The following is a 67,968-nucleotide window of genomic DNA, read 5'->3' on the forward strand; positions in this document are numbered from 1 at the left end:
GTGGGGGAGAAGCTCGAAGTGGGCCCGGAAAATTGAATGTGCGTTTGGCCTGAGGCTCCTCCACCATTGAACCCACACCATGTAACCGGCGGGAGATGCCACGGTTCCCGATGATTTGATTGACGGCGGAGAGGAAGCACCAAAAGCAGCCAGCCGGCCCCCAACTCCTCAAACCACCATCACCACCACGTACACACCCCACCATCACGCTCCCGGCTGCTGCTGAACGCACGGGCAACGCCTCGAGATTCGAATTCCGGCCTTTGCCACGACCGACTGCTCCTTGCCTATCACCTACCACCGCTGGATTTCCCCAGTTGATGCGGGCGCCTTTCAGGCCTCGGGTCCCCTATAGCCAAGATGCAGGCCTCCTCGGGAATGCTCACCAAGGTGTGTTTTCTTATGATGCAAAACAGGCGTCTGTGTAGGGCGCTAGAGCAATGTTGCTGATCTGTTCTTCGCATTGTAGTTTGAGTCCAAGTCGTCGCGCGCAAAGGGAATCGCATTTCACCCTAAACGGTCCGCCCCCCCTCCGTGGAGCTCCCCTCACCAGCTGCTGCCACGACGATAACCATACCATAACTATACCCTTCGAGACGCTAACGGATTGCCGCCTTACTACAGACCATGGATTCTCGTCTCCCTACACTCGTCCACGATCCAGCTGTGGGACTACCGCATGGGCACCTTGATTGACCGATTCGAAGAACACGATGGCCCGGTCCGCGGTGTCGACTTCCACAAGACACAGGTGAGGCTTCATGTAGTGAAGAGGATGGCTAGGATGATGGTAGCCAGGATGATGATGGCGAGGCATTACTGACGCTGTGGCAGCCCCTCTTTGTCTCAGGTGGCGACGACTACAAGATCAAGGTCTGGTCATACCAGACACGCCGGTGTCTGTTCACATTAAACGGGCATCTCGATTATGTTCGCACTGTCTTCTTCCACCACGAGCTTCCCTGGATCGTTAGTGCGAGTGACGATCAGACGATTCGGATATGGAATTGGCAGAACCGTTCCCTCCTCTGCACCATGACGGGCCACAACCACTACGCTATGTGCGCCCAATTCCACCCCAAGGAGGATCTTGTCGTCTCGGCTTCGCTCGATCAGTCGGTTCGGGTATGGGATAGTAAGGATTTCCACCGCCGGATACCCCCTAGCTTTATACGGAACTGACCAGCTGGTGAATAGTTTCCGGTCTGCGCAAGAAGCACTCCGCGCCCACATCGATGTCCTTCGAGGACCAGGTCGCTCGCGCGAACGCAAACCAAACCGACATGTTTGGTAACACGGATGCAGTCGTCAAGTTTGTGTTGGAGGGCCATGATAGGGGCGTCAACTGGGTGGCTTTCCACCCTACCATGCCTCTGATTGTTTCGGCGGGAGACGACCGCTTGATCAAGCTGTGGCGCATGAGCGAGACGAAGGCCGTATGTATTCTCAGCTAGGTCTGATGTGGCGACTTGGGCTCATACTAACCGATCGCAGTGGGAGGTTGATACCTGCAGGGGCCACTTCCAGAATGCAGGTGGCTGTTTGTTCCACCCGCATCAGGATCTTATTTTGTCTGCTGGAGAGGACAAGACGATCCGCGTCTGGGACCTGAACAAGCGGACTGCTGTCCACACCTTCAAGCGTGAAAATGACCGCTTCTGGGTGATTGCCGCGCACCCGGAAATAAACCTCTTTGCCGCTGGCCACGACAAGTAGGTGAATTTGAGCCCATGCAACTGCTTCAATTGCTAACGAGAGTGACAGCGGTGTTATGGTCTTTAAGCTTGAGCGTGAGCGCCCAGCATCGGCCGTCTATCAAAACTCGCTCTTTTACATCACAAAGGACAAGTGTGTCAAGTCTTACGACTTCCAGAAGGGTGTTGAGTCGCCGACGCTGCTGTCCCTTAAAAAGCTTGGCAGCCCCTGGGTCCCACCCCGCACTGTCTCCTACAACCCGGCCGAGCGCTCCGTTCTCGTCACCTCTCCGGCAGAAGGCGGCACATATGAGCTCGTTAACCTTCCCCGTGATGGTTCCGGCGCCATCGAACCCACGGAATCCAAGCGTGGCCAGGGCAACTCGGCCATTTTCGTTGCCCGGAACCGTTTTGCCGTTTTGAACACATCTACGCAGACGGTCGACATCAAGGACTTGACTAATAACACGACGAGGTCATTTAAGCCTCCTGTTGGCACCAGCGATATTTACTTTGGTGGCACCGGAAACCTCCTCATCATCACCCCGACAGCCGTGCACCTTTACGATATCCAGCAGAAGAAGACTACTGCGGAGCTCGCCGTCAATGGTGTCAAATATGTGGTATGGTCCAACGATGGCCTTTATGCCGCCCTTCTGAGCAAGCACAACGTTACCATTGTCACCAAAACGCTGGAGCAGGTCAGCACCCTTCACGAGACGATCAGGATCAAGAGCGCCACCTGGGACGATGCCGGTGTTCTCCTCTACTCGACCCTGAACCACGTCAAGTATACTCTACTCAACGGTGACAACGGCATTGTCCGCACTCTTGACCAGACCGTGTACCTGGTCCGCGTCAAGGGCCGCAACGTTTACTGCTTGGATCGCGCTGCCAAGCCCCGTATTCTCCAGATCGACCCTACCGAGTACCGATTCAAGCTTTCTCTGGTCAAGAGGAACTACGAGGAGATGCTTAACATCATCCAGAACTCTAGTTTGGTTGGCCAGTCAATTATCTCGTACCTTCAGAAGAAGGGTTACCCAGAGATCGCCCTTCAGTTCGTGCAGGACCCCGCCACCCGGTTCGAGCTTGCTATCGAGTGCGGGAATCTCGAAGTGGCTGTCGATGTGGCCAAGCAACTGGACCGCCCTAAGCTTTGGACAAGACTGAGCGCGGAAGCACTTGCCCATGGCAACCACTCCATCGTCGAGATGTGTTACCAGAAGCTCAAGAACTTCGACAAGCTATCGTTCCTGTATCTCACAACTGGCGACAATGCCAAGCTCGCGAGGATGGCGAAGATTGCCGAGCACCGTGGGGATTTCACCTCTCGCTTCCAGAACGCCCTTTACCTGGGTGAAGTTGAGGACCGAATCCAGATGTTCAAGGAGATTGATTTGTGTACGTATCTTTATGCTGTTTTGGTGATGTGCGACGCCTAACTAATGCTATTTTAGACCCTCTGGCATTCGCGACGGCCAAAGCACACGGCTTGGAAGAGGAGTGCCAGTCCATTCTCGAGGCCACAGGGCTCACCGAAGATCAACTCAACCTTCCTACTTTCGGCCAGCCCCTGACACCCCCTAAACCGGTCGTTCCCACGCACGAAGCCAACTGGCCCACCAAGGCGACTTCGCAATCCGTCTTTGAGATGGCCCTCCTTGGGCAGGTTGAGGGCCTATCGTTGGAGGACGAGCCTGCTGCGGCCAAGGCTGATGGGGAAGAAGATGGCGCGGCACGCGAGGGCGCCCTTGCGGAAGATGAGGATGAGGATGGTACCGGCTGGGATATGGGAGACGACATTGTGCCTGAGGTTGAAGAAGGCTTTGTCAACGTCGAGAGTGCCGATGCCGGTGGTGCTGGAAGCAGCGAAGCGGATTTGTGGGCGCGCAACTCGCCATTGGCTGTTGACCATGTCGCTGGTGGTTCGTTTGAGACTGCCATGCAGCTGCTCAATCGCCAGGTTGGTGCCGTTAACTTTGCGCCCTTGAAGCCCCGGTTCTTGGAGATCTACCAGGCTTCCAAGACATATCTGCCCGCGTCGGCTGGGTTGCCACCGCTGGTCAACTACGTACGCCGCACGATCGAGGAGTCCGATCCTAGGAAAGTTCTCCCCATCATCCCAAGGGATCTTGAATACTTGGCTTCCAACGACCTCCAGCGTGGTTACGATGCCATGAAGGCAAACAAGCTGGAAGACGGTTTGCAGATCTTCAGGAGTATTCTACACTCCGTCTTGATCAATGCTGTTGGCAGCGACAGCGAGGTCAACGAGGCAAGGAAGCTGATCTCTTCCGCCAGCGAGTACACCGTTGCCATGTCCATTGAGCTGGCAAGGAGAGCGCTCGGTGCCCCTAATACGGTTAACGCCGACCCAGCGTTGCAGAAGCGCAGCCTGGAGCTATCGGCGTACTTCACGATCCCCAAGATCGAGGTGCCGCATCGCCAGCTTGCGTTGCTAAACGCCATGAAGTTGGCCTTGACCAGCAAGAACTACAACTCGGCACTCAGCTTTGCCAACAGGATACTGGCCAACGGAGGTGCGGCCAAGATCCTGGAGAATGTAAGCTTTTCCCCTCCCATCACCCTTGTCACGCCAATGAGAGAGACCTAGATTAACAAGCATCACCAGGCCCGCCGTACCAAGGCTCAATGCGAGCGCAACCCCAATGACGCCGTCGAGATTGAGTTTGACCAGTTCGCCGAGTTCGAAATCTGCGCGGCCAGTCACACGCCCATTTACAGCGGCACCGCACACGAGGAGTGTGCGTTTGACGGGTCTAAGTACCACTCCAAGTACAAGGGTACCGTCTGCGTTGTGTGTGGAGTCTGTGAGGTCGGCAAGCACGGCAGTGGGTTGAAGCTTTTTGCTTGATTTGATTTGTGGGTTGGGCTGAGTGTTGCTTCTGGGTGGGGTGGGGAGAGGTTGGAAGGTCAATATTTCGGAATCAAGACAAAAGAAAACGGCTCATGAACCATGATATTGATGGGGCGGGCTTCATTGAAGCGGAGCGGAAAAGTCCAGGGAGGGACAGGGGCAGGCTAGGGGGTTGATTCTTGCGAAACAACAATGGGGATGGTTTGCATGTGGGAGTACGAGTTTTTAGCTGTTGTAGAAATGCAGAAGAGACTTTTGTTCTGACCAGATTTTGTAGCTTGAACGGGACGGCCAGAACGTGAGTGTGATCATCCGTTGCCTGGGTTGTTCCTGGATGTGTATTCTATAGATACAACCGTGAAGGAGTCCTCTTCTCACCCTCGCTTCACTGTCTACCAACAACCGGCCTCCCATCTCACCATCGCGTCCCCGTTAACTCATCCACCCCAGCCCATCTAGACAATCGTCTCAAGCTGGCGGGCATACCCTAGGGTATTCTCAATAACCATCTGGCTCATCTCCTGCTCTTGCTCCTCCTCACCCGTCTCCTGCGCCGAGGGGAAAAAGATCTGGCCGTCCTTAACGGTCCAGCCGCGGCTACGGGCAAACTCCACGACAGCACCCTCCGAGTCGAGGAACAGTAGGCTCTTGGTCGACGCAAGCGGGAGCGAGGGGTAGGCGCGCTCGCTAGAGGAGGCGATTTCGGAGCGGATTTGGGAAGTAAGGATCTGGAGGGTGCGGGGAGTCGTTAGCGGGTTTGTTGTGTTGTGATTTTGCGAGGTCGTGTGATCTAGGGGGGACGGGAAGAAATGCCGGAAGATGGGGGAAACAAACCTCAGAAAATACACCAAACTCCTCCCCCGGAACTTCACCTTTCTTCATCGCCTTCCACACCCTATCATAGCTCCCCTCCATCAACCACCTCTCCAACCGAATCGGGTACCCCAAGTACCGATCCCCCTCCACATCCACATCACCCGACGACAACGCCTCCAGCTCACTGTGGAAATCCCCATACAAGCCCTGCGTCAGCAGCAACAACAGGTACAATCCCGTGATCTTGTTCCTCTCGCCAGCAGCCTCCTTCTTCCCACTCTGTGTCGCATCGAGGAGCTCGTAGAACGGCCGCAGCTGCGCGACGTAGCGGGTGAACGCTTCCGGGTCCTTGGCGCGGATCGAGGCCAACGCGCCTTGTTCGTAGACGTCGCGGGCGAGGGCCAGGTGTTGCGGTGTGGTGGTGGGCGCCGGGGTCAGGGCGTTGAGCTTGAGGAGCAGGAGCTTGGCGCGCGAGAGGAGGGCGGCTACTTCGGGGTAGGGTGCCGAAGGGGGGGCGGAGCGCAGGCGGGCGAGGATTTTGGAGAGGTCGCGGTCGGCCATGGTTGTGTATTTTTGTGTCTGATACTCTTTCGGGGTCGGAGGGGTTCGAGCGTTTGCTGGAGGGGTGTTGCTCAGATGGTGGTGGGTATGTGGGGGACAATTGGCGAGTTGCTCGAGTCGGTGGTGGCGGTGATGGGAAGAATGCGCCTTGCTACCGACTATCGGAGAGGTGCAGTAGTGTGGGAAAATAGATTTCCAAAGTCGGAAATTATCGCGATGGTGGGGTGTTGGTTTTGTTAGTCTTGATGAAGGAGGGAAGGGAGCTAAAGTTGGGACTCCAGGTGAGGCTGTCAGGTGTCGGGCCGGTAATGGAGCGTGCGGCAGGCTGAAAGGCTGACGTGCTGTTGGCCTTGGCGGGCATTGCTTGGCTTTAACGAGAAAGCGCCTACCAGCTGTCGGCAACTGACATTGTCTCCATTGACGGCCCAAAGTTCCCTAACTATTTCGTACTTCGTACAACATTTTACATGTGTTAGTAGATCCTTTAACAGCTGCAGTCATGATGACTGCTTTTGTTTCCCAGGGGTTGAGCTGTTGACGGAAGCGAAAAAACATTCCCACCTTGGCCGTTGGCAAAATTTGATTAGCTTGTTCGGTTTTGATGCACAGCCTGTCTTCTTATTATGGATGAGGTGAGCTCCAAGCCCGCGTCGTCAAGCCACTACCAGTTTGCCGACCTCAGCTATTACCGAATTGGGACCGGTCGACTGGGCTATCTTCTTAAGAGAGAGACGACTGCGAAAACAGTTTTGGTGTTTTGATTGCCCCTTGTATCTCGAAGCCAATAATAACGGACTGCTTATATTCCCAATCACGCCGAGTTACTATCTTAGTGTGACTTTCTGTCTCTGCAAGATGCCGCTTCCATGATCACATCACACGAACAGACTTGTACTGAAAGGTGGGCGGCAGCGTGGGGTGTACGACCTGGAACTCGATGATTTTTGGGAGATATTGAATATGTGTCAGTTCACGTGCCGTTTACTTATCGAGATCGTACTCTCGTTTGCTCCTTCCTCAGAAACGGGTTGAGATCTAGTGTAGTTTCCCTTTTTCTTGACGCAGCACAAAAATTTGGCCAATGCTCTGAAATTTTGTGCTTGCTCCTAAACCGTTTTCTTCTTCACTTGCTTTTTAGGTCGATTTCGTCAATCACGGACCCCCGAGTGTTGTCATCCATCAAGTTCGCGCAGCACACGGAGAATGATTTGCCCCGCCAATTTGCAAATCGCTTACCCGCTCGAGCTGCAGGTGTAGTTAAATCTTCCGGCCCGTCCGGAAGACTTTGACCAACATGAACAACTTCCCATACGGGCAGGGTCACATGCATACCCGGCGATATGCCTCGAACGCGAGCAAAACTTCTTTCCCAACTCCCGGCCCGGGTGCCCGAATGCGTCCGTCAGGTACGTGATATTGACAACTCCACGATCCCGATTATCCAACTTGGTGCTCAAGTGGGGGGGGCAATGCATTCTATTTCTGGATGCACCTCCACAGAAGCCACGAAGAACAACAGGGGAGCTTGGATGACAGGGGGCAGAGCGCAAGGGGCGGCGGCGCCAAGGAGGGAAATCGGGCAGTGCATGTCCCAGCGAAATCACCGGGACCAGTGCAGATCGCAAGTTCCCAAGTCAGATTTTCCGCTTCCTGTCTGCGCCATAAACCCGATAGCGAGTGTGCTCCGGAAAAGGGGTCGATGTTGGGGGGGAATGGAGGATCCAACACGTCCCCGAGCTAGTTGAAACAGGGGTCTTGATTCCAGTTTCGGCACAACATCAGGGTGCAGCAGTGCAGCTCCACGCTGACTGCGGTCTGCTACTGTAGCCTTGAGATTTATCGGCCAGGCTTCCCTCCCACGCCTCGGGAGAGGCCGGCGGAAAAGCAAGCCATAAAGGAGCGAATGCGCCTCCTGTTGCTCTGGACCGTCCGATGAACTTCCCCCCTTGATTCGGATCGACAACCGACTCCTCCAGGCGTTGAGGAGCAACAAACAGTTCTGGTCAAAAAAGAAACGGTCCAGTGGATGACACAGCGGACAATTGAAGCTTGGCGCGCTGCTCACCTGCCGGGTCCCCGCTATCGCTGCACCCCAGCACCCCTCCCGTCACTGGTCGAAGCGGGGGAGACCGTGAAGAGCCACAGCACAACTTTTATATTCTATTTTTCGGGGGTTCGGCCGCATTCGGGCGTTGCCTTGGCTAACTATTCTGCTGGTTCAATTTATGCAGGTCTAGGCCTGCAGCCGCGCGACAGTTATCTCGACATGGCGCAGTTTGGAGCAACGTTTGTTCCCGGAGGCTACGATGACTATTCCATGCCCGAAGTCGTTGCGCCCGCCCCGCAAAGGTGAGTGCAGCACAAACAAGCCCAGAATGCTTGGCCCCTTTTATCCCACAACTGCGCAAGGCCGCGCAACCCGATTTCTGATGGCCTGCTCCTGGTCAAGATCGGGAGACACTGTCGATCCATCTACGCGGCATCTCTTCCGAAGCGGAGCTATTGGATGAGGCTCGGCCCAGACGCGGTGAGGCTGCACAAGGGCTGGAGGCTGACGCTAGTCGGGTCCGCCCGTCCCCAGGGTAATGCCCGAGGTGCCCCAGAACATGCAAGAAGATATCCAGCGCATGGAACTCGAAGCTCACGACGCTGCACCAAACCAAGACGGCAAGACGACGACGGACAGTGAGGAGGCTAAGGAGTAAGTACTATACGCCCGCCCGCGCAAAAGGCCGAAACGAGGGGCTCGGCCAACGTGATTGGACTGGGCCCCGTTCCCGAGGTGGATCGGGCTTCGCTGACACCTGCTGCCCGCGCGGCCTTCTTTGAACAGCTTCAAACCTTTCCAGACCAGTACCGCCGATTCCGCCGACATGGACGCGCCGTCCTTCTCCCCGTTCCCCAAGGTCAAGGGCGAAAACATCCCGCCCAGCGACGAAGAGAAGGAACAGATTCTGTGGCAAGCCCGTAACCTCGTCCTCCACTCTAACAACGTGTCGATGCAAGTAACATGGGCCCGCGACACTCTCATCTGGGTCGAAATCGCCCAAGACGCCGTCACACGAGAATGGAAGCGAGACGGCAAGAACAAGGAGCGGCCCTCCACCCCCAAAACCGAGCACGAGCTGCGTGTCGACGCAGTCAACATCCTCGATTACCTTGCCCAGCAAGACCACCCCGAGGCCACCTTTATGAAAGGAAAATGGCTCGAGTTTGGCAAATTCGGGTTCCGTGAGAACAAGCGCGAGGCATATTCGATGTACAAAAAGGCCGCCGAGATAGGATATGGACGGGCCGAGTACCGGATGGGCATGCTGTACGAGAACTCCAACGACATCCCCAACGCACTCAAGCACTACACGTTGGGCGCCCAGCTCGGCGACTCAGCTTCTAACTACCGCCTCGGCATGATGCATCTCATGGGACAGCACGGATACCACAAGGACTACATGCGGGGACTGGAGATGGTCCAACAGGCCGCGGACACAGCGGATGAGGATGCGCCGCAAGGGGCCTACGTATACGGCATGCTCATTGCCCGAGAGCTGCCCGACATCACCATGCCTGATCATGTCCTCCCGTGTGACTATGCGGTCGCTCGGCAGTACATTGAGAAGGCGGCTTATCTCTCCTTTGCCAAGGCGCAATTGAAGATGGGCCAAGCATACGAGCTCAGCCAACTTGGGTGCGACTTCAACCCTGCCTACTCGCTTCACTACTACGGTCTTGCAGCACGGCAGGGCCAACCCGAGGCGTCACTTGGCGTGAGCCGTTGGTTCCTCTTCGGCTACGAGGACCTCTTCCCCAAGAACGAGCAGCTGGCCTACAAGTATGCCATGGACGCCGCCCAGTCGGGGTTGGCGACCGGCGAGTTTGCCATGGGGTACTACCACGAAATTGGTATCCACGTCCCCAAGGACATTCGAGAGGCGCGGAAGTGGTATGAGCTGGCGGCCGACCATGGCAACAAGGATGCACGGGACAGAATCGACTCCCTCAGCCAGTCTAGGACACTGACCAAAGCTGACCACGAGACAACCACTCTTACTCGCATCAAGTCGCAGCACGGCTCTCAGCGCGGGAAGCGTCCGGACCGGTTCGCCAAGCAAAACAACATCATGCCTACTCTCAGCGAGGGCGACCAGAACAACAAAGGGCGTAAGTTTTACAAGTTTCTCCAGACGCACAATCGAGCTTAATAGCTAATGATATAGCAGCCGGTATTCAATTCCCCGATCCGTCTCCCAGGCCGCCTGCTTTCACTTTGAATCTCGACAACAACGACCCTTCTATGCGACCCAAGTCGAGTGCCCCATATCCCGAAGACGACGTCAGGGGCCCGCAACTTCATCCCGGTCCTCGCGTTCCAGTCAATGCTGGACCCCACGCAGACCGTCCGGGGAGTGCCTTTGGCATTCGCCCACTCTCTTCTGGCGGTCCTGGGCCAGGCCGACCGGTGTCGAGTCAAGGTGTCATGGGCGGGTACGGCCCTGGAGGTCCTGGTCCCGGCGGCCAGTGGCAGCAACAACCGCCTCACCCGCAGCAAGGGCGTGGCGCTGGTATCATCCCTGCCGGTATGCCAGTCGGCGACCCAACCCGTACACGACTTCAAAAATCCAACCCCAACTATCCGCCCGACCACCGAGGACCGCCGCCAGGCCAGTATCCTGGGGGTGGAGGTTACGGTCCTGGGCCTGGCCCCCAGCAACCAGGGCGGGAGTATGGACGACCTGGAAGTTCCCACAACCGCCCGCCCAACGACAACTTCGGTCCCGGCCCCGGTGGACCGTACGACCGGCAAAGTGTTCTTCCACCCGGTGGGCCCGGCCGTATGCCTGCGGCAGCAGCAAGTCAGCCTAACCTCCGTCCACATGGCGGACCCGGAGGTCCCGGACCAGGTGGGCGACCGATCTCGCATGTTGAGCCCGGTCCAGCCGGCCGCGCTAGCGCACCCCCTGCGCAGCCGAACGCTCGCCCTGGTCCAGCAGGCGCGACGCCGAGCCCTGGCCCCGCGGCGGCTGCGCAACGGCCACCCCCCAAGACAAATACTGGGAATTTGAGTCATCCCGACGGCAAGACTATGGGTCAGGGGCCCGCTACCTTCGAGGAGATGGGGATTCCGCAGGGTAAGGCCGAGGGTGATTGTGTAAGTTCCATTTTCCTGGTTCTATTATCTCAGTGATCTTGAATATGATGCTAATAGGCGACAACAGGTGGTCATGTAATCGCCTCATCTGATATTTTCATTTGGGGCTGGATTTACCAAGCGGTATCAGGCGAGATTTGGAGGAGGACAGGGCCGGGCTTGCAAAGATGGTTACGGCGGGAACCGGAGCAGACTTGCGTTCATCTATTCTCTCTCTGGCTTAGATTTGGCTTGGCTTTTAACCTTTTCTCTGGAGATTTCCGTGCGAATTCATAACGCCTTTATTCGATTCACAGCAGCCTGGCCCGCCATGTGAGCGCAGTTTCTGTAATCATCCTCCAGGAATGAACGGGAGGAACGATGCAAGGTACATCAGATTCATCATCCGATGGACTAAGAGACAAACCCGAACGGTTTAGATTGTATTTGGGTCGTGTAAATTGGCACTTGCCGGGGACAGCATCTCCAATTCGGGTCAGTGTGGGTTGGCATACGAAAAGACATAGACAGGTTTTTCTGGTGGTGATTCATTCAGGAGGGAGGCTCGGATAGCCAGCAGTTTGTTTCTGTGGCTGGGGGGGGGGAAACAAAATTTGTACTAATAACTAGATACATGCAAGCACGTATTGCATTACACATACACACGCCGGTGGCCCGCGGTTTGTGGCCCGGTTGTATTAATGGGGATGTCCCGTCAAGGTCGAGGACTATTCTTTTAATTTGACGTTTTTCCGCAGGATGTTTTTTTTGGAGTCAACTCTATTCGTGGCCCGTCTACTATGTACCTTAAAAATGGACACCAACCTATGTCGTTATTAGATCTATCAAAACTTGGTTGGTGACCAATGAGGGCGTGCGTGGTTAGAACTGGAGATTGTTAAAAACACCCCTTGCCGTGGCCGGCCGGACCTCCGTTGGTTGGTAATTTTCGGCTGGTAATATTCGGCCGGTACGGCTCGTATCGGTTACATGGATGTTTATTACCACTTGTCAGGCCGGTAATTATTCTGAGAATGAGCGAAAGATAACTAAGTGACGTCAATTATGAAGAGACGTCTACTTTGGACTGTAGGCCGTGGATTTCCTCTCCCGGACTAGTTTCTACTTGCTTAATGCCGTGCTTTCCTTACTTAGTTTAGAAAGAACCGTCATGCTTGACCTCGTGCCAACCTGCTGGGCCTCCCTGATAGCTGATCTTGTCGTTCAACGGAAAGGCTTTCGCCATAGCTTAGCCTACCTCTAGTCTCCAACGTTGACTATGTAATTATCTGTTTTGGCATTTTATTATTATTCTACAGAGAGGGACGTGATTCAAACTTGGTGCAAAGGACTTTACACATCAAAAGGGCTTGTGAGTTGATGAGGATTTCAAACTTGACATGATAATCAGTGGGTAATAACTCCTACCAACTCCAACACTTTCTTTGGAGTCCTGGATACACAATATCTTAGTCAGGTTTGACCATTGAGTTGTCAAAGTGGGCAAACGTGGGAATCATGATGATTAGGGGACGGCATAATGGAGAGCAGATATTAAATTGCATCATTTTTCGAATGAACTCTTACGCTAAACAGGCAGGAAAGTGTCTATTATACACTTACCGCTACTAGCAAGCTGACGGTCAACAATAGCCCAGCACTGTCCGTTTATCTAACGAATCGTGATCATCACTTGTCAGTCATATCCACGGTTCCCTAACTTGCTTACTTCCTCACCGTCCACTCACCTTTTACCCCTTGATGAACTCTAAGTATGTAGGTCGAGTAATCCCTCACATTCCCTCTCCTAAAACATCCCCTGCTTACTTACTTAATTACCCCTACGTCCTCGACGAATCTCCTCCTAGTACTGACCAAGGTGGGAAAAGCAGGTCACATACTCAACCAACCCCCATTCCACCCCCACCATCCCCCTCGTGACCCCCCCTCTCTTTGTCCCCCTCCCTGTCCGTCACCCAGTCTTGGCGATCCCTCTGGGCTTGTCGTAGACGACCACCCCGAGACAAACTCCTCCCAGATCTGGCGGACCCGTTCGGCCATGATCATGCCCCAGGATGAGGCGGCTGCTGGGTGGATCGTGTTGTTGTTGTTGGAGGTGTGGGTGTGGTCGGTGTAGGTGTTGGGGTTGTTTGAGGGGTGGGTGTATTGCTGGTAGGGGTTGTTGTTGTAGTTAAAGCTTTGGTTGGGGTTGTGGTTGTTGTAGTTGAAGTTTTGGTCTTGGTAGAGGCTGTAGTAGTCCGATGGGCCAGACTTGGTGTGCCGATAGTGAGCAGAGTTATAAGTGGGCTGAATACTCGGATTATAGCTGTTATAAGCCCCGTAAGAACCATAACCATACCCTCCAAAAGGACACCCCCCATCCAACGCATCCCCCCTCACAAATCCCACATTGACTCTCCAATTCGGACACAACGGACAACACCTTGCCTTGCTACCCCCCCAGCCCACCCTCTCCCGCTGACAAAAGGCATTGGCACAGGAACCCCCGGCCCAGACGGGTGGACCGCTGTTGACGTTCCTGTCATTGGTGGTGGCGATGTTGTTGAAGCCTGCTTGTTTATAGCCGGACCAGAACCCGGTGGGGTTCGCAGTGATTGCGGAGTTGGTCAGTGAATTATATGGTGGCGATCCATCAGGAATCACACCAGCGTAGACTCCCGGCCCCGGGTTAGCCCCCGCCCATTGGGCGAGTCGGGCCTGGTGGAGCACGGAGTCGTCGAGTCGGTAGGCGCCGGTGTGGTAGCCGGTGTGGGAGGAGGTGTCGTAGTGGGTGATTTTCTCTGTTTCGTTATTGGTTGTTTGGGGGTCCTGGGGAGAAGGATAGGGATAGGGATCGGGGTAATAACCAGCCGTGTTGGACTGCGCTCGGGGCAGGTTACAATGCCAGCGGTAACCGTCTTGTTGGCTGAGGTCGGCAGTTTGTTCCTCTACCAGCCAAGCAAGAGCCTGAAACGGGTTGGTGGTGGCTGCTTTGTGGCGGGCCGCGGAGGAAGTGTGTGACGAAGAGAGTTTGGACGGCTTGGAGACACCACGGTGGGTGTTAGGTCCCGGGAATATGGTTGTCGTGGATTGGTTTCGGCTATGCGACCGCGTGGCTGGAGGCGTGCGTCTGTACGCCGGCGGTGGGGTTCGGTAGGCCGGTGGGGGGGGACTGTCAAGCAGGTCTTGGTTTTGGATGTGGCTCGGGCTTGGTGTAGACATGGCGCTGTGGTGGTCCGTCACCATCGGCTCGGTGTCAAACATCCACGCGTTATCCCGGGGACTGTCCAGCGAGACAGGCTGACTTGGAGGTGGAAAGTCCAGGTCAGAGTCATCAATCCCAAACTGCCGCACAGTATTCTGCCGTTGTGCCTCTAGTTGTGCCAGCCGTTTTTGAAACTGTTCGTGGAACCCTTCCATATCCGTGCTTGGGTCCAGTTCGTTGATAGAGAACTCGTCGTAGTCCGTTGATCCAGACCCCGACCCCGGGTCTGATGTTGACGAACGTCGCCTTGATCGCGGCCGGAGGATACTGCCCCAGTCTTTCTCGCCGCTACTCCAACCCTTTTCCTCGTCCCTTTTCCGTTTCTCGCCCACGATCCGATGTACCCGCTGCCGCTGCTGCCGCTGCTGTGGTTCATCACTATCCTCCAAATCCCAAAACGTCACCCTCTTCCCTGATTTCCCCCCTTCAACCTCCATCTCCACCTCCTCAACTCCTTCCTCCTCCTCAAGCCCACCTTGAGTCCCTCGCCCATATCCCACCCCCCCCATAAACCTAACCATCCCCCGATAATTTTCATTCAACCTCCTCACCCCAACCGGATTCCACTTCGGATCCAACAACCTCTTCCTAGCCCCCCTCAGCGCAGCAGGCGGGAGATACTGCCTTGCCTCCTGCAAGTGTCGAAAACACGGAAACGGCAGGATGCTTGGCTCCCGACGGATCGGCGGCGTGCGGTTGTGTCGAAAGCCGGTGAGTAAGTGTCGGAGTTGGTCGATTTTGGGGGCTTGGGCGATGGCGCAGGGGCGGAAGTTGGGGGTGTGCGTGCTTGGTAGGTGGGGGTTGGTGTTGTTGGGGTTGGTACCGGTGGTGGTGGTTGGGTCGAAAGGGTGGTCGGGACAGCCGCAGAGGAAGAATTGGTAGAAGTAGTGGCAGTCGCAGACGGCGCGTTGCCAGAAGGGGAGGGGTTGGAGGGGCGGTTTGGGCCAGGGATTTGGAGGGGGGTTGAAGGTGTTGAACATTGTGAGCCTGCTCTACTGTGTTGTGTCTTGTTTATTTTTCTCCTTCCTTCTTTTGCTTTTGCCTTTTTCTTTTTTTTTCACACTGATTTCTTACCTTGGTCTAGGAATGCGTCTCAGACGGCATAAAGTTGTGCAAAAGAGAGAGGCCCTCGGTCGCGAAGGGTGGTCCTGTCGTTTTTATTCAAGTCTTGACGCCCGCTTGTGTTGTGTTGCTTTGATTGACCCATGTGAACAGGGCCGGTTCCCGGGGAACAGCCATGCAGTAACAATCAAATTGTCTGTCACGCCCCATCTGGGGACAAAGACACGGCCCCCTCAAGTCCATTGTTCTGATTTTCCCATGGTCGTGTGATGACACAGTTGCGGTACAGACTCCCACAAAGAAACCAGAAAACAGCACGGGTGTAAAAGGGGTGTAAAACAAAAAGCTCACCACCAAGCCCTATCCTCATCTGAAGGAATAGTGGTTAGTGGCTACGAAAATCTTTCTGGTGAAAGATTTTTCTTCGCTGGCCCCGGGAGTCGAACCCGGGGCCATTTCGATTTACGACGGCACCGGCGATGCTCCTCCCAATGCCGCTGCGCCAAACACGCTGTTTGGCGAATTGGGAGGAGCTGGTGACTGTTTCGCCGTGGGATCAGATATATATAGTCTGGGAGGGAAGGTACTCATTTATGGTCAGCTAGGGGGGTGAGGGGGGCCGGGTTTGGGGCGGAAACGTGGAAAGGAAGGTGCGGTTGTGGGTTGTTGAGAGTGAGCTTGGAGTGGAGCATCTTCAGTCAGGGAATTGGTTGGGGACTTGTTCGTTGGTGCAGAGGAATTGATACATTTCCTAGGTGAGTTGCAAAGACGGTTCTTTGTTCAATTACCGACAGGCACATCCAGTTGACCCCATGAAGGGATGGCTTACAGGTACGGTTCGGGTTCGGGGTTAGGGTCGGGTTGGGGTTACAATGTCAAGGAACTCGCAAGTTTATCTTTGACAACAAACATTTTGATGAGGCCAAGATCCCTCTGTTTCATGCGACGAATCTGGGCACACCAAATTTCCTTTTTCGTACAGCGCCCACGTGACGTCGCTCACCCCGGCTCAGGGCCGGCTCAGGGCCGGCTCAGGGCAGCTCAGGATTGGCTCAGTCTTGCTCACCCCCCGAACCATTTCTGGAAGGCTGCGCCGTAGCATCCACAATCACTTCAACTCTATTCGTAATCAAGCGAGCCCAAAATTGGTCCCATACATAGAAATGGCTACACCGGTCCCCGTGTTTAGAAAGCGAATAGTTCCACCCTAGCTTTTACTTCGATATCTCGCACCTACCTACAGTTAGCCGTATATACTCTTTTGTTATTCTATACCTTGAACTTTTTACTACCTGTCACGACCCAGGTCATAACCAGCATGAAGGAGCACGGACCAACCGTGCAACCATGTCTCCACGCTAGTCAAGCTCCTTCCCCACCCTCCAACATGGATCTCCCCTCCAGTACACTTGCTGCCCTGCTGTGTTTGGAACTGACAATCCTTCTAGGAGTTCAAGATGTCACGGTCCGACTCGACAACGTTTCTCGTTCCTCACCCTCCATCTGTGGACAAAAGTGTGACACACGCGGCAGAGTCAGGACAGTCCTGTGCGGCATGCTTCCCCTTGACAGTCGGCGACGGAGATTGCGTCGACCGTGATACATTGCTCAGTTCGCAAAATGGCGGATGCACGATTTGTTCTTTCTTCATCACAGCGATTACGACAGCTGTCGGGTCGACGGCGCTGTGGAAACATGCGTCAACGTGGATAGATAAGGGCATCTTGGGCCTCACTATCGCCAAAACCGAGCCCTACGACAGCAGCTGTGTCGCCGTTCTCGCCATCAACGGGGGTAAGACCAACCTCAGGGCAGCAACAGCGCATGCAATCACATAGGTTGACGATATGGTTTTCACTGTCCAGAGAGCGGTCCGTCTCCATTCGCCTGGATTCCAACGCTAGCCAAGTCGCCCTACTCTCGGACGTTCGCAAGGGATCTTTGTATGATCGAAGAGTGGATCCAAGAGTGCCAGCAGAATCATCCTCATTGCCAGCAACTCAGCACCCCGACGTTGCCGACAAGAGTAATTGACGTCGGGGGCGGGGGACGAGACCCTTGTCTTGTTCACAGCCAGGGCAGAGCCGGACAATACCTCGCCCTCAGCCACCGCTGGGGAGACCCCACCTCCCACGTCACGAAGCTTGTGACGATGAAAGAGAACATTTCCCAACACTACCTCGGAATTCCGCTGGCAAACATCCCGGCCACGTTCCGCGACGCCATCATCGTTGCCAGGCACCTTCGGATACCATATGTCTGGATCGACTCGCTCTGTATTGTCCAGGATGACCGCGAGGACTAGAATGCCGAAAGCGCCAGGATGGGCGATGTGTACGAGAACGCTTTTGCGACCCTCTTTGCCGAGCGCTCCAGGCATTGCGCTGACGGCTTAGCTTCCACCGGCCGGGATCTTGACACCGCAAGGGAGTGGTTCCAAACGTTCCAGTTCCAGCATGACGGCAGTCCAGGGAGCAGTCATGAGGTTTTCATCTCAGCCAAACTCACAGCTTATCCGAACTCTCTACAGGCTGCTTTCTGTCTCTTTGGGGAAACTCAATCCTACCTGGAGACCCGCGGTTGGATATTGCAGGAAGAGATCCTGAGCCGTCGCAAGATCTGCTTCTCTGCAACCGAATTGCATTGGCAATGCAAACAGATAAAATGTTGCGATTGCGGCCTTCGCACCACCGTCCTCCGAGGCGGACAAGATGTTCCTGACTTTACCGCGGGCTTGCTGCACAAAGTCTCCTGGGATGGTCAGGTCACCAAACGAATGCTCTCAAATAGACAGTACGTAAACACTCTGATAGCAATGGATCCCGACAAGTCATGGCGAAAGTTAGTCGAGGCCTATACACGGAGGGAACTGTCTTTCGAGGACGACCGCCTGGCGGCCCTAGCAGGCATTGTTTCGAAGATATCAAAGAGTATGAGAGAATCTAACACGCGCTACCTCGCCGGTATTTGGTGCGCTCATGCTACGAGTCAGCTGCTCTGGCGGGCCAGCACCTCCACTAACGCGGTACCTTGCCGAAGGCAACGCCCAGGCTTTGCGCCAAGCTTCTCGTGGGCGTCCGTTACCGGAAGTGTTTCGTTCCTTAATCCTGATAAACTCCGAAGCTGGGTACCATTAGAGGTGATGTCGGATGACTTGGGGTCGTTTTCTGGGTCTGACTCCTGTCTCCGCGTCAAAAGCAAAGCCCTTAGCGCCATCGGCTACAAGCGGCGAAAGACCGGTCCGCAAGAAGTCGGCTTCTGCGTGCTCAAACCCGGGAACGAGCCGCTGCCTTTCCAGCAACTCCACCTGGACACTCCTGAAGATTGGGAGTATTTCACCGAGGACGAAAACCGCAACTTTCTGTTTCTCATAACCCAAGTCGTCCCATTATCGGCGTTTTCCCGGTATCCAATGGGATTATTGCTGAAAGAAGCCACCAAAGGACGCTACGAGCGAGTCTGCTTGGTACACGAAGTTTCCCATGATTACAAGTGGGAAACGGTTGGAGACTGGGCGTTTGATGTTGAAGTTGTTCTTGTTTAACCCCGTTTAACCGAGGTGAGAGGGAAACACGATAGCCTAGCAACTCGTGCAAGTGAAAGGCTGACTAGAAAGGCTGAGAGACAGAGGAATGAAAATACAAATGTCCCAGTTCTGGGCCCTTACTTGAAGGGACCATTTTTGGGCTCGTCGGTTAAAATTAACCTTCTCAACAAGGTGATACTGCTTAATATGCATGGGTGGGTGTCGATTTTGGCTTGGTATAACACAAGGAACCATGCTCCATCCGCCCGCCTTGTCATACCCTCTCCATCGAGAAGGAAAGCCGCCTCGTACTTGGCTCATCCCAGTTCCTCGGCCTCGAATCGATCCCCAACCCCTCGCTCAGCCTCGCCTCAACCTTCCACTTTGTCCCCGTTTTCCGTCGCACCTCCTCCCACATCTCCTTGAACGTCTCCACATTATGCTTGAAGATCATCTTCGTCCCACGACTACTCACCTCCTTCCCAGCCAAATCCCCTACGCTCTGCCCCACAACAAGCACCCCCTTCTCATCCCTCAGCAACTCCGTCACCCGCTCGCACGCCTTGATCTGGCCCTCGAGACCCCAAATATGCAGCACCATGCCCAAACTGACGATGCTAAACGTACCCGCGGCCTTGCGCACCTCTTCGTCCTCCCGATTGAGCGAGTCCGCAGCAAAGAAAGTTGCCTCTCCGAAGCTCTCCGCATCATCAAAGAAGGAATGTCCAATCCGTATGAACTCCGCTTGCTTCTCCAGCCCAAACAGTGAAGAGGGAGGGGCCCCGTCGTACGCGAGCTTGCGCAGGTCTTGCGCCAGGCAGCAACCCACGTCCAGGATGCGATCGCCGCCGTGGACCAGGCGCTGCAGCATGGTGGTGTACGATGGGTTGCGCCGGAGGGAGAGGTCGAGGAAGCGGAATTGGCCTACGCAGGGCCAGGGGTGGACGTCCCAGATTTGGTCGCGTTGGGAAGTGGACGGATATTAGCCGAAGCTGAGCCGGGCCTGATCTGGACTGATCAATGCTAATGAAAATCCACGTGACTATGAGCATAAGTGGTCGTCGATTTTGGGGTGGTATAATGGTTTCACCGCGTCGCCTACCTAAGTACTAGATAAGCCAAAGCACTGACTACTAGTCCTGGCCCCTGCCTTTCTGCCAATTATCATAACACGAATTCTGTCTACCCTGTCTATAGCTGTCTTACCTATGCTAAACGAAGGAGTTTCGTCACAGACTATTTCTACTCGAAAAAGCACAGAACGTTCACCACTTTATAACAGTGGTAGTTGCTATTTTATCTAACGACATCTAATAACTAGGCATGTAAGTCGTAATTAGAATTATTACCTGAGAGCTATCCTTACAGATTATGCGTTATCTGCCTCTATCGATAGGAAACTTTAGCTGGGGGACTGAAAAGGGGCCTCAGAGGCTGTGCGGCGGCGGTGTATGGGTTCACCCTAGCTCAGGGAAAATCAGGGGAAGCTCAGGACAAATCAGCCACAGCTCACCCCAACTCAGGACGACGAACGAAAAAGGAAATTTGGTGTGCCCAGATTCGTCGCAGGAAACCAGGCTGTTTCGGATCGATCATCACTATAGAGTACAAAGTATTTAATTAATTAAGCCGATTCATCTGTCACCAATCACCGCGACCCTGCAATAAGCTCTCGAAGAACAAGGATTCAGCCGTACAGCGATTTATCAAAGGGTCATTGTTTAGTAACTGTCACGTGCCTAGATAGTTAGGACAAAGCGAAAAATTATTAGCCCATTGACTAATTAATTACGTAACCAGGTAATTGGCAAACAGACGTGCCTGGACTTTCCATGGGTGCCGTAGTCCTGTTGCACATCAACATCAAACAATGTTGACACTAACTTGGACACCCTATCTCCTTCCCCCTTTTACACGAGATACCTGACAACCCACACCGCATTTTCAACCACCAACTCCCTAACTAACCAATTACATGTTCAACTCACCACAATCTTTCACGGATCACGCTTATTTTTGACCGCGTCTTCGCCAACCAGGATCGGTTACACGGAACGGGACCTACAAAACGCCATTGCACCATACCTACCACACCGGCCGCTCTTCCCTTCGAAAAGCCGCCTTGGAATTCGGCATCCCCCTGTCCACTCTCCGGAGCCGAGCCCGTGGCCACCAGTCTCGTTCAACCGCCGCTGAATCACTCCAGCTCCTAAGCCCGGCAGAAGAAGCCAAACTAGCGAACTGGCTTTCAGATCAAGCGTCTCTCGGCCTTATATTGCCACCCCAACGGATCCGGGCGTTGGCGAGCTTGACTCTAAAAAGCCAAGGGTCCAGCTGTACTACCGTTGGACAGAAATGGGTGGCCGGGTTTATTCGAAGGAACCCGATTCTCAGTAATTACCCGAGAGTCCGTGGGACCAAGATGGCCCAGATCTGCCCGGTTCAGATCGAATCGGTTCAGACCACCAGACCCTCAACCCCTCCTCAACGCTCCCGACCACCATCAGAAGACGACTTGAGCACTCCAAAAACCAGATCCGAAATGCGTCGTCAACTGACCTACATCCTGAGCATCCCGCTTACCCCCTCTCAAAACCCCCTACCACCACCACCAGAGATCGATTTCAGCACCCCATACACCAGCGCACAGCTTCATAGGCAACTAGACCTTTTAGAGAACTACGACCTGCCTATGCGCGCCAAGCGGCGTTTATGCAGGCAGATTATGAAGGCCGCGGATCACCGAGCTGCCACATTGGCGCGTATGAGACAGCAATGTCGGGATATGAAGGCCCAGTTGGCTGCGTTGGAGGCAGCCCAGGGATCGGAAGGGGAGAGCGTTGATACGGACTCGGATATCCGGTCTGACGGGGTTCAGGTTGAAGATGGTTGTATTGGGGATGGTGTGGTAGAAGAGAGCAGGTCTGAAAGTGGTGGTTCAGAGGGGTCTTGTATTGTAATGGGCTGAAATGGTTTCAATAATTACGTGGTGGTGAAGAAGGTCCCAACTCGTGACAGAGGTGGTACATAAAAGGAACGCCCACTAACTATGGCATGACAGCACTGGGCTTTCACCTCGCTCTGTGGGATTCTTAAGTACGGAGAATACGGTGTCACAGCACTCAGATGGTTGGCAATCCCAGGGCTTATTGGTCATTAGTCAACGCCGCCTAATCATTTTATTGATAGGTAGAAAAGAAGAGACGGAGATTATTTTTGGTGTTGATTGAAGCGAAGCGTTCCTTCCTGATGCGGTGTTGAGATGTAGTATATACATTGAAGAAGGGAAGAAGGAACAGTCCAAAGTTTTGATAGGAGCAATTGGATGCCACAGCCAACCTGCATAATTGCTATGTGGCTAAAAGACGTACGATAATTATCGGAAGACGTACGATATCACCAGTGTTCCTCTTTTTTTGGTCTATGGTAACTCCCTTCTTCGTCTTGTAGTTGATGAACCACCAACCTCTTAACCACCGACCTCAAACCACCAACCTTACAACCACTAACCTTACAACCACTAACCTTACAACCACTAACCTTACAACCACTAACCTTCGCTTCACACTTATCCCTGTGGCTGGCCGGAGGCGGTGGCACAGTTAGGGATATTTTACTCGGAGTAAGTCGGAGCCCTGGATTGCGAGGACAACCGAGCACCCGAGCATTTGAATTTGACTTTGCATCTCCCGGCCTCATGAACTGACCGACAAGTGAAATACCCAAAGAATACCCACCGCTTAGACGTCGGTCATATATCGGCGGTCTGTGAAGCTTCAGCCGCGGCGCGATGACTAGCAATCGCATCACCCACTTCTGCCGCCGAACCAAACCTCCCATCCCAGCATCTCCGGATCACATCCCCCAGCGGCAGCCCGCTCACATCAGGGTACTTCCCTTCCTCGATCAACCTGACAAGCGCTCCCACTTCCACTCTACGGTGCGGCTGCTGACCAGCCAAAATCTCATAAATTGTCAAGCCTAGAGTGTGAATCTCAGACCGAATTGTCGGCAACTTATATTCTGCCGGGTCCGGATGATGGAACCCGGCCTCAGCCCAAATCATGGCCTTGACACCATCCAGTGAGGACCCGCTGAAATCACACAGCAGAATCCTCTTATCCGCCGTAACTGGAAGATTACGTCCCGACAAATCAGCATGCCGCACATTCTTACTATGAATATACTCTAGCGCGCGCGCCACATCCCTACACCACCGAATCCGGTCTCCCGCCGTCAACTCCATACCGGCGACACCACCATCATGCTCGTGCTTGGCGCTACCACCCTCATTCACCAACCGCAGAAAGCCGTACGCAGCCCGCTCCATCCAAATACCGTACTCGTCGACATCAACAACCTTGACAATGTTCGGATGGTTTGTGCCGAGGCGGTCGTAGATCTCCTTCTCGATGGCCATCGCCTTTTTCCCGGCTGGCGTCGGAGCGGGGACTTTGCAAACCAGGCCCGGCCGGTCCGGATGGATGTACACGTAGCTGAAGCCGCCGCCCATTATGCTCCTGGCGCCTGGGGGATGTTTGAAGATTAGAACCTTCACGCCGGGGGGAAAGGGTGGGCCTTTAATTTTCTTGGGGGGGGCGCCGTGGACTCGGTGTTTTGGGCTGGGCTCAGTGGGCTGGATTGGTGCGGTGGCGCATCGGGGACGGGGGAGTTGGTTGGCGGTTTTGACGACATGGTGGATAACGTTACTGGTTGCTTGCTGGGGATTTAACTTTGGGTGTTGGAAAACTTGGTGAATGCAAAGAAGGTAAGACTTCTGTTTGGAAAGGAACCAAATTCATCCAAACGACTGATTTAAAGGAACCGAGGCGGTCAGAGAGTGGTCGATCGTGCAATGGGTTGCCGCCTTCATTTTGGCGCCTGCCGCCCAACTAATTATGCCTCGCTTTTTGGGTTGCTTGGGCAAATGACCATCGGGCCAGTAATAACCATGGCAAGTATGGACCATTGCACCAACTGACCAACATCCCAACTAGCCCGGCCGGCGGCCGTTGTTTATGGCAGCGCTACTCCGACCAACCGACCAATCAATGGATATTAGCTGCAGGTTGCAAGATGGAGTTGCAGCGCATCGCCAACAAACAAGGGGTCGAGTGGCCGGATAGGAGGTGTGAAAATAGAATGAAGTTTGAGGGAGCTTGCATTGATTGTCTTTTAGCTTTTGGTATTTAACAATACACTCAGGTGTAAGTAACGTGCGTTTTGCGGTGCGGGACGGTAACAAGTGATTTCCCACAGAGATAACCCCAACCCTGGCACGCATGTCCCCCCTTTTCCGTCAGTCATCAATCATCAACCGCAGTCAACTCAATCATTTGTTCGGTTTACACAGTCGGCTTACGCACTCGGTCTGCTTGCTTGCTCAAGAACGCAAAACACCAACAACACAATTATCACATCACAGAGTTGATATAATGTATTTCCATATCAGAATCGAAAACGGATTAATACAAATAGACCTAGTTTCAAAAAAAAAAGTCCTAAAAAAGAAAAAGAAAAGAGAGAACGAATACAGCATGGTTGAACAAAAGCCGCTCTAAAGATCCAGCTGGGCTTTGCTCTGCTCTGCCATGTGTAAGTAACCCTGTATACCCCGTATCGCTGCGGCCCTGAGATTGCTGTGGCCTTGGTATTGCTGCTGTGGGATGTATATTATCCCCATCGTCGCGTCGTTTCGGCCCGGGATGTTGCCCCGCCCACCCAGTTGTGTGCTCGTCCGTCCAGCTATCCATGCTTCGTCCATCCATTGCTCCATCCATCTGTCAATATGTTTATTGCTTTGTCTTCCCATCCATCTATCCGTCCACCCATCTGTCTATGCCCTGTCCATCCAACCCCCTTCTGCCTACGCATGCAGTCCACCCCTAGACAACCTCACTTCTTCCCCGGCACCCCCAGCCCCCCAAGCACAACCTCCTCCTCCTCCTCCCCTGCCCCATCCTTACCCCCCAACCCCCCCTCATCCTTCCTCCCCTCCCTCTCAGCATAAACCCCCACCCTCCTCTCCGCAGCAAGTCTCAACCCCTCCACATACGTCCGAAACTTAACACTCTCCCTGAGCAAATACTCACTCTTCCGTTCCCAATTCGCCATCGCCCTTGCCGCATTCCCGCTGCGTGGCGAGAAGGCGCCCAACATTGGTGATCGGAGGGCATTGTGCGATTGCAGTTCTGTTTCGATTGACCGGACATATGCGAGTAGGGAGACTAACTGGTCGGATTCGGAGAGGGGAGAGGCGCGGGTTGGTTGGGTGGGAGGGGTCCAATCTGTGATGTGGATGCGATCACCGGGGAGTTTACTCGTGCTCACGCCCTGGGTGGTGCTGCCGCCGGTGTTGTGGCGGGGGATATTCGACGAGGAACCCGTAAGATGCCGCGGCAGGGAAGCACCGCCCAGGACGCCAGAGGATCCCGACCCGGGCCGGACGACGACAGGAGCGAAATCGAAGGAGGCAGAGCGCATGGACCGGCCGGATTGCATGGAGGAGCGGCCGAGGCTGGTGAGGGTTGCGGCGGCGGCGGCGGCTGCGTTGACGGCGCTGCCGGGGCGGGAGTGGCCTTTTGTGCTGCTTGGTGGGCGGTTAGTGTTGCTGGCGGCGCCGCCGACGCTGGTGGTGCTTTCGCTGGCGGCGGCGGCGGTGGCCGCGCTGTTGATGATGGCTTCGCTCCAGCCGTATTCGATGTTGGAGATGCCGCCGACGAGGGGGTGGGTGCTGAGACGCGCGCTCCAGTAGTTGGCTGTGTTGACGAATTCTTTGCAGATCTCGGGGGTGCCGACTTGGAAGAGATGCACGGCGCCCGTGGGCAGGGAGAGCGCCCACACATGCGGGCGAGCTCGGGAGTAACCCGGAGGGGGAAGCGCCGAGGCGAGGGTTTGTCGTAGGGAGAATGTCCCCTGGCTCGTGGCGTTGTCCTGCCAGTTACCGCCGCCGACGACAGCCCCCTTGGGCAGCTGGCTGGCGCCGAGACCGCGGCGGTTCTTGTGGCGTGCAGACTTGTTCGGCGAGAAGGAGAACAGACTGAGCTGGCCCTTCTGGATGACGGCGAACACCTCGGTCCAGTTGCGGTCGCGGGCGCGCTTGTCGATGCCATCGAGATGGTGTTTGTGCGTGACAATACCCTCTTTAATCCACGGCGGGCCGGCCAGCTCGAGGGACTCATCGTCCAGCAACTGCTCGCTCTTCAGCGGCACATGCACCTCATCCTTCCCGCCAGCTGTGGCCGACGCTTCCAGCGCGCTGTCCTCGCGGATAATCGCTTGGCTCAGCGCGTTGGCAAACCCAATCGACTGCTGGAAGTCGCCGCGCGGGTATGACGACCCGAACGAGTCCATAGACATGGATGTGTGGGTGCGGCCAAGCGAGAGCTTGCTCCAGGTAGCGGACGAGTCGGTCGGGGTCCAGACGGAGTTGGCGTCCTCGAAGCTGGTGCGGCTGGATGAGAAGCCCGTGTTGAAACCGCGCGGGCGCGACCGGCTCTTGGAGTTCCACCGCGACGAATTGGCCTTGTTTGTGTTGTTTGTCGTTCCGCTTCCCTCGGCTGGCACCCGGCCACGCGTCGACGCGACCCCTTCCGACGGCGCCTTGCTCAGCACGCTCGGCGACCGCTTGAGCATGCCCATAACCGACAGCCCACTCGGGGTTTGCGGGGTGTTCTCGGCCCCGAACAGCGGCAGTCGGTCGTCGCGGATGGACGCGTAGATGTCCTTGAGCACGATCTCGACTTGGGTTTCCCATGCGCGGATGGGGCCGTCGAATGGTGCCTTAACGAGCGGACCACAGGTGTCGGCGGGCGATGAGTCGGTGAAGACGCCAATCGCCGAGGTCGGGCGTCCGGCGGGCTTGATGAACGACGCGCGGAAGCTGTTGTGCTTGAACTCATCCGACGTGCGAACATCTGCGTCGCCGCCTTTGCCCGGGAGAATACTCGGCCGCTCGAAGGCATCCGGAGCCGAGTCTAGCACGGCCTGGCGGATGGTGGTCATGGTGTTCTTGATGAACTGGCTGCGCGTCATCTTGTGCTCGATGTCGGCCATGTGCAGGTCGGTGTTGAGCAGGATGATGGAGTAGCAGATGGTGTGGATGACGTCTATTGTTGTTAGTACAGTCAGTCGATTCACTCCGGGATCGAGTACTTAGGGAGGAATACGAGGGCAAACTCACCACTCGACTTGAACCCATGCCTCACATTACACGCACACCACCTCTTCGAAAACGCAATCAAAATCCGATCCACCTGCTGCGTCTCGGCCCTCAACAACAACCGCTGACACACCATTCTCAAACTCGCCACCACGCTCTGGCCCTCCAAATCATACAACTCCATGTACGCCCGTAGCGTCCGCTGCCGCACGATGCCTTCCTCGCCCATCCACGCGGCGGCCCGGTCCTTTTGGATGAAGTCCTCGTTGCCGTCGTAGATTTGCTGCGCTTTTTGGCGTTCGTCTTCGGTTGGCTCGCCGATTACGATTTCGGGTTCGTCGATCGATTTGGAGGGTTGCGTGGCGGGTTTGTCTGCGTTTGTGCTTTTGCCGCTGCCCTTGGGACTGCCCTCGGCGCTGTCGACACGCAGACTGGGCACGCTATGCACGACGGTGGTCACCTCAGGCGTGACGCCAAGTGTGTTGGAGTCTCGACGTGGAGTTTGTAAGAGGAGCGGTGGTGGTGGTAATTGATCTTGCTGCTGCTGTCTCGTCTCGCTTGTCCGCACCGAAAGCCGCGCAGCCTTATTCAAGTTTGGCACGCTCTTCGACTTGGACACGGCCGGCGAGAGCGACCGGGTCCGCCCATCAGCGCGCGCATTGGCATTCCCATTCCCAATCCCGGGCTTCAACGTCTTGTTGCTGTTCTCCCTAGGCTCGGCGGGCCGTGGCGTCGTCTTGTTGCTCTTGGTCTTGCGCTTCGGCATCGGGCTCTGGCCGTCCTCGCTGTCGCTATTATCCCGCAAGAACGACTTGGGCGGCGATTCCATCGGCGACGACTCAACCGGTGCACGGCTCGGAGTGGCCACGGCGGGCAAATGGTGGTCCTCCGGGTCGACCTTGCGGATGACCGCTTTCGGACTCGGCTCGTAGTCGGGCGAGAAACCCCGTGGCGTGCGGCCTTCGTCCTGGGCAGCAGCAGCTGTTTTGCCGCTGGAATTATTATAATTATTATTGTTGTTTTTAGGGCTATTATTGTGGTCATCCATCTCATCATCATGCACATCGTGAGGCTCAATCGAGGGCAAGACCGAATCCAGCGCTCCTGTGTCGGGGCCCTGGATGGGACTCCCCTGCAAAAAGGGGTCCATCGCCCGTCGCAAGCTGGTAATGGGGCTCGGCTCCGGTTGCATGGACATGGACAGCGCTTCGACCCGGTCCATGGCGGGAATCCGCACGGACGGCGCCATGGGAATCGGTGGGGGCTCTGAGTCCGTCATCGAGGGTTTCCGCCGGCGGAAAAAGGACGACGTCTTCTTTTGCAGCGTGTGCGTCGTGGCCTGCTGCGCCATCGGCCCGTCACGAGATGAAGTCGGTGGAGGGGTCGCGGACAGTTTGTGAGGCGGGAAACTTGCTATTTGCGGTGTTGTAACGGGGCTCGACACGGCGCTCTTGGACGATCCGAACATGCGGCGGAAGAAGCCCTGCTTCTCTTTGGCCTGCGGCACTCCATTGCTCGACGGCACCGGGTCTTTGGACTTGCCGTACCCGATATGCGGGGCCGGTGCAGCGTCATGATCCGGCAGCAGCGGTGGTGCATCGCGGAGGGTGTTGAACTTGGGTTCCGCCTTGCGGCCGAGCGTCGCGCTCCTCGACGACCGGGTGCTTCTCCGGCGTTCCGGGACGGACCCCTTGCTCGACGACTTCGCATCAGCCTTGGGCTCTGGCGGGGCCATCACGGGCATCACAGGCATCGATGGTGCTGTGGTTAACTTCCGGGGGCCTCCTGGGATCGTGGGAGTGGGCGCGGCGTCGAAGTTGTCGTTGAGGAACGAGCCGGCGAACTCGAGCTGCCACGGGGCTGGTGAGGAACGCGTTTCCCCGTCGAAACTAGAAGACCGGCGACCGATTCCCTTGGCCCATCGCTGGCTGCCAATGACCTGGGCATACCCACCTGCCGCATCGACGCTCGTCATGCTGCTGCTCTTGCTCCCTTTTCCTCCCCTCGAATGCAATTGTCGTCCTGGGCTCCGTTGCGAGACTTCGCGCAGGCTATTGATGCGGCCTAGGCCAGGCGTTGGGTGGTGGTGCTGGTGATAGCTGGGTCCGCTGTTACTACGGCGGCGGTCGCGCGGTGAGATGCGGCTTGCGTCGTCGGTTCCTTCGTAGTCGGAGCTGTACGAATGGCCGTGGCCGTGGCCGTGGCCGTGGTTGTGGGAGTGTTCGTTGACGCTGCGACTCGGACGTGGCAGCTGTTGGTGATGGTGATGGTGATAGGACGAATTGAGGGTCAAGGCCCGGTCGTGGTCGTCACCCGCGTAGGTATGGTGTTCGTGTGTGTGAGACGAAGCAGATGCTGCAGATGGGCCAAACGACATGGACAGCTGGTCGAGCGACAGCAGCATGTTCGCCACGAGGGAATCGCGGGTGACTTGGCGGGGCGACAGCGAGAGATCGTGCGAGTCGCGTACGGTGGGGCGGTGTGGTGGTTCCGGGCGTTCGTTTGCTGTGTTGGGCATGTCGATCGGGGGTAGGTCGACGGGGGTGAGGCCCTCTAGGAATGTCTCAATGTCCGCTCCGTCGCGTCCCGTGCCTGGGCCGCCGTCGGGAACCCGCAGCGCTCGGCTTGTGCGAGGTGAGCAATCGCTCGGCGTGCGAGGCAGGCCGTGCAGGTGCTCATGCAGGTCGTCTCGGCCTCTGTCCCTGTCTCTGTTTCTGTCTCGGTCGTAGCCTCGATCAAAGTCTTGGTCCGGGTCCCGTTCCCGGGCTGGAGTTCGAAGTTGCTCGTCGCGGCCTCCGTCTCTTTCACTCTCTCTTCCCCTATCCCTATTCCTTTCCCTGTCTCGTTCTCGCTCGGGAGCGCGTGGTGGTGGAGGTGGAGGTGGGGGGGAAGGCCCTGCGGTATCAATGTTCAGATCAGGCTTACGCCGGCCGCTACGACGGGAAGAAGCGGCGGCATTGGCATTGGCATTGGCATTGGTGGTCGTGGTGCTGGTGCTGGTGCTGGTGACAGTCGTGTTGGTGACAGTCGTACCGGCCGCGGTGTCGGGGGCGGGCATAATAGCGAACGTGGGCGTGGTGGGAGTGGGAGTGGTCGAGCGAGAGCGCGTGGTTGGTTCCCCGGACAAGCAGCGATCGGGGGCGTCTAGGGCTGGGAAAAGCAGCAAGCGACGGGATCGGGACGTGGCACTCGCAGCCCGCGTAACGCCATCCATCCGTGGGCGTGGGACAAAAGTGACAGGAAAAGAAAGAAACAAGTTGGGGAAAAAACTGGGAAGCCAGCCAATCCCGGCCACGCGTTTCCTCGCAGGCCAATGCCGCAGCAGCAAAGAGCGTGACTGCGGAATAACTCAAATTACACGGCACACCTTGGGGGGTCAACCGTGTATTCCGTCTCCTGTTCTGCCGTTTTCTTGTCTCGTCTTGTCTTGTGTTTTGCTGCAGGTGGTTTGCAACATACGCGGATAAGAAGACTGGATGAAGTGAAACTTGGAATTGGAAGAATGGAGTGTCTCCGGCATGGAATGGATCTGTCGGTCCAAGCAGTGTTCGTGCCTGGCCCTGTTCGCCCAGGGCCACCGGCGTGATCCCTGGGGTCCTGCGATTGGGTTCCTGCAATGGAGCGGGGATCTGCCAGCCGGGGGGGTCGCAGGGACCCACTGATGTTCAGCGGAGAAAAAGCCTACTGTCAAGCATCGAGCCCGCTCTTGAGCCGATTCACCAAGCTGGGATGAACGACTGCAGCAAGTCAGATTGGATGAGCGCCGATGAACGCAGGAGAGCGTGGATGCAATTTCAGCCGGTTGGTTTGACTGCAGGAAAACATACAGCTTCATTTCCTTCTTTCCGGTGGCTTCATTGTCGACTTCTCTATCGGTACCGTTCTTTTTCTTACTACACACTTTACGAAGGTACGACGTCCTGTTCGGCACGATCGTTTCGACCAGGACCCGCACTGGCCCGTTCCTGCAGCGCAAAGCAACATGCCCCTATTCCCCTGCAGTCGCCGGGCAGGTCCGTGGGGAACATCAAGAAAAAGCAACCCCTCGGTCGGCCGATTTGACGCCAAATTCCGCCAACTTGACCATGCAACAACGATCCAGCTTCCGTTTCTGTCCAGCGTGCATCGACTGCATTTAAACATGCCGCTGCCACATGTTAAAAACATGGGAAGAGCGCGCAAGAAACAAGGGGAACACGTTGACCAACGCGCTTCGATGGGGCCCGCGGACTTCCACAAAAATTTAGAAAATTGTTGGTAGCCCTGCTCAAATAACTATATTCGATATCGCAGACCGTCAAAATGCGCCTACCTCGGTAACACGACCAGTGTTTCAGACAACACAAGACTGATTCCCATGTCCGAGGTCAAAAGACGTCCGGGTCCCGGTACATTCTGTCAAGAAAAGGCCTGGGCACGGCTCCCACAACCGACCGTGGGTCCAATGTTTCAAGCCTCTTCCCAGGGTTAACTTTCTAGAGAAAACTCGCGTTGGTGCAGAACTGCATCACTTCCAACAATCGAGGACATCTCAACAATCGAATGCAAAGGTTAGGACAAATTCCCTCGTCCAGATAACGCCTTTTTCAACTTCCCAATCACCTCATCAACGCTCCAGCCAGTCATCGGTGCTCAAGGGTCCTGTTACACCCCGTTCCGGTCAGCATCTTGTTTCATCCACTGCCACGTGTACACCGTTGCAACCCCGAACCTGCAGGGCTTTCGGCAACCGTGGAAGACTGCCTTGACTGGGCGAAACGGGACGCGGGTGGCAACTTGCTGCTTTCGGCTTATGGTTTGCCCCCTGTCTTTTTTTTGTTAGTAAGGACTTTGTAGAGTAAGCCGGGTTTAGACAGAGGAACTATGCCCAGGCTCGGGGATTGAATTGGATTCGCATCAATCTTGAGGCTATAACTGCAACAGATTTCGTTTGCTTGTTTCGGGAAGAGTGGTAAACAGATTGAAGGGTTGTAGTTGGAGATCAAGCTGTTTACAACAGGAGATAATGCGGTTGATAGGAGAATATCTCACGAAATAAAGATTCAAAGCCCGAGCAACAACAATGTGGGAAAACTCTAGGAAAATCTGTAAACAAAAGAGACCCTTGGCGACCTCAGGATACACTTGCGTTCACGTAAACCATGTTGCTAAATTTAAGACCCCAAGGTCAACATTTCAAGCATACTCCCGCCGCTAGCATCTCAATCCTGACGCCCGGTAAGCACTACCATCACAATCCACACAACCCCTTGGATCGACAAGCACCTGCTTTGCACACCCGACAAACGGTTGAAACGACCAATTCACATCGGCGGGCTCTGGGCAAGATCTAGGACCAGCCGCTCTTTGCGAAAATTTTACCCCCGCTGCGAACCATATATCACTACTCGCCCAAGTGACCAAGCTCAACTTTGTGTGAACCTGCCTTTGAAATTTCCTCCCCCTTCGCTCCCCCCATTTCACCCCTTGCGTGCTTCCCCAGGCCGGCTATCTGACGACGCCTCAATGTCAACGTAGGCCTTGTGGTCGTTGTTGGCGTTGTTGGCGTTGTTGTGGGCGTAGGGGGGGCTGGCAGACAGTCGGGCATCGTAGAAGACATCGATCAGGTCTTCCCCCAGGGGTACGGTCAGAATCAGAGCCGGCGGAGTAGTCGGATCGGGCATCGTAGAAGATGTCCCGGCAGGCGGCCGCAATGTTTCTTGGGGAAGGCTCCTGACGGTTCGCTGTCCGATGAGTCGACGAGTGCGTCGCTTAGCAGACAGATGCTGTGTGTGACCGGGCTTCGCCTGTTCTATTAGATGGCGGAATTGCCGGCCCCGCTGCGGGCGGGATCATGATGATCTTCCTGTCTAGCACGGTTCCTATACCGTCCTCCAATGATTCTTCCGCCTCGCTGCCCCGCCGGCATGCTTATCACCCCAGGTGAAATTAGGACCCCGCCGCCAGCTCCGCCGGTGTTGTCAAAATCACACAACCATCCTGCTGCTTTCCTGATCCCAAGGCATTGAGCCAGCGATGAGCAGGCAGGCAGCCAAGATCATCCACCCTTCCATCTCTGTGTTATGGCCAAGGTACTGCTACCTTCAAATTGTACTTGACGTAGGCCAGGTCCTGAAATTCAAAGGCGAGAGATGACTTGGCGAATGCCCGGATTTTGTAGCTGGAACCGCCAGCCGTGAAGCCCAGCCCGCAGCGGGGTGGGCAAAACCGCCGTCTAATAGAGCGAGCGAAGTCCCAAATCGAATCGGGCGAACTCAGCAACCGGGGTGTCAGTGGGGTCTTCCTCCGGCTATAGGCCACCGGCTTGACGGTGAGATTGTTGGTGTTAACATTGTGCTGGCGTTCTTGGCCGGCACACCTCACTGGCTTCGCTCCGCCATCCTCGTCTCCTGTTCCCCACCGATTGTCGCTGGAACACCTCCCTTTCAGCTATAAGACAACTGGTCCTCCTCCTGTCTGTCTTCAACCGGCTAACTTGTCTTGGTCGTCATGAACTTTGTAATGGTTGTCTCAGGGGTGAGAGATACAAAGAGGTACAAGGAGGTGCAGGAGTATGTGAGGTGGACTTACCTAAAATCCCACTGTGTCGGGCCGTTCCCTAAACACTCAGGTAAAACCCGTGAAGTTTTGTGAACTCACCCGTGTTCGACGCGGATCCCAAAACCGCTAAGGGGCCGGCAACCCGGGTGGGGACATGTGGGCGATGGGGCAGTACCCGGCCGATTCTTGCGAGAGGGCCATGCGGGAGTTGGAGTGTGCGAGCCTGCCCACTTTAAAACGGCGTGGAGAAGAGCGATGAGAGGATGGTATGGGGAACTAGGAGCAAGAGGATGGTATGGGGAACTAGGAGCAAGAGGATGGCGCTCTGAAGCCATTCTGCCAAGGCAGCCAAGCAGTAGGTTGTGGGTGTCTCCTCCTCCAAGGTTTCGGAGAGATTACCTACCTATCTTTCCTGGCCCGCTCTTGGGCATCCCGCTTTCTTAAGGCGTGCAGAGATGGCTATTACCCAAATGCAAATTCTGGCTTGGTTGTTTCCGCCGCCCTTTATTTGGCGATTTTGGGCGCCGCACGGCGAAAACCGGCAGCCCGGCGCGTCGGGGTCCCCAATGTTAAAATTCTGCCTGGCAATCTTCCTCTGTCCTGGTGTTCCGTTCCCTCATCCTTGGTGTTCTCAGCGGGAGTGGCCTCGGTGATGTTCATCTTCTCACCTATCTTCTGGTCTGGGGACAGATCAATGGCATGGTTCTTGGTGGGTTTCACACTGATAAACTGCTGCGCTGGCCATTGATCGAATGTATCCTGCCTGCCTTTACTTTCACCATTCTTCACGTCCAATGTCCATGACGAGCAACACTCCAAATTCTAACATCTTCACCTTCATATGCATCAGCGCATCTACTTTGCACCTCTGGTGGGAATCAGGCCATATAGCATTAGGAAAGGCTGCCCTGGGCGGTTTAGGCCTGATGCTATCAAGTTAACTAGCCTAGGCCGAAATTGGGAATCAACAAAATTTAGGTTCCGCTATGCTCTTGCCTTCCAGCTCACTGCCTCACGCAAGGCTGGAAATCCCCGGACCCGCGCAGCAAAAATAAACTGCCCTTTGCGAAAATTCTTTTTTTGTATGTCGAAGCTTTTCCCTCCGGACAACAAATATGTTAAGAACTGCGACCTACTCCAATATACCAATCGATCTTCACCCTTCATACAGACACAGGAACAGGTCGTTGGGAGTACCATGTTTTCTTCTGTCTCTTATCCCCAAAGGCCTATTATTCTCACTCACATCGGTAACTCTAGACTGCGAAGACAGATTTTGTTTTCGTACCCCATCACGCTCAGCAAACCACCTCCAAAAGGCCGTGAAAAGGCAAAGAAAAAACTTCAAAATGTACAAACAACACTGTTGGAACACTGGGCACAGCAAAGCCTGACGACAGTGTGCAAAGACTTCTCCTAAACCAATGGCTTAAATCCCGCCAGCCAGGCATTCTGGAAAGGAAAGGTCATAACATAATGAAAGGCACGGAACAATGGTCAGCATTATGTCTCGCAGCCCACATCGCTACCCAAAAGCTCGGAATGAAATCAGCTCTGACTTCAGCGGCCTCATGTCTAGCATGAAGTTCAAGAGTTCTCGGCTTGCTCTGTCACACCCCGTCGGTCCTTGCGAAAAGTAACGACGCAAGGAAAACCACAGGGAAGTGTGGAAGGGAATGGTGACGAATGGCCATGACAGGTGTGAATGCCCAGAGGCAAAAACACATATTGTCCTTTTGAACTAGAGAAGATGGAGTTTGAAAGAGGATTTGTTGGGTGTGAAGCTCCAATAAAAAAATCGTTAACATTCTATCCTCGACATGTTAGGCTGGGCGCCAGCGAAGGGGCCGAGACCGACGGGGCGGGCCATGCTTGACGCAACGGGCGCCGTCCGACTCGACGATGAAGGGCGAAGCGAGTTACAGGCATGGAGCGAAGGGGGTGGCGGGAAGAGCAGTGGGAGGAAGGAGAAGGTGAGGAAACATGCGATGGAGGTGAAAGAGTGCTCGAAGCAGCACATCAAGAGCGGAAATACCAGAGGCTGTAGAGCGGCTAGAGGAAAGAGGGACTGAAGCTCCGAGCAGCAAGGACACACCTCGCCAATTTACGGACCCTAACAACATGGCCTTGCTGCCTCTCGCCCATCACTCATCATTCCGCCATGCGCCTTCCGATGTCGCCATCTATAAGAGGGGCACGCTAGCTGAACAGCACCGAACTGGTAACGACCACGACCGCGCTCACATCTTGCTCCTGTGCGGAAACGAGGACCCTTTACAATTCACCCCTTAATGCCACCCTCTCATTGATTCCCGTCCAGCCCCGCCGCTGTTTTTGGACGCCCTCCCAGGACCATGAGGCCGTATCGCTACTCGGTTAGGGTTATGGGTAGCATGCTATGTCGTGGGGCCCCAGGGCTTGAGGGGTCTTTCCAAGTACGCTTTCAAAGGTGGGAAGGACAAAGCAAAGCAAGGTTTTTACACAAAGTCCCCAGTTTTAGCTTTCAAGTAGAGGCTGTGGTGTCGGGGTCTCAATTTAGGAGTCAATTTGGGTCAATTTGCAAGCCTTCTTCACATGAGCCTTGTCTACCTGCATCCACAAATCAGGACGATATGATCTGGGTGAATTTGGAAATGTTCTTGATTGTGTTGTGTCCCACAACCCCATATAAACAAGGTCTGATCAGGTTAGGTCAAATGACCCCTTGAACCGAGGGACCTTGTAGTTCACCATATATTAATTAAAGACTTTCTATGGCAATAGGGTTTCCGTATTCTGAGTGGGAAATGTCAGGAGATCGACGTCATCCAATGAACGTATAGCGTCCCAAGACCACTGTGAAAGCGGCTCCCAATCTCAACGGGAGATCCTTCCATGGCCGGCGAGGAGGCTCAACAGACAAATTAAACGGCAATAGTACATCTAATTATATCAACGGAAACATAACGTTGGACAAACATAGTATACAGCTACCTTGGTACGGAAGCTCGAGATTCCCCCCATATACAACATGACTCTCCCCTCAACCCTGTCTAGCATAAGAACAGTTGGGGTAAGGCGGTTCATATTCTCCTTTGTATGGCGAACCCTCTTCTTGACAGCTTCAAGGAACCCCCAACATTAGCCCTAAAGTATCGAAAACTTATGTAGACGCGGATATAGTCTTGCAAACATTGTAAAAATGTAGGTCGAGGGCAACATCTGTTAAGTTGCCGTTGATTCCTATTTAACTAGCACACCCTCGACATCTAAAATGTACTTGACACAATACTCTGCCTCGGTGAGAATAGTCTGTCTATATCTTAATTATGTTGCCCCGACACCTAGAGCCTTTCCCAAGACTAAAGGATCAATTTAACAACGGCGGACCAGAAACAAACAAAGTCTAAGACCCCCTGCGAATCTAGAATCTGGGGATTGCAACTCGTCTACCAACACCCGTCGTATCTAGAGTCCATCGCTATAGAAGAATTAAGAACTCAGCTTAAAACATGATGGCAAGTCAGAGCCACATATTTTGAGTTGTGGATTGTACTGAGCTTCAGGTAACCGCCCAATGTCCTAGATCGGGTTGATCCCTCTAAACGCAGGCCAGTCCCGAGCAGAGGCTGGTCGCAGAAAGCCTCTTCAAACTTGTACCTGATGTACTGGTCGTTGTAAGAAATTTGCTGACCAGGGCCCGGGGATCGTGTGTGGATTGATTGCTGCGATCGTGGTCAGTGAGAGGTCTGCGGCAACACGCGTTCTGGTGGACGTACTCACAAAGTCGAACCCCATCGGCCAGGGAGGTATAACCACAATTGATATATTGATAGATGTCGTGTCTAATGACTCCCCGGGAACTGTGGCCCAGCGGCAGTGTTTTGCTTTACCTTACTTTCGATCGTATTTTCCCCTTTATTGTTCCCGTCGTTTTCTTTCCTGCTCCATTCTCATGTTTGGGTTTCTGTTCTTTTTTTCTTTCCTTTCTTCCTCTCTGAGGTCCTTAGCGATTTCGCCACGAAGAATAGGAGCCATCTCCCTCTCTCGGGCGCGCATAGCAGCGAGAGCCGCGCGGCCTTCGGTGCGGCGGGACTTTCCGAGACGGCGAGCTACGCAACGATAGCTGATTGATGAACTGGGGGGGGGGGGGGTGGGGGGGTGGCTGTCGACGGGCTAGTATGGCATCTGTCGCCGACTGCCCGGGCGGCAGAGCCCAGAAGCGCAGAGAGTAAGGGGGTAGATCGCGCTCAGCGGCACACCGCGGTCCCTGAGCGTCTGTAAAAAAACGTTCCAGGTCCCCGCGTCGGAGATGTGGAGGGAGCGCTGATGCCCTTGCTCGTCGGGCGGGAAGATGTACTAGATCGCCCGCTCGCCAAGTCCAAAGTGTACAAATAGGTCGGGTAACGTGTACTGGATGGTTGTATTGTCATGGGGAACGACTCCATCGTGTAGCTGGATACTGGCCAAAACGTCTCGTTGGTTATCCTGGGGCTGGCTGGGATCGTCGGGAAATCTGGTTATACCGACAATGAAACTTGCCGGCGACTTGAAGCTCTTGCCACAATAGGGATGGCACCTTCCCCCAAACACAGACCAGAAAGCTCGAAAAGTTACGGTAGCAGCTGCCAAATCTGATTTGTCCCGTCCTCGTCTTCTTCTTTAACGATTTACAAACCAGGCCCATCAATTTCATCGTCGCAGCCCAATCTAAACTCCTTTTCGCTGTCTATGCAGTAAAAGGCCTTTACACTTTAATGGTACTGCCCCAATTGCACAACCACAGTACAAAGAGGTTACATGACATGGCGGTTAACGATTCATCTTTCGTAACATACACTCACCAGCACAGGCAATACAAATCATCATGAAACCCATCGCAGCCAGTCCATTGAGGGCCATGCTTTCCGAGCCATCACGCCCATCATAACCGGTAATACACCACAACAACGTCAATTGAAACCCATTCATTCGCCCCGTCATATTCATAAGCAATACCATACGTACGTGGTTAGGCATAACCGAGGTAAGGTAACCACGGTAGGTAGGCATGTAACAAAAAACAACGCCACGATGGCTGGCCTCAGCCATAACCAGGACCCTAACCCTAACCCCTAACCATAACGTAACCAAAACACCATTATCATAACTCATGCATGCTCATATCCAGCCAGCCTTTCAAGACCGAAGACTGAAGACCTACCCCATCACCATCACCACCAACCACTCAGAACAAAACCAAACCGCAACCAACCAACCATTCAACCAACAATACACACATGATACAGCAAGGCCACTACCTCCTCCTCCCCCTCTCCCGCTCCCTCTCCAAATTCTCCCTCAACGCCGCATTCTCCACCTCACTCGCACTAATCCTCTTCATCGCCTCCCCGCGATCCATCACCCTCGCCTCCCGTTCCGCCTTTAACTTATCCTCCAGATCCCGCAGTCGCAGCATCCATTTTGTTTCTCCACCACCCCCGCTCCCGCCGTTTCCATTAGCACCGCCGACACTGTTACTGTTAGATCCGGTGTTGTTGCTGGCGTTGGACTGGCCGCGGTCGCCGGTGTTAACGACGGCGCTGGAGGTGTTTTGTGGGGGGATGCTGGTGTGGGAGGTGCCTGGATGGGGGTGGCCGTTGTGATGATTGTTAGCCCTCTGCTGTTGTTGTTGTTGTTGTTGCTGTTGAGAATGCGACGCCTGTGTCGGCGTCGGCAAAGTAAGCGTATCATCATCTTCATCCTCACCACCACCAGCACCACCCAATCCACCCCGCGCACCACCTGGTCCACTACCAGGTCCCCCCACGGAACCAACCGCGCCCAAACTCCGCCTCGGTGTAGCCGGACTAGGACCACGCGACCTTGCCGGCATCCCCCCGCCACCAATATCCTCCACCGACGACGCCATCAAGCTCTGCCGACTATGATGCTGCTGCTGATGGAAATAATGCTGGCTCTGACTCGCACTGCGCGTCGGGGTCGTCGTAGACGACCCAACAGGCCGGGACAAACCGCTACGACTGCCCGACTTGGGGATCTTGCTCGCGCTGGCTTTGGCTTTGGGGCCCGTCGGGACGGAAGGGGAAGGGCTGCCGCCTGGGGAATCGCCGTTGGGGTCGATGACGGCGGCGGATGCCGAAGAGGAGGAGACGCCGTAGGCGGCGCGGCGGGCGTCGGCAGCGGCGCGGAGGGTGTGGTTTTCGACTTTGAGTTGGCGGTAGGCGTCTTCGAGGCGGGCGAGGCGAGATTGGGCTTCGTTGAGGCTGTGGGTGGAGTGGGGGGCGATTTGGCCGGTGACGATGCCGTTGCGGACGATGGCTTCGAGCCGGTCGAGCTTTTTGGTGCGTTGGTCGAGGTGGTTTTCGAGCGTTTGGTATTCTCGCCAGAGATCCTTTTCCACGGCTTTGATCTTGTTTTGACACCCGCCTAGCATGCCCTCGATGGTTTTGATGGCAGCCATCAAATTCTTGCTGAAACCCGGCAACATCGTGGTCACGGCCTCCAAACTAGGCAGGGCGCGACCGTTGATGAGGCTATGATCATGGGCCCAGTCCGTCCCACACAGCCCAGACAGACGCGTCCACAAGATAAGCAAAAGGTTATTCCGCTCGGTTAGCTGGTCCTTGAAGGTATTCTCGAGCTGCGACAGCCGTTTCTTATCTTGGGACTTGCTCTGCTCGAGCTCCATGATGCGCTGGTCCTGGGAGCTGACGGTGCGTGTGACGTGCTGGTGCGTCTTCTGGAACGTCTCGAACTGGTGCTTGACGTTGCGGTGGGCGCCCCGTTCCTTATCGAGGACCTCGCCCATCTTGCGGAGTTCGAGCGCTTGCGACTCGAGCAGGGCGTCGCGCTGTTTGATGACGCGGTCTTTGTCGACGAGCGAGGATTTGGTGGTGTCGAGGTCACGCACCGTGTTTTCCAGATCGCGCTGGAGTTTTGCAATGGACTAGAAAGTTAACCAAGTTAGCTTCATCACCCCCCTGAGAATAGCCCATTTCCCGAAAAAGGACAAACAAAACAAAACAAAAAAACATACCTTAAGCAAACTACTCCTCGTCCCACTCAAATCCCCAAGCGCCTCCCTCAAATTATTCTCCAACTCAATCAACCTCTCCTTCCACTCCGTGGCCTCTACCTCCCGACTACTCAAGCTCTTCCTCAGCCTACGCACCTCGTCCTTAGCCGTCGACGCCTCCTTATTCAGCTCATTCACAAACTGCTGCACCTCCTCCTTCTCCCGGCCCGCCACGATCTCCCTCTGCCTCCTCTCCGCCGCCAACCGGCTCTCAATCTCCCTCGCACGTTCCTTTTCTTCGCGGAGCGCCTGTTCGGTGTTGGCCACGGCGGCTTCCAGGTCGCCAATGCGGATCTTGTCTGTTTCTTGTTCCTCACGCAGGAAGGCGATCTCCCCCTGGCTGGACTCTTGCTGGACCGACAACCGATTGGCTTTGTCGTTGGCCTCGAGCAGTTTGGTGTCGAGTTCTTCCAGGTCTTTGTTAGCGTCGGCCAGTTCCTGTTCAAGTTGCTGGATCCGCCGGATCTTGGCTGCCTGTTCGTCTTCCAGGTGCACCAGCCCCTCGCTCATCTTGCGCATTTCGGCCTGGAGCGCGTCGAAGTTCTCGGTGCGGTCGTTCAAGTCGAGTTGTAGCCGCTCAATCTCCGTGTTGCGCTGGTCGGCTTCACCCTCAAGCGCATCGATTTCTTCTTGGGCTTCTTTGCGCAACGACTCAAACTCGCTTTCCAGTGTCGAATGCTCCTGCAGCGCCTCGTCGCGCTCAGCTTGCAAGGCCATCAAATCGTTCATAGCCGTTTCCAGATCCTCTTGCAACGCCGCAGCCAACTCCTCCGCCTGTTTCTTCGCTTCCACCGCCGCCTCAAAGTCCTCCATACACGCATCCAGTTCCCGCTGCAGGTCCTGATTCTGCAGCTTCAAATCATTATTCTTATCCCTCAACTCCGCCATCCGATTCTCCAACTCCTCCAAATCCGCCTCATCCACCGCCGTGCTCGCCGCCCCGCGCGTGCCGATACTCGCCCGCGACTGCGACCGCTCGTGATGGATCCCCGCGCGCGACGCCGACCGTTCCAGGAGGCTATCAATCGTCGATGGCGCAGGCCCCCCGCGCCGTTGCGCCATCTTGAGATCTTCGATCTCCTGGTATAATCGCTCCTTTTCGCGGTTGCGTGACGTCAGCATTGATGTTTGCGCGCCGACCTCGCGACGCAACTCCGCATTCTCGTGTCGCAGCTGTTCGCTTTCCCGACGGAGTTCGTCCACCAGCGTGCTGCCCGTGCCGATCGAGCCGTTGAAATCGTGATCGCCTCCTGCTCCCGACACCGATGCGCTCGCCGCGCCACCGCCCGATCTAGCAGCTGACATGGCGCGCTCGCGGGACTTCTTCGTGATGTTGTAAATGTTGGTGGTATGGTGCATGGGCCCGACACTGGAAGAGTGCATGCCCAATTCCTGCTTCAACCGGAAATTCTCATCCCGCAACCGCCGATTATCATCATCGCCCTGTTCCCGGCGCGCCGTCTCCTGCTCCAGCAAGTCCTTCCACACATCCGCCTCCTCCTGCCTCTCAAAATCATCCCCCAACCTCTCCCCCGTCTTCTCACTAAACGACCGCACCGCCTCCGCCATCCGGCGTTTCTCAGCCTCTTTATTCAGACTGTCCTTCCTTAGCCGCTCAATCTCCGTCGCGTACTCCTCCAGCTGTTCCCGTAGGTAAATCAATTCCTCCTCCCGGTCCTGCGCGTCCTGGTCGTACGTCTGGTCCTCATCAGACAGGGTACTCCGCGCCGTGCTGGGGCGGTCCTCGTCATCCTTGGCCCGCTTCTCCAACTCCCTATTGCGTCGTCGGAGTTGCTTGTTATCCCGCTGGAGGACGGCCAGGCCAGTTTTCAGGTCCACGTTCTCCGAGATCATCTCCTTAATCCCTTCCTCGGAGAGCTTGTCGAGCCGGTCGCTGAGGAACATGACTTTGAGCTTGAGGTCGAAGTTCTCTTTGCTTAGCCGCTCGATGGTGCTGCTTTGCTCTTTGAGGGTTAGACTGCGTCCGTGGCGGCTAGCTGTGGACATGCCGAACCCGCCTGCGTCGGATGTACCCGGTCGTCCGGGAGTCGTCAGGCCACCGCGGTTCCTATAGTCATTGGCGAGTGACTCCGGTACTTGCACGTCTCGCACGTGGCGGGCGATGACGGTGTCGGTTGGGGGGTTGAGTGCTGTTTTATTGGCCTTGGGGGTATGTAGTAAACTGCGGTCTTGCTGCTCATGGCGGGGTCGTGATGGCGGTTGTGGGCTCTCGACTTCGTCTAGCGTCTCGAGGTGCCCAGGTCCAGGCCCATGTCCAAACGCCGGACCGGACGAGTCATGGAGGTCCTCAATCCCACTGGCCATGCTTCCCATACTGATGGACCTGGACAGGGGGTTGAACGTCCGCGGCATGCCGGCCGAGGGCGCCGCGCCTCCGGACTGTAACGCGTAGTCTGCGCCCATCCCCACGGTCACATCGCTACCGGTGTCCGTGAGGAGAGACGATACCGACGACCGCTGACTGCCGATGCGGCTGCGGAGGTATTTGGGTTTGCCACCGTTGCCAGACGACGATTTAAGTGAGTGCCCTGGTGTGCTGCCCGCGTCCACGCTGCCCGGGTCTTCATCAAGCTGGTCCTGCCCCTGATCTTCACTTGCCGGCACCGTGGACGTATCCGAATGTGGTGGGAGTAAAGAGTCATCAAACGACTGCTCTTCCTGTTGCGCTGGCAGATGATCCGAGGTGGTGGTTGTCGACTCGTCGCGGGCATCCCGAACCGAAGCCGCGTGCACCGCCGCAACCCTGGAAACGGACCGCGCTGCGGCTGGGGACGAGGAGAACGCTTCCAGCGAGGCGGTCCCGTTCCCCACCTCATGATCATCCAGCACAGATTGGTCCCCTACAGACGGTTGTTGTATCCCCGATTCGTCATGGTTGTGGGATGCGCGTGATGCGGCAAGGCTGCGCGTCGGGAGGACTTGGGATCGGTCGGGCGTGGGCAGTTCGGAGATGTCGTCGTCCCCTGCTACTGTCTGCGCGCGGCGCTCTGGGGGTGGTTTCTTAGAGGGAGAGTCAAAGACAAAGGTGTCGTCGAGGCCGTTGCTGGTGGTTGGGAGAGGTGAAAGCGGGGCGGTGAAACTCGACTCGATGTCTTGGAGGTGTTGGCGGACAATGATCTCGGCTTGGGAGTCGGAGTGTTGTTGGTTCATGCTCGGGCTCTCGAGGTAGCTGTTCTCTGGGGCAGTCTGGCCGGGCGGGCGGAGGTTGGGTATGTTTCCCGGTCGGAGGGCGTTGCCGTTGCCGGTGGTGTTGGCATTGCCGTCTGTAGTGGGGTGTTGTTGGTCGGGGTTTTGTTTTGCTGGTGAAGATCGCGCCTCGTCCTCTTCCTCTAGCTTCCGCGCTGTCGACGGCCGCGACGGGTCGGTGGCGGGAGGCTGCCCCTCGTCGTGGTCGTCCATACCGTGGCGTGTTTATTTACTTTGTTTGCCTATGTTGTCCCTATTTTTTTCTCAACCCCAAAGGTTCCCCACCGCGAGAAAAAGCTGTTGCAGGTTGGCGGGTTGGGCTGCGTCGCATCTGCTGCTGCTGCTGCAAATGTCGGGAGCATGGAAACTCGTCAGGTGCGCATGACCGGTCGGATAGTTTGTGCATATAGGTCGGGGCGAAAGGGCATAAACCGTGAGGGCGGGGATAAGACAGAACGCTCGGGACGCAAGTTGATATCCACCGAGAGTGCTTGAGCCTGGGTCGCACCTTTTTGAGCCTGCAATTGTCGCGCGTTGGCCCTGCACGGTTCTGGCCTTGCCGAGCGGTCGAGACGTCCACAAAAAGCGGAGTCATTTGATCCTTTCTTGGCCCGTGCTCCTTCCACCTGCCCCACTCTGCCCGCCGTTTCGCCATGCCCTTGCACCCAAAACAACCCGCCCAAATCAGCTTGCCCTATGAGCGTGCTCACCGAACTTCTTCCCGAAACATCACTTTGTGGGAGGTTGGATGCACGGGCTGCGCGTGGCACGGGGCACGAAGACATAACATGGCGGCGTCGATTCAAGGTCACATGGGAATCGCGATCAACCAAGGAAATGGGAAATGGACGACCACCGATCCCTTCGAGATTTGGCGCGGCCTTGGCTGGAACACGAGACCATGCAATGAAGACGACGCAGAACGACAACCTCAGCCTTGGCCTGACCTGGTTGGCCCAACACATATCGATACTAACAACATCCGGCAATGAGGCATACTGACTGATTAAACTCTCCATTCTACGAAATAGCATCCCAAGAACCACCACTCGAATAGTTGTCCAAGCTTGCGGTCATCCGCGACGACCATGCATTGTGAACTATTCCATACATCCAAGCCTCTAGTCCGAAGAAGAAAGCGTTTTAGTATCTTTTTTACCATTGTACGAGAGCAGGTAACTTACGACACACTCTATACACCTAAACAAAGGGTCCCCCTTCTTAAGATCGTGGCAAAGGTGAAACCCGTCTTGGCCGTTTTGCAGTCTGCACGCCGCCCGTGATTCCGGGGTGTCCTGACACGGACTGCGGCGTTTGAGATGCCCGCAGCGACGGTGCTAGATGCAACGGTCAGTCCCAGCAGTTAGGGTGGTCATATAGTGACAATCTCGTGTCGTTCCTCGTGGCTAGCTGAGCATGAACGAGGGTTTCAATGATCGGCTTACTTACATGACATTGGCCGCAATACTCGGTCTCCCAACTTTTATCCAAGGATGTGACTATTCGTTCACATTTCGGATTCAGTCCGGGACGGAGCTTGCACTTAGCCCACCGGGTGCAGGCGCACCACTTCCTCTCAGCAATTCGGCCGTCAGGGTAGACTACGACTGGGGGATCCGGGACCTACAGTAAGATGTGGTTCGCTGAACCGGCCTAAGTTCCAAAGCAAGGCTTCAAAGCTTGCATAATCATCAGTGAAAATGGACGTAATACCTGTTGCTTGAACAAGTTCACACATTCCGCGCAGTAATTCGAATCCGCCACGGGTATCCGGATACAGCCGGGTGTGTGACAAGGGTGTATAACGTTGTTCAACGTCACATTTGGATCAAACAGGGAACCGGCAAGTCCCCTCGTCGTGGAAATGATACAGTATAGAATCTGATATGTCAAGGTTTCTTAGATAGTCTGCAGCAACGCGGTATGGATTGACGTTGCTCAAGTCCTTAAATATCATTTTCAGATCCAAACCTCGACGCCTCATTACACTTCCTTTCTTTCTCGGTCGGTCACCCAGTCACCATCAGTCCTTCGGACTGTCCGTGGGACCGCTCCGTGGGAGCAGCAACAAAGAATGAGCCGCGTCTCATTGTCGACGGTAACTACATTCCAAGGTCATCGAGTCTCTTGGCTTAGGACCACGGGCAGAGGTATAAAAAGCAGTAACTCCTCACTGTTGAAGGTTACTGCCCCCCGGTGATCCCTTCTACACCGGCAGGTTTGAGAAACAAAGAACTGGACGTGTCCCATGATGTATTGCCCCATCACGCTACTGATACTGCTTTGATGAGGCCGGCCGACGTGACCATCCCCTAACATCTCTCCCGAACAGCGACAAACTGGGAAGAGCCAGGCCCAGCTAGCTTGCAAGTAGGTGTTGTAATTTCAAAGAAAAGCGGGGTTTATTTAATCGCTCCAACTTTAGTTTTCACTCACGCTAGATGTAAGATACCTACTTAACCAGCCGCGGCCCAATAACTGGCCAGCTGTGGCCAGTCGTCTGATTGTAAGACACGTGGTCAAGATACAGGTGGATGGGTCAATTACCTAGTCAAGAGAATCTATAACTGAGCTAGATTTAGGATTTGACGATCAGGATGCTCTATAAATTAATAATTCCGCAGACTGACGCTGAGCCTAATTTCTCTAGGATATGAGAGCATCATTCGCATGATCAACCTTACATTCCGATGTGCACCTGATGTTCGATGGGCATCGGCCGGGAGGAGACCACAGCGGCCACAATGTCGGCCACCCTCACCATCGATATAACATGGCACCAGCAACACAAGTATGTCTTCCGGTGACCTCAGTTAGCAGTAAATTAACAACAATTGATTTCTTCCCAAACGCTTTACACATCCTTCAACACATCCATGTCCTCCAGCAGAGGCTCCGACCAAACCAGCCTCCGATTCGGCGTAGAACTCGAGCTCGTCCTGCGAAGCAAGCACGAAACCCACGACAGCTTCGCCAGTATTGCCTCTGAGCTCCACCAACATCTCCGAAATGCAGGCATTTCCAACCACATTGGCGATATTGCCCAGAAAGCCCACACCAGCCCGAAATACGATGACTGGACGATAATCCAAGACTCTACGCTCCCGTCTAAGCCGGATAAGAATCTGTGTACGTACCACAGCTCCATATTTTCCTCTTAGCCCAGCCAGCTAACTTTACCAACGTATAGTCGGCATCGAACTAGTCTCCCCCATCTTCCACTTCCCCCACATGTCCCTCTGGCTTCCCAACCTCCACTCCCTCTGGCACGTCCTCACCACCCATTTCTCCGTCCACCCAACCCCCGAATGCAGCACCCACATCCATCTCTCCCCTTCCCCTTCCCCCTCTTCCCATTCCTCTTCAAACAACGCCGCCGACAAACCAACATGGACCCTCCCCTCAACAAAATCCCTCGCCAAATCCACCATCCACTTCGAACGCGCCCTCGACGCCCTCGTCCCCGGCCACCGCCGTACCAACCCGTACTGCATGAGTAACCGGCGTAATGCCGCCTACGCTACTTTATCCCAATCCCAGATTTTCGCTGATATTGATGCCGCGAAGACGCTGGAGGAGTTGGGGGAAAGGATGTGTTCCTGCTCGAGGGAGTCTGTGCACGCGAAGAATCTCATGATGATGGGGGATGAGGGGGAGGAGGGGGAAGGGTTTGAACACCCGCATTTTAAATGGAATTTTACGCGTCTCATAGAAGGGACGAAAACGGTGGAGTTCCGCCTCCCGCCTGCGTCTAGGGGGGTGAGGGATACTGTAGCGTGGGTGGTATTCACTGTGATGTTCGCACAATGGGCTGTCGAGCGCGGGGGGGTGGTTCTCGAGGCTGATGCGAAAGGGGGGAAGGTCGGGGAGTTGGGGGAGTTGAAGAGGGTGGTGGTGAACGGGGCGAGGGGGAGTGGGGTTGCGCGGGAGGTGGTAGGTTGGGTGGAGGGGTTGTTTGAGGGAGTGAGGGCGTTGCCGGCTGTGAGGGTTGATTTGAAGGGGGTGGGGGAGGGGGAAGTGGATAAGGAGGCGGGGAGGATGGGGATGGAGGTTGGGAGGTGGAGGGAGTTGTTTGGGTATGAGTAGGGGTGTGTTTGGGAGTATGTGGGAAGGTATATATTCGGTGTTGATAGTGTACATATTAGGTTGGAACATATTACGACGGGAGTAAACTTGGGAATACAGTGGCGGTTCGGAGGTCATCATGGACGGAGAGCGGTTGTAAAGCAAGGCAAGTTATTAATTAAATGTACCAAGAACTCCACGACCAAAATGATTCATCCCATGCCCGAGTTATCCCCTGATACCCCCGACCCAAACCCAATTCCCTTCCCATACCCTCCCAAGTCCCAAATTAACCACCCTCGAAATTCCTGAGCTATCCTTGCAACTTAGCCCTGAGTTATCCCGCAACCATCCCTACCTCCCATCCACCCCCTCAGCCCATCCCAGCTCCTCATTCGTCAAATCACACGCAAACAGCTAACCCCGTCAGCAACCTCGACATGTCCATGACACACCCCAGACTAGGGTGATTATTCAAAGAGCAACGATGGGGAATAAAGGGTAAAGGGTAATTAAAAGTAAATAAATAAACTTACCACGCACATGTCACACCTTTCCCCCTGCCGATGTGTCCTCCCATGGCATAGTTCGCTGACCCGGCATGGTGGCTCACCTGTGAGGCAGTGGCACTGTGGGATTCCGCGGTCCTGCTTCTGCGGGTAGTTGACGATGCTGTTGTTGGGGTTGGCAGTGCTGCTATTGCTGCTGTTGCTGTTGTGAGCGTTGTTGGCTGTGGTGTTGGCGTTGTCGTTGTAGCTGTGGAGGTTGTCGAGGCTGTCGACGTTGTCAATGTAGCTGTTAGCCCCCTCCGCCGAATTATCACCCCCCTCGAGGACATCACCCCCTTGGCCACCCCCTTGGCCACCACCCAGATCAAAACCATCACCACCACCAACCCCATCAAAAGGCAGGGAGGGAGGAGCAGTCGAAGGATCAGTCGCTGCAGAGGCCGCACCGCCAAAATACCCCCCGATAACATCCGGCAAATTATCCCTATACCCCGTACCAAAATCGATAGCAAGACGCCAGTCGAAGTTGGGGTCTTCCAGGCCGGGGAAAAAGTCAAACTCTTCGGCTTGGTATTGGTCTTCGTCTTCGTCTTGGTCGGAGGTGGATTGGCTGGCGTCGGAGTCGGAGTCGGAGGGTGGATTGGGGTTGGAGGCTGAGTCCAAGTTTGGGGGGCTCTTCCGGTGGGTGTTGGTCGCGGTGTTGGTCTTTGGCCTCGGCTTCACGGCGATGGGGGTTTTGCTTCCCACGGCTCCCACGGCTCCCACGGCGGAGGGTTCGGCCGCAGTAGAAGCCGGCGCTGGGATCTGGGTGGGAGGCGGGGTAGAAGCAGGACGAGCCCCAAGTCCTCCCCCCACGACGGACGCAGCAGCCACCACGGGTTCGGTACTGCTGCCGGGGGCTGCAGCCGCCTCCGGCCGTGGCAAGATCGGCCGCGGCAATTCGGTATCATGAACCCCCCACGCATCAGGAAACGGCACAGGCGGCAAGTTGTTCAGAACAGCCTGGTCCGGCAGCTGTTCTATCTCGTGACGCGTCCGTCGGGTGATGAAGTATAGGCCGGTCACGGGGGATTGTTGCTTGAAGTGGTGCTGCTTGTTGAAGGGGTGGGAGAGACATTTGTTTTGCTAGAGGGCACGACATTTAGGGATTAGTTAGCTGTTTTCTAGTAAGAGGGTTGAAGGGAAGGGAAATATGAAAGAGGTAAGGGAAGGGGGAGAGAGAGGGGGGGGGGGTACCCGGCAAGCAGCGCAGTACCCGCTCTCATCACGACCGTAGAGCGCGCAGTCAAGTGGCGCGGTACACCCGATCATAGTGTCATAGGCGCAGAGGCACTTTACGCCGCCTGAAGCCTTGCGCCAGTCGGGGTCGCGCGACTTGGCGATGGCTTCACATTCGCGTTGGCGGCATTTGTTGCTCTGGGTAACATCTTGTAAGCATATGGCCCAGTCCGGCCAGACGTGACAGCAGAGGATAGGGGAGTATGGGCTGAGGGATGGTAAAAGTACTCACCACGCAAGCCTCGCAGTAGTCGCCGACACCGGCAGCCTCTGATCCGAGACACTGATGAAACTTTCGGCATGCTGGTCCCAGGATTTGGGTTCGGGGGTTCCGGCATTGACATTGATTTCCTCGGTTCGCAGGCGCCGACATGTTGGTGGTTGTTGGTTGGCTGTTGTAAGTTGACTGTTGAGAAGGCAGAAGATGGCGTTGAAAAGGTAGAAATATCGAAGATCTCTAGGCTCTCGTAGAGTATGGAAAGCTCCCAGAGTGTGTGATGTGCAAGGTAGAAGATATTATTGAAGAAAATAGGAAATGTCAGATATTCCTAGGCTCTCGTAGAGTGTGTAAAGGCTCTGGTGTGTAAAGGCTCTGGTGTGTAAAGGCTCTGGTGTGTAAAGGCTCTGATGTGTGTAAAGCTTCTCGAGTGTGTGATGCAAGAGGAAGAATCAAGAGTTACCCAACCTGGGAGCCAGCTTTTATACTCCCACTTCGAACAGCCCAGTCTCCGCTTGAACACATCAGGGCTGACCACCGTGTTACCCCGGGCTCCCATCCGAGGAATTGCCCCGGGACAGCGAGGTCACTTGGCCAGTTGGTGACAATAACACTTGTTCGAGGGCCAGTTCGGCGATGTGTCAGTGAAAGGGGCGGGCCCGCTTGCGGGTCTGGCATGGTGTGAGGTGTTGAACACATTGTGCTGGGCGCCCTTGTGACATCGTCGAATGTTGGGATAGAAGCCGTACCGTTGCATCATAAGGGTCTGGCATCGCGAGTCATCGCGAGCATGACATCGTCGGGAGCGCAACCGGGAACCGGGAACCGGAATGGGACGCGGAATGGGGCATGTAGCAACACGGGTGCGTGCATTAATTAGCACAGAAAAGACAAAGATGTGCTTTCCACAAACGGCTGGTGCACAGCCGCCAGTAAGGGAATTCACAAGCCGGACCCAAGACACCTAGTTCCAGGAAGATGGGTGAGTAACACCAAGGCTGTTGCGTATCACGATTTGTTGATAAACTCTGAAGGCATCAATGTGGTCCTGAAATTCCGTGGGTTACACACAAAACGCGAAGACAGCTATTATGTGAATAGAGGGGCAATGGCCAACTACATAGATAAACAATGTATAATGTGGCGGAGGCAGCCGACTCACAGCTGCCACCCGACTTATCATCCGAGCTACTTTGAGATCTTGTGAGCATCCACGTTGAGCATCAGGAACAATACAATCGATATGCATGACCTCGACCTTAAGACGTTGCACGAGAATTTGTCGGGCGTTACAATCTAAGGATTCCCACTTCCCTAAAACTTTCTTCAGACGTAGGTTATTTGTCACGGTTGGTTGCAGCTAACCACTGTGTAACATTTTCAAAAACCGAACTACCGAGTCGGACGAAGAGTTACATTTTATAAACTCATTAACTAGTTACATTATCATGATTATGACATTATTTTCGCAAAATAATATAAATTGAAATGCTTGGATGGGCGCAATGAGAAAAAGCGCACATTAAATATCACTAAGGTTAAATAGGCCCCTTAACAAGCCCTCAAATCACGTCGCCTACTGGATTATGGTTTCTTTTTCAACTACATTTTGGTTAGACCCCGAATCACCGACGAATTGCCCGAAATAGAATGCCAAGGCCGGCCGCCGGTCAGTGGGGCCCCGGCCCGGCCCGCTTTTTCGGCCGCCCTCCGGCCGCGCCCGGGCCTCAAACCATCACAGCCGCTGCGCTCCGACCCACAAATGATTCCATCTTCCCTTGGAAACGTTGTACATAGTAAGCGAAAATGTGGGTTATGACACGATAATTGTATTGAGGTAAATCTCAACTCGTAGAGTTACTTGATCAGCTTATTTTTCCTTTCGATGCCCTTATGCGGTGGTTAATGCCGTGGTGCGTAAGGAGCAACTTAGATGTAATCCCTCGAGACTGAGCGGGTGTCTGCGATAAACTTCGTACTCGTAATCCAGCCCATTCAAACCTCACAACTGTGAATGGAATGGTCTCAGCGCAGGCCATGGGACAGGCCTGGGGCTGAGTTTCCACCACCTGGTCTTCCGCAGTTAACTCCCACAAGTTGTTTTAATGATTCCAACGTGTGTACTACACCAGATCACAATATAACTCCCAAAACACCAACCCACCTTTTGTGAACTCCCCATCCCCATACCAGAACCTCACTCATCACCACAACCAACCCATCCCACCCAACTCCACTCCCAGACTCCCCAAGACAACCAAACAAAATGTGCTGCTGCAACCCCTTCCGAAGAAAGAAGAAGAACTCCAAGAAGCACGGCGCTTCCGGCGGCGGCGGCGGCTTCGCCCCACGCCCGATGCAGCAAGTGGTGCAACCCGACGGCAGGGTCAGCTATAAGCCTGCTGCTGCCGCGCCCACACACCCAGAATACGGTGCGCAGTTTGACGCCGATGTGGAGAAGACGAAGGGGCGGATTGAGAAGGGCGCGAAAAGTAAGTTCTTTCTTTCTTCCTTCTTTCTTTTTTTCTTTTTCGTTTGTTGGGGGGGGAAAGGGGGGGGGGAGGGTGGTTACGGGTGGGTTTTGGCTGGATAAATCCCAAGTCTGAACTAACACACCTTGATTAATTAGTCGTCTCCTACATGGGGCCCCAGGGTCGAGCCGCTGGAACTGTGGTCAAACACGGCGCGGGGTTTGCCGCGGAGAGGTATACTGAGCGGCAGTACAAGGCCCGGGAAACGGAGGCTCTGCAGCAGCAACTGCTGGCTCAGCAGCAGGCGACGGAGCAGGCTATTTCGGAGGCGGAGAGAAAGGTATGTGATAATTATTGATTGATTGGGCGGCTGCTGACTGTGTGTAGAGGGTGGCGGGTATGGAGGCGGAGCTTGATCGCATGGAACAGAACTTGCGGTCGTGATCGTGATAGGACGGGTTGAGGGGTGAAGTGTTGAGTTGGGATTCTATCTTCGTGATGGGGCGTTGCTGGGTGTTTATTGGGTTTTTGGGGTTTATTAGAGATGGGTTATGAAATGTTCTCAGATTCTAGATTTGAGCCATACCAAATAGACTGTTCTTGGTTTTGCTCTGCACCGTTTAGCTTCCAATGGAGCCCGAATCTGGCACGTTCTCCCAACACTTCACTTTGCGTACCACACATCATTGCATCAAGCTTGCTTCTTTGATCTGCTTCATCTCTCATACACATATTTCGCTCATTATGACCGCCGGCTGAACACGCTCCCAATATAAACAATGCTTCCACCCGCCCAACCCAACTCCATCTATCCATGCATGTGAAATTCCCAACCCCCGCCCCAAATAATACCCAAAAATAAACAATAGAAAAGGCCCCCTAAATAACCCCGAAACAGCCCCTTAAATAACACACCCGGTATCACCTCCAGTCACACCCCTTACGCATCATCAGCAAAAACCTGATAAGCCATAACCATAATCCACAACAAAAAGATCGCCCCCACCAACCCAAAAGCAAACACGGCCTGCCAGCTCTGGCAAATCCCGCGCTGTTCCAGCCACGCCAGCGTCTGCAGCGTCTGGCCCGTCGGCGCCGGGTCCGCCCCAAACACCCACAGGTTGCAGTTCGAGCTGACCGACCCGGAGGGCCCCCACAGCTGGATGGAGATGACGACCAGGCCGACGAGCCAGAGCACGAAGAGGATGAAACCGCCGATCATGACGATGGAGGGGAGCAGGCGCCGGCGGAAGATGAGCCAGAGGAGGAGGAGGATGAAGGAGACTGTGAGGGCCGAGACGGTTATGTAGTAGGGGAAGTACCTGCGAGGGTGTGTTAGCAGACGCACGTATTATTGTCTGGATTTTGGATCCTGGGTTCTGGACTCTAGATTCTTGATCCTGAGATCTAGGTGCAGGAAGTAGGGACGGGAAAGCAAGATCAGACGAACCATGGTATTGGCAGCTCCAGAGTATTCTGGATATCAATAAACGCCGCAAACACGCCAATGATCAGACACGACGCAACCATCATGATGAGCATCCACAGGTTGAGCTGCACAGCGGGCCAATGGTATTTGTGCACGCGCTCGATGACGCGGCGCTCCTCGTAGACGAGCGAGCCGCTTGTTACCGTCGAGGTCATGGTGGCGGTTGGTTTGTGGTCTTTTGGGTGGAAAAAGGAAACGGGTTGTCGTCGGGGTTATGCTCGAAGCTCGGTCTTGTCGTTTGCAATGCGCCGGCGTCAGGAAAAGCACTCTCTCGATGAGCGCGGTGGTCGAATGGGAGTATTTATTCCTCCTCGTCGTGTGTTAAGGCGAGTCAGGATCGCAGAACCCCTCCTTTTAATCAGTTGGTTGAGTGAAGCTTCGGGTCGACGAGCAGGGTAATTCCTCGAAACCTCGATACCAGATCGGGCGCCTGGCCTGGTTGTCGCACAATGCGCAAGCAAAGAGCTCAGCGAGAACCGCGTCGGGCGGGGCGAGAACAAGAGCTCAGAGAAAGCAAAGAGCAAATCGACCCACAATTCGCTGTCGCGGGGTGGTGCGAAGCAAGCGGGCGACTTCTTCTCGAAGTTATTGGTGGTGGCTGGGGAAAAAAAGAAGGCCGGGTGGTCGAGAAAATCGGTCGGCTGGGGAAAAAAAAGCTGGGGAATGTCGACGGGGCTGGGATGGAAATAAAAAGGCAGGCCGGATCCCTCTTTCCTTTCTTTTCGAATGTGTAACTAACCTAACAGACCAATGCGGCGCAATGCAAATGGCAGCTTAAGCAAGACAATAACTAGTCTCGGGAGCGAGGCAGGCATGAAGGACCGGAGAACGAGTTGAGCATTGGGTTTCGCTCCTCGAGGATGCCAACGCCGCGTTGCGCCTGTCTCGTCGTTTGCGGGACGGAACCCGGGAGCTAAACGCAGAGGGTCTTGGCAACGGCCCCGCTGGACTTTGCGCTGGGGAGTTTCTCGGTGCCTGACTGGATCGTTGGCCAGGGGGTGGCAGGGGGTTTTCGTGGGTTGTGTGAGTGAACTTGGGGCGAATTGGCAGTTCAAGAGAAAAAGAGAGAGCAAACAGGAAAGTTTCTCAATTGTCAATTCGGCTGATCAATTGGGCAGAATCGTGCCTAATTGTTCTGGACACCTCATCTCTGACCTCATAATTCCCCTTGGAGCAAGACAACTCATCGGGGGGTACACACGGCTTCCATGGTTCCCGTCCATTCCCGCAAGCTTGCGCATGTATTGGTGCCGCGGGGTTGAGTGGGGCAGCAACGGTTACACTCGCTGTTGGTGGTGATCGTTGGGCTCTAAAAATTGACTATCGCGGGATAGAGACATCGGATGAAACAAACAGTCGTGGAACAGCCTCGAAATGGCATCCTCCCACAGTCGTTGAAATGGTGTCGGTTGAATAGAAGGAGGCACGGTGCTTTCATATCTCCCAGTAGGTTCAAAACGGCTTTGAAGTCGAGAAATGGCCGTGACAGTCGTTTTCCACATTGAACTTGCATCCCCATGTCTACCCTATTGAAAGGGGATCTGGTCTATGGACAAAACGATAGGTATACGAAACATGTCTAAGTTACCATGCAAACACTGCCGAGCGCTAGGCTGAATGCAACAGGCTTGTGCTGTGCCCTGTGGACGCCTCGCATCGTGGGGAGGGTTGGTGAGACCGAGACGCCGCAGATTGTGCGCCGCGAGATCGGGAAGTATTAACCAACTCGCATCAAAAAGATGTCCCAAACCCGTGCCCCAATCCAAATCAACGGCACACCAACCAACACTCCCCCTTCCCAAAATCGCTACCCAAAAGCTCTACCCAGCAAAACAGAGCTCTTCATAGCAAAGTCTCACCCAGTGCGCACCGCACAAGCGAGCAGCCCGCACGAATCGTCTCGCGCGCAGCCCCTTCCACATCAGCCGCCAGGCGCGGGTTGACCTCGACCAAGTCCACCGCGACAAGGCTGCCGGTCGCGTGGACCGACTCGCAGATGAAGTCGCCCTCGCGCAGCGTCAGACCGCCGCGCACTGGGGTACCGGTCGAGGGCGCCCACATGGGGTCGAGAGCGTCGACGTCGAAGGACAGGTGGATGGGCGTGTCGTTGCCGATGTGGGCGAGCGCCATCTCCATCACGCGGCCGATGCCGTGCCTGGGGTGTTCTTGTTAGTCTGTGACGCCATTGACAGGGGCGAGAAAATGTGACTTACTTGTCAATGTCAAACATGCTAAACGCCTTGATGCCATTCTCCCTCAAAATCTTCTTCTCCCCCGAATCCACATCCCGCAGGCCAATATACACCAGCTTCTTAACACTAACCCGATGCTCATCCTTCAACCACCCAAAAAACTCCTCCTTATCCCCCTTCGCCAAGCCCGTCGCAAACGCCACCGGCATGCCATGCACATTCCCACTATCACTCGTCTCCGGCGTGTTAATATCCGCATGCGCATCCACCCAAATCACCGCAATCTCCCTGCCCAACCGCTCACGCGTAGCCCTGGCGCTGCCTGCCAACGTCCCAATCGCGATGCTGTGGTCCCCGCCGAGCGTCAGCACCAGCCGGCCCTCGCGTGCCTGCTCGTACACCTGGTCTGCGATACGACGGGTGACGGCCGACACGGCGCGCGGGTTTTTCATGCCGCGGTGCGGGGGGTCGTCGGCGGGGACGAGGTCGGTGTACTGGTCGACGGTGGTGTGGCCGTGGAGGTTGTAGCCGAGTTCATCACGGACTTGGGTCAGGAGCCCGGACTCGATCAGCTCTGTTGGGCCGGTGTCGACGCCGGCTTTGCCTTGCCCGCCGGAGAAGCCGACGGCGACGATGCCGAGGTCTTCTGGGTGGGAGAGGAACTTGGATTCGATCAAGGAGTTGTTCATGTTGCCGAAGTAGCGGGGTTTGCTCTCGGTTGTGGTGTTGGCGGTGGGGGGAGATTTAGGGACGGACGACGTGTTGTCGCTGAAGTCGCTGATACGGGACGGTGACATCGGGGGGGTATTCGGGGCGGCAAACGATATACGGGCCTGTGTGGGTGTGAATTGTGAATTAGCGGACAAGTTCCGTTTTGGTGTTTGTGTTTGACTGTGTGAGATTTCGCGACAACGAGACTCGGCGAGACTTGTGCCAGAAAAAAAAGGGAGTTCGTTAGAAACCCGTTATCAGTGAGATGAAAAAGATCTTGTCAGCCCAGCCCTGGCGGGCGCGATGGAGCCCTCGTCACGGCACATGCTCGTAACAAACAAGGACAACCCCCCGAGATCGTGGACTCCATGCCGAATCCGTTCTTGGAACGAGTCGTGGGCTGCCAAGTACCTTGACGGCTGCAAAGTGGGGTCGCTGGGCGCTGAGGGGAAAAGTTGGGGAATCGACGACAGAAGCCAAAAACACACACCTCGAGTTGGGGTTGAGGGTACCGCTGATCGTAGGTGGGACGAGAAACTCAGACTAAGTTATTTGTAGGTTGAAAATAGGGTTTTGGAGAAATAGCACAGGTTGTTGTCGGTCAGCGAAGGATATGCGGCGACGAAGAAATACTACTTTCCGCTAAGCAAAAAGAGATACCTCCCACCATCAAGACCAACAAAAGATAAGGCCCTCCTCGCTCTTCTTATACACGCCACTCCCTCCTTCCCTTATTCACATCACGTAATCCCGACCGACAAGCAAGCCAATAACTCGGTCCTATCGCCCACAAATCCCTGGATTTGTCCCCTCGTTTCTCTCTCTCCCAGCAGCCTCCCTTGTGGGCGGAGAGGCGGAGCGGCAGAAACAGCCGTCGTCAAAATTCACTCACGTGGAGCGGGTTCGGTGGCCGTTAAGTGCAAGGTGCGACATGATTCTCGGAGCCGATTGCCGTTAAGTTATAAGCGCGATTGCAGTTAATGGCAGGCGCTTCCAATTCGCCTGGCCCGTAGCGGATACCGCCGGCAAGCGCCGGCCCACTTCCGTCGGAGCCACTCAGAGAGGTTCTCGGGCGGTCCGGGTTTTTGTGGCTTGCCCGGCACGTCCGGTTTGCTCCGCCTTTACGCCGAGTTTTGCTGCTGCTGCTGCTGCTGCTGCTTCACGGGTTGGATCTGTTTGTTGCGGGGGCTCGGATTCTCTTGTTTCTTTACAAGGTGGTCAGGTCGCTTGCATGCATGCAGTCGCTGGTAATTACAGGTTTGAATGCCTGCTTTAGCTGTCCTCATTCTCACCGCTGGCGGCTCGTCTCGCATCTCATCACATCGCATCGCATCGCCGCAGGCTCAGCCCTGCTTGCCAACTTGCCAAGCGGGATGTCCACGGGATCGCTTTTTTAGGTAAGAAGAATCGCGGACCCTGGCTGGGAGTGGAATGCGACATGATTCGTGATGGGGCTTATCGGGCGTGGGTTTTTCGGTTCCAGGGCCGTCGTCATACGGAGTTATTGTTTCGGGCTTGAATGGGGGTTTGCTGGTTGGAGTTCACTGCCGGAAGTTCTACCAACACACTACACTAATTTATTTCAGCTGCTAATAACCTCAAAGTGGATCAGAGAATATTCTGTGTAGAGCACAAACCATTTCCTAATTGTCCACTACATAGTAGCCGATGCAGGGACAACATAAGGTTTCCCCGAGGCGATACACCTTGCCTCTTGCTTCCAGGTTGCTAGTCTCACTGATTTCACAACATGAGCATGATGCAAGATGCAACCGATGTCCCAGACCCGACGCAGCCCGCTTTGCCCTGCATTGCCTTTTGCGTCATCAACAACTCCAACTCTTCTTCGCTGAAGGCCAACAGAGGACTCTCGTCACATCACACTCGGCAACTCACGGCGCCATGTAAACCTCGTTTTGGTTATTATCATCATTGCATTTGTAGCTTAAACGGCAGAACTGGGAAAACATCGTAGTCCCTATCCGCACCCACAAATTAAGAAGCCGTACCGCACCAAATTACTTCAAATCCCCCACCCACCCCAAAACCTCCCGATCATCGCTCGCCACCCTCGCATACTCCAGCAACAACCTCAGCACATACACCTGCATATCCTCCTTCCTCAGCACCCTCGCGGCCCACTGCTTCCCAGCCGTCGCAATCCTCTCCGCAACATGATCCCGTGCCGGTTTCGTGTCCCCATTCCCGACAAAATACTCCAGCAAACCAAACCAGTCCCCAAACCGGCTGTCCATCGGCACGAAATGCTTCCATGCCACCAGCCGACTGTCGTGCCACTCGCGCCATAATGTGGCTTTGATGGGTAGGGAAGTGGACCGTAGGAAGCCGAGGTAGCGCCCGCTGAAGGAGTTGCCGTCGATGTCTGGGAGGAACTTGAAGGCGAACTGCTCGGCCATGGGCATGCCGGGGGCTGTTTCAAAGTATGGTGAGGTGTAGTTGCACCATGGTTCGGTGTCTTTGAATGCGCACATCATGTTGGTGAACGCGACGGAGGTGGTTTCTGACGTCCACCGCGCGAGGTCGTCGGGTGGAGGTAGGTCGTAGCGCTTGTCGGGTGGGATGAAGTTGAGTTTGGTTTCTGGCGAGGCAAGCTGGGTCGTGTTGTGCATGGCTACGAAGCGGTGTCGTTGGAAGGAGCGCCAGTTGTCGGGTCGGTTGAGACCGCCTGTGGCGACGCCGCGCCAGATCGCGGCGGTGTATTTCGCGAACCAGGGGGTGGCGGCACCCTCGGCGCCTGTGAAGCGTTCTTCTTCACTCCAGTACATCGGTGCTGGGAGGAGGATGTCGTTGTTGACGGCGAGTTTCGAGCCGCCGAAGAGGGGGAGGAGGGATTTGGTTGCTGAGACGGACAGGGGCTCGACGAAGATCCCTTCGAGGGCTTGGAGGTCGGCTTGGTGGCAGAAGGTGGTGCTGAGAGTGTAGTTGGAGACGTAGCCGTTGCGCATGTGGTCGAGCGCGAAGGGGCCCGTGATATCGGGGGTGCGGTTGAAGTTCGTGATGATGGGCGCTACACGCGCGTCGCTCGTTGGTGGACATCCGCGGCGTACAATTTTCCAGTAGTGCTCTGTGAGGTGAATTCTATCAGCAACCACGTTCCGACAAACCTCAAGACCAAAGCACCCGCGGTTTAACGAGGGAACCTACTGTCACGCTCCCACACCGTCTCGGGCATCTCCGCCTCGTCGTCCGACGGTGTCTCCCCAGGCTTCGGCAACCGGGGAAACCTCGTCACAACGTCCGCAACGTCCACAATCTTCCTCTTCTTGCTCGCTTCCTTCATGTACCGATCAATATCCTCCCACGGCACCACCAGCCGCGGCTCATCCATAGCATTCAGCGCCAACACCATGTCCGGGAGCATATGCTCGATCGTCTTGATCATATCCAGCCATATCTGAGTCCAGAACCAATCACTCCCAGTCGTCGCCTCACCATCACGTATCTCGATATGCATATCAAGCTTGTTCGCCCCCGCCCGGATAACCGCGGGCTTGATCGCCCAAAACGGTTCCAGGTCATGGTAAATCTGGTCCCAAAACTCCTCCACAACCACCGCATTCTTCTCCTGCGCAAAGGCATGCCATTCCTCGAACCCAGGCGGGGGGTGTCGCCCGCGACGCCTGCGGTAGGCTGCTGCCGCATCGGAAAGTGTGTACGTCTCCTTGGCCAACTTGTCGGCGAATTCCTGCTCCGCTGTCTTGATCAGGTCGTCGATGGGGTGTTTCGGTTGGTGCTGGTGGTAATCCCCGCGATGTACGAAGACCTGCTCTGCTTCGTACCCACCCCACGGTCGTGCTATGACCAGGCCATCATTTGGCGCGAGGTTTGTAGGTCCGAGGAGAGCGTAAAAGGTGACTGCTAACAGGATGGCAACGAGGAGATAGCGGAGTGCGGCCGAGGGTCGACGGGGGAATGCCATCCTATCACAGGATCATGGCGTGGATCGAGTCGTTTCCTCCGTAATGTCGAGCGCAGGAAGGATCGGGTTGGAAACAATTTCCGTCAATTAGAAAGGTCTTGACTCTTTTTTAACGGTAGGGTATCTGCATCTGATCTCGGGCAGAGCACTCGGTCTTTGCAGCAGGCCAACCCGGATCTTCCAATGGGAATCATGGAGAAAAAGTAACAAAAGAAGGAGCGTTGGTGTGACCTCAGCAGGGTGAGTGTCAGCAGTTGGAAAAAGGGAAAAGTCAAGGGAAAGAAAAGGAAGGTGAAGGGGAAAAAAGAGTTATCCGAAGAAGCGAGGACAAAAGATGGGACGAAGGGACGAAGAGAATGACGAACGACGAACGGAAACGCGCAAACGAGTTGCGTGTGTTCCTGTCGTACAGTTTGGTTGAAACGAGGGACCTGGGAAAATCATTGAAGATCCCGCCAGAGCTGGCAATTGTGACGTTGAACACCATCAAGTCGAGACTCTTCATTCGACAATTGTGGCAGGGGTGCTGCCCGTTGATATGCAGGGGCGGGAACCCGCCTGCCAGGATGCGGGGTGAATGTTCGGGTCAACTGCCGGCGACACCACTGATTTTCCATCGAGTGCCAGCTGGTGGTGGATCTCTAGCAGGCCCTGGCAGCTGGGTCTTCAAGCCTTTGGCACTAAAAGTTCAGAGAAATCTGACTCAAACCGTTGAGCTGGGCACGTCAGGCGAAAGTCGCAGTGTGAAACATCCAAAATATTGTCCGTTGCAGGGCCTGTTTCAGCCCGACCAGCTCACCGTAGCAAATCCGGATTCTCTTCTCTGATCGCTCTGGAAAAAGGACCCAAGGGCATGACGATCCGGAACGACATTCATTGGCCCCCACTTGCCCGTTTGGGTCAGATCCCGCTGGTGATATGCAGAACCAGTGACATTCCGGATTGTCCGAGTCCTTTGACCTAGTGTATTCGTCCAAGGTGGAAACGTTCGAGAAAATTACAGCCTAGGGGGTGGGTGAAGTCATACGGCGTCAACTTCAGTAGGGCAAGGGCCGTTTGTCTAATACAAAGAAAGTAAGGACCTAATATCGGAATCTATCGAAATACATTGAGATTGAGAGTAAGTATTTACAAGTCTATCTAATTTTTCCTACCTCCATGCTTCCGATCGCTATTTCCATGATATAGAAACAAGTATATACATATCCATCGTACACGCCGACCTCTAACTCTAAAACAATCCAAACGCCGTGGGAACTATGCGTTTGTCTTGATATACTTCACCGCTTCGACAACCGGACACGACAACCACCCCCTCCACGCCTAACCCAGCCTCCCTCCCGTTTCAGAACGTCAAAGTGTTCTACAACTCCATTGGAAGTTTCAATTTGTTTGCCTCCCGACCGTCCTCGCCAGGTTCCGCATCCGCCTCTTCTATCGTCCGCGACACCAGTTGCTCATACGAAGGCCGGAACGGCCACTTCATCCACTGCTCGGTGAGCTCCACCAGGTGATCAGTGCTCAGGGTGCGCGTCGACGGCCAAAGCAGCCCCGGCACGTGGCCACCGACGGTCGGGTCATGCATAGTTTTGCAATGCGGCACGACCCAGTCGCCCGCGCCGGGCGTGATGGTGTTCATACAGCCGTCGACCGGGTCGAGGATGTGCTGGACCAGGCCGCGGAGAAGGAGCTCGAACATGTCGCCTCCGCGGGAGGAGGTCGGGCCGATCTCACGAAGGATGGAGGGGACAGCCCTGGGCTGGATGTCGAGGAGCACACAGGGGGCGGCGGGGAAGAATTCTTGGGGTTCTGCGCGGAGTGGCTCTATGTAGCGTCGGTCCCAATTCATGAAGGGCTTGTCCTGCTTGACAACGTGACGATTGTCACGCAACAATACAATTTCATTCCGAGTCTTTTTCTCGAATTTGTTGATGGTGTCGGTCCAGGCTTTCGCCCTTGCGAGAACTTCTTGTTGCTTCGCTTCGTCGTCGCCGGCTTTGACGTAGTCCCTGACGATAGCATCATGCTCGCGCATGAGGCGCTCCGTGACGACGGCACGCCTGGAATCAAAGGTTTGAAGATGCACAAGGTGGCTGAGGCGTTTATGCTCTTTGGATCCTTCCTGGATCGTGCCGTCGTCCCACTCTTTTTGTAGTTGCACAAGTTCGATATCACCCGGGCGTCCCTTTCTTGTAAATTGGTTCTTGGGCCCAGCACTCTTGTCCGGGTCCACGAAATCAAAAAATTCCCTTACGTGCTCGGGCTCACGCCCTCGGATCAGCTTGAATCCCTGGTCCTGCATCCGTACAAGCGCCCGGCGAGCGCTTTCGAGATTGAGCGACTCGCTGCGAAGATACCAGCGGCTGGCACCCGCCGCTGTTGGCCGTGGCGCATCGGGGCTAACCAGTTGGGTAACCCAATCGGTCGAGAGCTCGGCTTCGATGGCTAGCTTTTTGCGTGCCTGGATAGTGCGAGGGAGAATGGCTTTTGTGTCCGCGTCTTCGGCCCAAATGAGCATTCGGACGAGGCCGTACTTTTGAAAGAGCGAGCCTGGGCGGATTGACGATAGCATTTGGAACATGACAAGCTGGGCGAGACTCTCAAACGACCGAAACTTTCTTCTTGGGGACATGGCCAAATTCATCGTCACCAACAGGGTGTCGTTCCGCTCTGGTGTTTCTTCCGGGGTGTACTTGCGTTCCACTTGATGGGGCAGCACCGTGGGATTCAACACCTTGTTGAGCTGCTCCCAGACAATCCCCGATTCGGGCAGGAGCTGTGTGCCAGGTTTCTCAAGCAGGGGTTCGAGATAGGGTTTATAGAACTCGGCGTCCGGCTCCATGAGAATGTGAGATCGTGGTTTCACCACGTCGTGGAGCCTCTTACTCCAAATACCAGGCCCAGGGAAAATGTCAAGGAGGTCGCAGCCCTCGTGGCGTTTCAGGGTTGGACCCATGTACTTGAGCGTGTCCCTAGCCAGCTGGTCGCTTATAAGGTTGACCCGGTATATATCGCGGTTTCCACCCTGCTTCAGTCGACGGGCGGCTAACCAAGTCCCGTCGCGGTCGAGTTCCTTTTTTAACTCCTTCCCATCCGCATGGGGGTTCACATATTTCCTGGTCTCGGGCGCGCCAGCCCTGATGCTCTTGATCTTTTTCTTGGGTTCGGGGTCCTCTTCCGGCTCGAAATATTCCATAGGCTTGAACGGCTCGGTGGGTTCGATCTCGTCGTTGGCAATATCATCTGCCGCGGCTAAGCTGTCCTCATTCTCTAACCAAACTTGGGCCTTTTTGGCGATTGCGGGGGCCTTCCTAGGTGGTTTGGGGGGGTCGGGTGTGCCAGTAGCAGTACCGTTTGCATTGTCGACGGGTTCGTCTTTTCGTGGGCGCCCCCTAGGGCGGGCTAAGGGACGGTGACCGTACAAGCGGGGGTTGCTAGGCTTTTTCGGTTTGATGAGTTCGCTAGGCTCGATCGGCTCGAGGGGTTCGATTCCTTCGCTGGGTTCGCTGAGCTGGCTAGGCTTGCTGGGTTCGTTGGGTTCGCTAGGCTTGCTGGGTTCGCTGGGTTCGCTAGGCTGGCTGAGCGTGCTGGGTATCACCGTTGCTGTGCGCCCAGGGGCCCGTTTGACGATCTTGATCTTGAACTTCACAGGTTCGGGAACCTTCGGTGGGCGGCCAGGTTTGCGTTTTACGGGGGGCTCGACAGGTTCAACAACCTTCGGCGGTCGGCCAGGTTTCTTCTTGACGGGCTCCTCCGGTTCGCGGACTTTGGGCGGACGTCCCCTCGGCCGCTTGACCGGCTCGCCGGCGGCACTCACTGTGCTGGCCCATCGCACATCCAGGAGAAGCTTGGGGTGCGTCGCGCGCAGCAGCACAGTCCTGCGCGCATGGGTGGCGAGTGCGAGCATAGGGATGAGGGTGTGGTGTGGTCGACAATCGCGGGGTTGCGACAGCACGTTAAAAGTTGCATGGGATGAAGGGTTCGCATTGGGTAGCCCACTAAAAAGTTGGGAGGGTCCAACTTTCTGCCGGTTGTGACCGCCCAGGACCCTGAATGCTCGACTGTGAAGTTATCGATAAGGGTTAGGGTTTGTTTCTTTCTCAGGGGCTCAGGGGTCGCGCATAAACACCAAAGCAGTCTCTCGATGGTAGCGTTTCCTCCCTGTGATTCAACTTTGTTGCTCTTGTAAATGCTCAACTGTAACTCACGTAACAACATAAACCCCAGATAGTACACCAAAAAAAAAGAAAAAAAACACCCTCCCGGAAAATGACCGGAAGCCTAAAAAATACAAGACCGAAAAGTTAAACCAATACCCCTAAGTTCTAACACACCCCCATCACACAGCCAACCCAATCCCGCTTTCCCCACCTCGATATAGCCCAGGCGACATCGGCCCCATAACCCCCGACCTCCTAATCGGACTCAACAACCCCCCACCAACCCCCCCAGGCACCGGCAACGTCAACTCCTCCGGCAACCTGTACCGCGGGCTCCTCGGCATCCACTCCGTTTCCCGTCCACGTCCAGATCCCTCACCCGAGCCCAACGCCGACGAAAACGGACTCACAACCACAGTCCCGACCGGCGTAACCGGCTCCCTCGCCCCCCTCCTCCTCGAAACATACGACTCGCTCGCCGCCAGCTTAAACAACTTCCTCAACACCCTCTCCAACCGATACCGTGCTCCATACACCGGACTTAAAAAGTGAGCAACCCCACTGGCAGCATTCCCCATAGTAGCATTCACACCCCCCGCCTGCGCCCCCGCAGCATGCACCCTCAAAATAACATCCGGCTCATACGTCCCCAGCAACGAAGTCCAGCGTTTCCACAAGCGGAATTTATTCGCCGCCAGCGCGGCGAGGAGTTCGTGTTGCGGGAGGAAGTAGCGGAAGGGTTGGGGCGCGAGGAGGTGGTGCAGGAGGTGGGTGACGGCGTAGTGGAGGAAGGGGTAGGAGGACATGACGAGGTGGCGTTGGGTTGAGATGGTGGTTGGGAGGAGGGGGTGGTGGGTGTGGTGCGGAGGGAGCGGGGGGGAGGGTTTGAGGGGGTGGGGTTGGATTGGGAGGTGGTCGTTGTGATAGTGGTCGTTGTAATAGTGGCTGTTTTGGGTTGGGGGGGAGAACGGGGAGGTGTGTGTGGAGTATGAGGAGGTTGAGGAGTCGCTGTTGGTGGTTGTTGGGGATGGCACCACGGGGACTTTGCGGCGGCGACGGGCGCCGTGGCCGATAGACTCGAAGTCGCGCATGTTGAGGTAGGTGAGGCAGGCTCGGAGGAGGGTGTAGTGGGTGATGTCGAAGAAGTCGGAGATGGGGAGGGTGGAGGGGATGAAAGGATTGCCGGCGGCTAGACAAGCGAAGCCCCGGCCGGAGAGGAAGAAGTTGCGGACTGAGGAGTGGATGGGATAGACGCGTTGTAGGCCGAGTGGTTCGCTCGATGGTTGTGAGTGGTGGTGGTGGTTGTCTGACTTCAACTCGAGCAACCCGATCGACCGAGCACGTAGCCAGCGGTGGAATTGGTAGGGGGTATCAGAACTGATCTCTGAGTTGCGCAGTTGCCGGAGGTCGCGGATTGAGAACGGCGTGCCGACATCGAACGCCATGAGTGGGCCTCGCTGCTCGAATAGCGCGAAGGGGTTGGGTTCGGTCAGTCGGATGGCCATGAACAGATCGTTCAGGCGCATCGGCTCGGCGGATAGCATGGCCCATTGGAAGAGGACCAGCGATTCCGCTCGTTCTCGCTCGTTCATGGTCGAAAGCATCCACTCGTACAACCCATAGAGATCCCCAGGGACTTCCTCTAAGGTGTACTCAATCATCTCTTCCGTAGCCCCCTCAATAATAGCCGCGTTCAGGATATTAACGACAATCTCCGCCCACAGGAACACGCCCCCCGCCTTTTGACCAATTCTGATAACCGTCTTGTTCCTCTCTTCCCACTCGGCCACCAGGTTCAGATTCACATACCGCAGGACATCGTCAGCATTACGAAGCTGCATCGGCACGCTGATAACATTCTCTTCCTCGATGATCTCCGGATGATAGCCGCTGGCAACGCAGATGCTGAAGTCCGAGTTGTGCGCCAAGTGAGATAGCCGACCGAGGAGTTCGTGCACATAAGCCGGACAGGCGTCGTCAGCGACCTCGATGAAGATGAACGCGCGCCGGGTTGGGGTGCGCAGCTTTTGGTTCACGTAGTAGTCGGCGAAGAACGAAACGACCTGGGCGTCGTCGAATGATCGTGGATCATCCCGTGGTTGCTTGTACAAGGCTAGGAGAGCTTTCCGAAGTGCTGGGTCGTGGGGGAAGAGCTGGGCGAGTAAGCTGCGGTACAGTCCGGCAAGTCGAGGGACCTGGGAGTCTTCTTGTGTTGGGTAAGGGTCCTTTAGTCCACCATGACTTTCTGCCGTTACGCAGATGAACGAGGCACCAGCTGGTCCCCATTGCCGTTCCAGTCGTTTCCGGAGCGATTTGACAAGTACTGATTTGCCAGATCCCGGAGCACCCCGGATCCAGAGGATTTTATGCTTGCTTGGGCCGCTGCGGTGGTGCCAAGCTTGGAAATCGGGGAGATCGTAGAGCCAGAGACAAGTGCCTGGGTAGGTCGTGGCCGGGAGGACATCGGGAAGGGATTCTTGCAGGGGGGCAAGGGCAGACACGCATTCTGAAGTTCGTGTTAGAAGGTCTCAACGAGTAATGATAATACTGGGGGAGTTGGCTTACCCGTCTCCTTCAAAGTCAACACATGCCGCTGGACCATGTTAGCTCATTATGCCTCTCAAACATAGAGGAATTTCGCAACTAACCCCATCCTCTTCCGCGCTAATAAACGCCTCCAACGCCCTCATAACAGCGCGGTATCCCTGATCCTCCGCCGACCCAAACCTGCAAATCCCATCATGCAACGCCGCAATAGTCTCAGCACCCTCCCTCGGGTCCCCAATAAAACTCGCCAGCCGTCGAATAGTCTGCCACAATCAGCGTCCCCTCTTCGTACCAACCCCATAAGATCTCAAGCAGCTCACTCACCGTCTCAGCCCTCAACTCCGGCACCCGATAACTCGGCATAACCGACTCCTGAAACGTCTTCACCCCGAAATTATAATCATTCCACAACCTCACAAACGCCTGGCGGCCCAACTCCGCCTCGGCCCCCTTCGCACCGGCTAGTGCAGCCAGAACGGGATCGTCAGGATCAC

General features: G+C 55.3%; 14 protein-coding genes across 14 annotated transcripts in view; 4 read left to right on the forward strand and 10 right to left on the reverse strand.

The window, feature by feature from the left end:
• Positions 1-360: 360 nt before the first annotated feature.
• Positions 361-4,572, forward strand: C8A04DRAFT_9635 (coatomer WD associated region-domain-containing protein; the record flags this gene model as incomplete). The annotated part of the gene is made up of 9 exons (XM_062785556.1): positions 361-390; positions 470-519; positions 625-751; positions 835-1,135; positions 1,198-1,436; positions 1,495-1,712; positions 1,765-3,098; positions 3,155-4,287; positions 4,312-4,572. The coding sequence occupies 9 exons, from the start codon at positions 361-363 to the stop codon at positions 4,570-4,572; spliced, it is 3,693 nt and encodes a 1,230-aa protein (XP_062640022.1).
• A 458-nt stretch (positions 4,573-5,030) lies between these two features.
• Positions 5,031-5,952, reverse strand: C8A04DRAFT_9618 (SAC3/GANP/Nin1/mts3/eIF-3 p25 family-domain-containing protein; the record flags this gene model as incomplete). The annotated part of the gene is made up of 2 exons (XM_062785547.1): positions 5,031-5,303; positions 5,410-5,952. The coding sequence occupies 2 exons, from the start codon at positions 5,950-5,952 to the stop codon at positions 5,031-5,033; spliced, it is 816 nt and encodes a 271-aa protein (XP_062640023.1).
• A 2,266-nt stretch (positions 5,953-8,218) lies between these two features.
• On the forward strand, positions 8,219-11,134 carry C8A04DRAFT_9664 (uncharacterized protein; the record flags this gene model as incomplete). Its single annotated transcript, XM_062785569.1, has 4 exons — positions 8,219-8,301; positions 8,534-8,653; positions 8,786-10,114; positions 10,147-11,134. The coding sequence occupies 4 exons, from the start codon at positions 8,219-8,221 to the stop codon at positions 11,132-11,134; spliced, it is 2,520 nt and encodes an 839-aa protein (XP_062640024.1).
• Positions 11,135-12,970: 1,836 nt separating this feature from the next.
• C8A04DRAFT_25574 (uncharacterized protein) lies at positions 12,971-15,322 on the reverse strand (the record flags this gene model as incomplete). Its single annotated transcript, XM_062779614.1, has 1 exon — positions 12,971-15,322. The coding sequence occupies one exon, from the start codon at positions 15,320-15,322 to the stop codon at positions 12,971-12,973; it is 2,352 nt and encodes a 783-aa protein (XP_062640025.1).
• Positions 15,323-16,861: 1,539 nt separating this feature from the next.
• Positions 16,862-17,709, forward strand: C8A04DRAFT_25575 (uncharacterized protein; the record flags this gene model as incomplete). The annotated part of the gene is made up of 2 exons (XM_062779615.1): positions 16,862-17,198; positions 17,270-17,709. The coding sequence occupies 2 exons, from the start codon at positions 16,862-16,864 to the stop codon at positions 17,707-17,709; spliced, it is 777 nt and encodes a 258-aa protein (XP_062640026.1).
• Positions 17,710-19,204: 1,495 nt separating this feature from the next.
• C8A04DRAFT_9695 (uncharacterized protein) lies at positions 19,205-19,897 on the reverse strand (the record flags this gene model as incomplete). Its single annotated transcript, XM_062785585.1, has 1 exon — positions 19,205-19,897. A coding segment is annotated over one exon (693 nt), but the record flags the coding sequence as incomplete, so codon positions are not given.
• Positions 19,898-22,681: 2,784 nt separating this feature from the next.
• C8A04DRAFT_9629 (tyrosine-protein kinase transforming protein erbB) lies at positions 22,682-23,464 on the reverse strand (the record flags this gene model as incomplete). Its single annotated transcript, XM_062785551.1, has 1 exon — positions 22,682-23,464. A coding segment is annotated over one exon (783 nt), but the record flags the coding sequence as incomplete, so codon positions are not given.
• A 1,361-nt stretch (positions 23,465-24,825) lies between these two features.
• On the reverse strand, positions 24,826-30,149 carry C8A04DRAFT_25579 (uncharacterized protein; the record flags this gene model as incomplete). The annotated part of the gene is made up of 2 exons (XM_062779616.1): positions 24,826-27,038; positions 27,113-30,149. 2 exons carry the CDS (start codon positions 30,147-30,149, stop codon positions 24,826-24,828), a joined length of 5,250 nt encoding a protein of 1,749 aa, XP_062640029.1.
• Positions 30,150-38,906: 8,757 nt separating this feature from the next.
• C8A04DRAFT_9633 (uncharacterized protein) lies at positions 38,907-44,108 on the reverse strand (the record flags this gene model as incomplete). The annotated part of the gene is made up of 4 exons (XM_062785555.1): positions 38,907-39,267; positions 39,310-39,353; positions 39,420-40,559; positions 40,650-44,108. 4 exons carry the CDS (start codon positions 44,106-44,108, stop codon positions 38,907-38,909), a joined length of 5,004 nt encoding a protein of 1,667 aa, XP_062640030.1.
• Positions 44,109-46,771: 2,663 nt separating this feature from the next.
• Positions 46,772-47,981, forward strand: C8A04DRAFT_9646 (putative amidoligase enzyme-domain-containing protein; the record flags this gene model as incomplete). The annotated part of the gene is made up of 2 exons (XM_062785561.1): positions 46,772-47,024; positions 47,086-47,981. The coding sequence occupies 2 exons, from the start codon at positions 46,772-46,774 to the stop codon at positions 47,979-47,981; spliced, it is 1,149 nt and encodes a 382-aa protein (XP_062640031.1).
• A 333-nt stretch (positions 47,982-48,314) lies between these two features.
• On the reverse strand, positions 48,315-50,120 carry C8A04DRAFT_25583 (uncharacterized protein; the record flags this gene model as incomplete). The annotated part of the gene is made up of 4 exons (XM_062779617.1): positions 48,315-48,377; positions 48,497-49,594; positions 49,706-49,885; positions 49,980-50,120. 4 exons carry the CDS (start codon positions 50,118-50,120, stop codon positions 48,315-48,317), a joined length of 1,482 nt encoding a protein of 493 aa, XP_062640032.1.
• Positions 50,121-53,375: 3,255 nt separating this feature from the next.
• C8A04DRAFT_34854 (uncharacterized protein) lies at positions 53,376-56,805 on the reverse strand (the record flags this gene model as incomplete). Its single annotated transcript, XM_062782966.1, has 4 exons — positions 53,376-53,757; positions 53,886-54,059; positions 55,795-56,079; positions 56,138-56,805. The coding sequence occupies 4 exons, from the start codon at positions 56,803-56,805 to the stop codon at positions 53,376-53,378; spliced, it is 1,509 nt and encodes a 502-aa protein (XP_062640033.1).
• Positions 56,806-58,845: 2,040 nt separating this feature from the next.
• C8A04DRAFT_34855 (uncharacterized protein) lies at positions 58,846-60,767 on the reverse strand (the record flags this gene model as incomplete). Its single annotated transcript, XM_062782967.1, has 2 exons — positions 58,846-59,912; positions 59,993-60,767. 2 exons carry the CDS (start codon positions 60,765-60,767, stop codon positions 58,846-58,848), a joined length of 1,842 nt encoding a protein of 613 aa, XP_062640034.1.
• Positions 60,768-62,130: 1,363 nt separating this feature from the next.
• C8A04DRAFT_9624 (uncharacterized protein) overlaps positions 62,131-67,968 on the reverse strand; it is a gene marked incomplete at both ends in the record, with an annotated part of 6,847 nt that continues 1,009 nt past the window's right edge. The window contains 7 exons of the mRNA XM_062785550.1: positions 62,131-63,852; positions 64,564-64,816; positions 65,100-65,182; positions 65,362-67,433; positions 67,493-67,520; positions 67,576-67,737; positions 67,799-67,968. The exon at positions 67,799-67,968 is cut by the window's right edge and continues 183 nt beyond it. Coding sequence (XP_062640035.1) covers positions 62,131-63,852; positions 64,564-64,816; positions 65,100-65,182; positions 65,362-67,433; positions 67,493-67,520; positions 67,576-67,737; positions 67,799-67,968 — 4,490 coding nt within the window. The remainder of the gene's footprint in view (positions 63,853-64,563; positions 64,817-65,099; positions 65,183-65,361; positions 67,434-67,492; positions 67,521-67,575; positions 67,738-67,798) is intronic.

This window comes from Dichotomopilus funicola (assembly GCF_033296635.1).
Source record: "Dichotomopilus funicola strain CBS 141.50 unplaced genomic scaffold C8A04scaffold_7, whole genome shotgun sequence".
NCBI lineage: Eukaryota > Fungi > Ascomycota > Sordariomycetes > Sordariales > Chaetomiaceae > Dichotomopilus > Dichotomopilus funicola.